The sequence below is a fragment of the Nicotiana tomentosiformis genome, chromosome 3 (assembly GCF_000390325.3).
Source record: "Nicotiana tomentosiformis chromosome 3, ASM39032v3, whole genome shotgun sequence".
NCBI classification, from domain to species: Eukaryota; Viridiplantae; Streptophyta; class Magnoliopsida; order Solanales; family Solanaceae; genus Nicotiana; species Nicotiana tomentosiformis.
Window position 1 is genome coordinate 24021609 of NC_090814.1, and position 72089 is coordinate 24093697.

General features: G+C 39.0%; 1 protein-coding gene across 1 annotated transcript; it reads left to right on the forward strand.

The window, feature by feature from the left end:
- Window positions 1–3257: 3257 nt before the first annotated feature.
- LOC104096972 (trimethyltridecatetraene synthase-like) lies at window positions 3258–35543 on the forward strand. Its single transcript, XM_070196785.1, has 2 exons — window positions 3258–4233; window positions 34723–35543. Exons 1-2 carry the CDS (start codon window positions 3334–3336, stop codon window positions 35347–35349), a joined length of 1527 nt encoding a protein of 508 aa, XP_070052886.1. The 5' UTR covers window positions 3258–3333; the 3' UTR covers window positions 35350–35543.
- The last annotated feature ends 36546 nt before the right edge of the window (window positions 35544–72089 follow it).

Consider the following 72089-nt stretch of genomic DNA (forward strand, 5'->3'; position numbering starts at 1 on the left):
CAGTGATTATAAGTACTCTATTTTTGGAGGTTTCGACCATTTTAATATATTTGGAGCTATGGAGCTCGGATTGAGGTAATTTTCACCACATGGAATATGGTAAGTATTTTCTACTCGGTCTTAATTTTATTGCATGATTTCATCTTCGTTTTTGGCAAAGAGAAATTGGGCTTTTTTTGTCTAAAATTTCATAAAGTGAATTTTTTGGTTTTGAACATCGATTGAGAGTCAAATTTTAGTGCAACTAGTATGGTTGGACTCATAATTGAATGAATTGTCGGATTTTGTGAGTTTTGTCAGGTTCGGAGGCGCGAGCCCGGGTTTGACTTTTTGGTTGACTTTGGGCTTTTGATTAAAGATTCCACTTTTATTGATTGGGTTTGTTTCAATTGGCATTATTTGATGTTCTTGAGTTTCTTTTGGCTAGTTGCGAGCCGCTCAGAGGTCGGTATGCGCGGGATGGCATTTTTAGAGTATTGTTTGGCTTGCTCGGTATTGGGTTCGGCGTGTTCGAGGTAAGTAACATATCTAAACGTGGAATTGAGGGTATTTACAGTGTTATAAAAGATGTATTGAGGTGACGCACATGCTAGGTGACGAGCGTGTGGGCGTGCACTGAGCAAATCATGATTTTAGTCGGCTATTAAACTATGACCAGACTTGTTTTGTTGTTATATCCTGTTACCTCCATGTTTTCCCTACTTGTTTGATTATATGAGCTATGAATCATGTTAGAAATCATATTTAGGGTATATGCTTATTCTGTTGGGACCCAATGATGTTATATCTGCTGTTGAGTTATTTGCTTAAATTGCAACTACATACTCAATCATATTCATTCATTTTCATATCATATCTCAGTCTCTGTTATCATTTGTTGTCACATCATATTATCATTGTTTGGGCTGATTGGCATGAGATTTGTGAGCCCGAGAGACTGGAGAGATTGATGATTGAGTTGGGGGCTGAGAGTCATATTGTGAGTGATATTTTGGATCGGGCCGCATGCCGTAGCAGGTCATATTGGCTTTATATATATTATTGTTATATGGATCGGGTTGCATGCCGCAGCAGGCCTTATAGGCTTTATTATTATGGGATTGAGCTACACGTCGCAGCAGGCCAGATTGGCTTTATATTAGCGCTCGGGTAGGATCCGCCCCTCCGGAGTCTGACATAGCAGTAGTGAGCGCATGTGCCAAGTGATTGAGCGTGAGACAATGAGATTGAGTACTCTGAGAGTGTGAGTACATGAGTTCATCACTGTGGTGCATTACATTTGACATGCATACTTGGCATGTAGACATAGAGATGCATTTCCTCATGCTACACAGTATTGTGACATTCATGACTTCACACGCACATTGACATGTAGGCGTAGAGATGCGCTTTCCTCATGCTATCTGAGAATGAAATATCTTATCTATTGTTGAAAGTTTTTTCGGGAAAAATCTTAGTTTTTCTTATATACTCATACTTTGGTGATTTCGGTGAAAGATTTGGATTTTACTATTATACCTGAAAAACATGCCTATTTCCGTAACTGTGAGCTAGCTGAGCATCATATCTTTGAGTTACTACTTGTATTGCTTTATTAAATTGTTGTGAGTTGTTCTTGGCTATTAGTCTTGGACTCTGACCGTTTCTTCAAGCTCGTCACTGCTTTCAACCTAAGGTTAGGTTTGTTACTTATTGAGTACATGTGGTCGGTTGTACTCATACTACATTCTGCACTTTGCGTGCAGATTTTGGAGATGATATTGCCATGTATGGCGGGAGCTGGCATTGAAGATGAACCTGCATTCCGGTTGTAGCTGTCTCTTGTTCATGGTAGCTTTAGATTTATAAAGATCTGTTTATGTACATTTCAAACAGATGATGTATTTATTTCATAGTAGCTTTGTAAACTCTAAATCTTAGAAGCTCATGATTTGTACTATTAGTCCTTGGAGATTTCTTTGTATAAAAGTTTAGTTATATTAGCTTTATTTCTCTCAGTAGATCTCACTTGACTTGGATTAGGTGTTATCACAACTAATTGAGTTTTGGGTCGTGACATCCGGTGCTCTCGAAAATAAGATAATTCCAAATAAAAGTAGGTCATCAATAGCCGTTATACATGAGATAGAACAAAAAGTAGTACTCCGGAATTGCATGATAATTTGAAAATTCATTTGGAAATCATTTGGCAAACAACTTGTCAAAGGCGGCTGAAATAATTAAGTCGTGTCAGCATTTTCTACCTAACACAGTGCTCAATTAAAGCCATTCATCTCGACTATAAAAGCATAGGCGGCTAATCAAATATTGTGGCTTAAAGCGAAACTTAAATTAGAGGTTAAATTTTTTGTAAAGCCTCCTCCTGTAGTTTTGTTTAGAGTCCTTTTAAAGTTCTTAGAGATGCATAGTTATTAATAACTTTTATTATAATTGATTTTTCTAATATAATGGTTTTTGTTTGATAATATAATCAATCTATTTAATATTTCTTGAAACATTGTTGATCTTAAGTACAATATTATTGAAAAAGTTTTCCTTTTTATTGGGGTTTCATTATCATCTAAGTCAACTAGATTAGTGATGTTTATCTAAAGAAATCTGTTCAATATTTTTCAATTTGATTTTTTTATTGTTTTTTAAAATTTATCAAGATCGCTCCTTTTTAGAGTAATTCATATTTTCTTGCTGATAATTGAAATTCTCATAATATATAAAGTAAAATAATATAAGAAAACAGAGTTTAGATTAAAAACAAAGAAAATAAAATATAATTCTTGAAGTTTATAAGTTGATGCCAAAACACGTTTTCATTGCTTCAATTTGCTTGTTAATTGCAATGCTTAAAAATAATTGAAAAAAAACATACAATTTATTTTGTTCAATGCACTTCAAACCTTGTATTGACAAAACAACCTACTTGGAGGACTTTCTCCGTTTCAAATTAGATGAAATACTTTCTTTTTTAGTCTGTTCAAAAATAAATGACATGTTTTTAAATTTAGAAATAATTCAACTTTAAACTCTTCATTTTATCCTTAATAAGAAGTTTTTATAACCACACAAATATCATGACCCCACAAAGTTTTTATCCCTTAAGTCACAAATTTTAATTTTGTTTTCTTAAATTTTATGTCAAATCAAACTAACTCATCTAAATTGGAACGGATAGAGTATTTAGTATCGTTTAAAAAAGTAAAAGGCAATCTATACATTTACTACTACTCCAGTAATAATTATTAGAAAACGAGGCCCCCAAAGCGTTGACCTTACTCGCCTACCCCTTCAGCCTGCATAAAAATACCAAGTCGATAGACACATCTCCACCACCAAGACATGGAGAATTCCTGGGTAGTTTTAGCATTAGCAGGCCTTCTTACATTAGTTCTTCTCTCAAAGTTTCTCCATAGTCCTCGTCGTAAACAAAATCTTCCACCAGGTCCAAAACCATGGCCTATTGCTGGCAATATACATCTTCTTGGTTCCACCCCTCACAGATCCCTTCACGAACTTGCAAAAAGATACGGAGATTTAATGTTACTAAAGTTCGGTTTGCGCAATGTCCTTATTGCATCCTCCCCAGATATGGCAAGAGAATTCTTGAAAACAAATGATGCCATTTGGGCTTCTCGCCCTGAGCTTGCTGCTGGTAAATACACTGCTTATAATTATTGCGACATGACATGGGCACGTTATGGACCCTTTTGGAGACAAGCAAGGAGGATCTATCTCAACGAGATTTTCAATCCTAAACGTTTGGATTCGTTTGAGTACATTCGCATAGAGGAAAGGCATAATTTGATTTCACGCCTTTTTGCTCTCTCGGGGAAGCCAATTCTTCTTAGAGACCATTTAACTCGGTACACTCTTACAAGTATAAGTAGAACAGTATTGAGTGGGAAATATTTTAGCGAGTCACCTGGTCAACGTTCAATGGTAACTTTGGAAAAATTGCAGGATATGCTTGATAAGTGGTTTTTGCTTAATGGTGTGATCAATATTGGGGACTGGATACCTTGGCTTGCTTTCTTGGATTTGCAGGGTTATGTCAAGCAAATGAAGGAGTTGCATAGGAACTTCGACAAATTTCATAATTTTGTGCTAGATGATCACAAGGCTAATAGGGGAGAGAAGAATTTTGTGCCAAGAGACATGGTGGATGTTTTGCTGCAGCAAGCTGAGGATCCTAATCTTGAGGTCAAACTCACCACTGATTGTGTCAAGGGTCTAATGCAGGTACTGTTTTTTTTTTTTTTTTTTTTTTTTTTTAAGATCTTGCTTTATTAAATGTCATATTCAACATGTAACTTCAAACTTCTCATTTATCCTCAATCACAAAATTTTATAAGTACATAAATTTCAATTAGATATTTAAGACCACGTGTTAAAAATCTCTCGTTATTCTTAAATTTTATGCCCAATAAAACATCTCCGCAAAAAATGCAGGTGGAGGGTTAATTACGTTATATATAATAGTTATAAGAAACCACAAAAATGAGGGTTATCCGGTGATTAACTCCTGATTGAAATGGACAGACAATCCCATTACGATCAGCCATCTAAATTGAAATGTTTTATGTTTAAATGGCGTTTAGCTACTCCTATTGGCTCTAATCTTCTTATAAAAGTCAGCTTAACACCCACTTAATTAGATCAACTTTTATAGGAAAAATGCTTAAATGAATGATACTGACTGTACATTGCAATGATGTAAACTTTGTTAGGGAGGATTCTTCCCTATTGCAATGTGCTGATAAAGAGAAAATATAAATTACAAAATATAATCATTAACATTGACATCATAATAAAATAAGTAGATACTTGTGAAAAACAATTAATTAGAATGCGTCTAGACATGAGAAGGGAAGGGAAATTTTTATCGATCTTGCCCGATTTTCGCCGTTTAATCCGTATATTTTGGAACCAAACAGAAAGTAAAGTGTAGAAATTAAAGAATACAAGTAATTTTACATGAAAAACTTCTTTGCTAAAGGGAAGTAAAAATCACGACCTATCCATGTAGGATTTTTCTCAATCTTTATTGTACAACAAGAGCAGTTTTTAGGTTATAATTCAATAACCAAAGGGATTGTACACTCTAGTACCTTAAGCCCTACAACAACAACAACAACAATAACAAAAACAACAACAACAACAACAACAACAACAATTTTCTTTCTGTGATTATGTAGTAGAGTAGGACTCCAAGAATTTTGGAAGCTGAACATGCTCAAAAGATGCCTAAAGCTTTTAGCTTGGTCATTCGACGCCGAGTGAAACGGTTCCTCGCTAAATAAAACCAAAGTTCCACTACAACGCCCGATAGACTACATCCATCCCTGAATGTCGTCGGGTACTGTTAACTTCCCCCGTCGCAGGCATGGGATAAGAAATCCAGTATTTCACTATGATTTCGAATAGCGGTCCCGAATTTAAGTTGATTCTATTTCGACTCTTCCTCATAGAAAGACGTTGATGCCAAGGCTTATTCCACTACGGATATAAAAAGACAGAAAAGGAATTGTTCCTCCTTTTCGGTATTTCGAAATTCATTTTCTTCCTTCCCCGAGCTCACCTTTAGCCTTTTCTTCAACTACTATTGTGGTATGAACACATTCTTCGAGCAGGAGAACCATTGATTATTTGCACTTTTTTGCATAAACCCTTTGAACAAAGTCAAACAGTCAACCCAAAATAGATCAATTTTAAGCAAGAATCAGGTTTATTGATTAGCATTATGTGCACCTCCTTAACTCCTCCCTTTTGGCATCATCGAAAACTAAAGCATCAGTTATTAGAGGCAAAAGTGAAGATTAAGCATCATGGCCACTTGGACTACAACATTAATGTACATAAGTCAAGAGGTCAAATAATTATTCTAAGGATATTAGCCATCTTAAATATTTTTCAAACCAAAAATATAAAATTTTAATTGATACACCATATTAAGCCTTTTTAGGCGCGAACCAAAAAAAAACATACAAAAACCTAATTAAAATTCCACAAAAAGAAAGATCAAACCTGTAGAGTACAAAAAGTTAGAAATTCAATGCAAAGCTTGACTAGGTTTGAACTGGGCTAGGAGGGACTAAGGACCAAGTTCATTAATCGGAAGAGGGTTGCTTCTACACAGGCTCCAGAAGCTTGTCAAAGAGAGCATTAGCAGCTATTTGTTCCCTTCACATCTCTTCCTTCAAATTTCTTGTTCTCCTTTGTAGAAGAGGCTAGCTCAACCATCAACAATTCAATCTCCTTGTTGAGTTTCTTTTTTTCTTTCTCAAGATTTTTCAAGTTATTGAGCATCTAAGAAATCAGACTGTTGCTTTGTGGAAAAGTTTTTCTTGGAAGACATTATTCACAATGAAAAAATTCACACTCATCTATATCAAACATGTCCTTGTTAGTTCCTTTCTTTCAGAAGTTACATGAACCTAGCAGTTTTCAAACACCACATAGAGCAAGAACCCATAAGGCAAGCATGTGCCTCCTTCAGAGGATCAGCCATCATAGACATATGCTTGATCATCATGGAAGGTAGATTCAGTGGCTTGTTTTGATCGAGAACTTCCATCACTGCTAAATCCATGTAAGTAGCCTCATGTCTTCTCTGATATCTGGGAAGCACACACTTGTTCACAAACTTAAAAAACAGTTTGTAAATTTCCCTCATCTCACTCTTAGACACTTTTCGTGCTTTCTTACTCTCTCTCCTCTATGATTACTTGACAGTCAAGTGCTTATCATCCTCTTTCTCTCTAACGTTTGGGCATTCTCCTTTGACATAGGTTTCAAACACTTCAACAGGAACCTTCAAATTTTCTTCCAAAGTAGTAGCACCGAAAACCAGGTCAAGACCCTTCACTGTTGTGGTCATAGTAGTTTCATCCACCAGAGTGAAGTTAATATAGAATATCCAAGACTTCATCTTCCCCTACCATAGGAGGTGGGCGAAAGAACTAGTGTGTCCATTCCTGGAAGTCTAACTTCTCCAAAAGTTCATACATAACAACTTCAGGGTCAATTACCTTGCTCTTCGGATTCATTTGCAAACTAAACCACCTTTATTTCCCCATAGTTGACACCTTCTTCTCAGTTTTTCTTTTATTTCTCTAGCTTGATTTTGGCTCATCAAGATTCATCTATTTCTTCTTCTTAGGAGTTGTTTTCTTTTTCACTTACTTCTTCTTTTAGGAAGTATCATATGAACTGACCTTCCTTTTTTTCTTCAGAGGAACCTCTTGTTCGTCTTCCTCTTCTTCAGCCTCAAGATCTATGGGATCTACACCAAGTTTATTGCGCAACCTGAATTTTCGCTTGTCTTACCTCCTCCTTTTGTTTGCCTCATCATCTCTTCTAGAGCTACTTTTCTCTTACTCCTTGTGTTAGGATTCCTTCCCTTGACGATTATAGATTTGATAATATTTTTGGGCAAAGCTTTCAGTTTCGTTTTTGCTCCAGAAACACCTTCACCTATAACCTTTGTCTTGTTCATTGTATTGTCTAGTTCTTCTGGAAGACATTCTTCCTTTTTTGATATTTCTATATCTTCTCATCACTCCATTCATATTTCTTGAGAACATAGCAATTTTTTCTCCCAAAGCCTATGCTTCATCGTCGTTATCGTCCTCAGATCCTTCAATCGAGGTTTTGAAAGCAGATGTTTTTGTTTTTGAGGTATCCACGTAACTCATCATACTTTAGTTTGTCCAAGTCTTGAGATTCGAGGACAACTACTTTTTATTTGCCATGTAGTGGGCAGACTTCCTAGAATATTTTGAACTTGTTCACTAGAGTATGGCCTGCTAAAAGATTTCAGAACCCCAATGATATTGCTGAATCGAGCAAATATTTCTTCAATGGATTCACCTCTTTCATTTGAAAGAGTTCATAATCATGGATCAACAGTTTATCCTTGTTTCCTTTACTTTGATCGTTCCTTCATAGGTAACTTTCACATTTCTTTGGTCGTATCACAGCTTGAGATCTTCTCGTATTCTTTTCCTCTTATGGCATTGTATAGAAGATATTATGCCTCAGCATTGACTTGGATTACTACCATTTGTTCATCAGAGTAGTCATCTATATATACCGGATCGGTAGATGTTTGTCCATCAGTTTTCTTGTCAGACTTTGCTGCTGGAATTGGGTATTATCCCTTTTTGATTACACGCTATACTTTATCATCATAGGTCTTTATATATATTTTCATGCGAACTTTTCAATGTGAAAAGTGTTGTCCAATGAAATATGGTGTCCTTACTAGAGATGTCCCTTCTTGAAATAGTGCCCCTACAATTACTTTGTTTGATATGATCTTTTCTCACTAGTTGTTAAGCAAAAGAGTAAAGGTATGAGACTTACTCTGATACCAATTGAAATTACAAGAGGGGGTGAATTGTTATCCGTTCTTTTCATAACTAAGTAGTTGACTAATTTTCCAGTTAGTCGACTAGATCTAGATGTGAGATAGATGCAAAGTAAATACAAAAGTAATTTGCATAAAGTAAATGACACCAAATGTTTATACTGGTTCGGATTCATTGTGAATCCAAGTCCAGTCCCATTGGGTTGCAAGAGGATTCTCTCTTTAAGTTCCTGTCATGACCCGAAATCCCCATCGGGTGGTCGTGATGGCGCCTAACGTCCACTTGTTAGGAAAGCCAACATAAGTACACAATTAATCATTTTAAACAAAATTTGAAAGCAATTTAACGAATATTAATGTTGTAGAGTTTCAAAAGAAGATATAATAACTCCAAACGCTGACTAATTAAATTTTGAAATCTGGTATCACGTGTACATGAGCATTCTAACAGTTCTACAACCAAAGTCTGAATGAAAATATAACTGTTTGAAATAAAAATAAAAAGTAGAACTAGATAAGAAATGGGACTTCAGGATTGCGAATGCCATGCAATTATTTCTCAAGTCTCTGTGATCAGCTAATCCGATCAAACCTCCACTAACTATTGTTGGGACCTACACCAAAATCTGCACAAGAAGCACAGAAGTGTAGCATAAGTACAACTGACCCCATGTACTATGTAAGTGTCGAGCCTAACTCCGACGAGATAGTGACGAGGCTATAACAAGACACTCACTAAAAACATGTACGAATATAATGAAATAGCAACAAAACAGAGAAAACAAATATAACATGGAGACTGGAACATAAATTACATAACAGAGAGCCCCAGAATAACACCAAAGCTCAATTTTCTCAATACAATACGGATACGGAAAACAACAACTCAAAATAGTTATATAAGTCTTCTCCGCTGCGGTGTGCAACCCGATCCACAAATATTTAAATAGCATATTTTTTCCGTTGCAGCGTGCAACCCGATCCAAAAATATAAATATACAACTACCCTTGTTGTGTACAATCCGGTCCCAAATGGTAATACCAACATTAGTTGCGGCGTGCAACCCGATCCCACACAATAATAATATAAATGAACATTTACAACCAACTATGGCGTAACTCAAATAAAACGCAACAAGGGAAATTACACAATTAAAGTCATAAAACGAAGAAAAGTAGCTAGTTAACAACACACTAAATCACAAAACAAGTAAAGGCAGACAATAAATAAGGGGCACGGATACATGGAAACAATTAGAAATTAAGGCATGTAAGGGATAAGGTATGAATTTAACAAGTAGAAGCAAGTAATAATTCAAGCATTTAACAAGTATTAGCATAGGTTAAATGAAGGCAAGAAATAATTGAAAATAGTAATAAATACCCCAACCTGCATGGTTAACCCATGACTACGTATATACACTCGTCACCTTGTATATACGCCGTCCCCACACATAAATCACATAGAAAATTATCCAATCAAGTCAGAATTCCCTCAAGTCAAGGTTAACTACGACACTTACCTCTTTCCGCAATCAAATCAACACTCAACCACGACATGTTCTTTAGAATTAGCCCCCAAATCAATCAAATCTAGTCAAATATAGTCCAAATAATTCAAGATAAGCTTTAGAAACTACCCACAAGTGAAAAAGATTCAATCTTTAATAAAATTGGAAAATGTCAACAAAAGTCAACCCCAGGCTTGCTTGGTCAAAACCCAAGATTCGATCCAAAATCCGATTAACCATTCACCCCGAGTGCGATTATGTAATTTGTTTCAAGATTGTCACGACCCACTCCCACCGGAGCCGCGAAGGCGCCTAACACCACTTGCCAAGCAAGCCAACAGTCACATAATAGCTTAACATTTGAATAAACATGGTTTAATAAACTCAACAACGGAAAATATCATAAATATTTGACACAATTAACTGAAATACCGCTACAACCACCTCAAAATCTGGTGTCAACGAGTGAATGAGTACTACTGAGTATCAAAACGTAACCAAATCCTTAGCACAAATGTCAGAGTAACAGAAGAATATTGAAGAAATAAAAGGAAAGAGAGTCAAGTTTTGCGGACGCCATAGCAGCTACCTTGAAATCTCCAAGCTTTGGTACTAGCACGGATCTAGCAATCACCACGTCCGGATGTACCTGGATCTACACACGAAGTGCAGAGTGTAGTACAACTGACCTCATGTAATCAATAAGTAACAATACTAATCTTGGGGTGAAAGCAGTGACGAGCTTAGAAGAAAATAGTTAGAGTCCAATATAATGACAACACAAGTATAATAATGACAATAAAAATAAATAACTCAGAGAAATTTTCATAATCAACTGGTTCATGGTACATAAATTTAGACATGCTTTTAAGTTCAACAATTAAGGTCCAACACTAATAGGAACATGTCAAGTACATCTAGCATGAGGAAATGTACATCTCTATGTCTACATGTCAAATATGCATGTCAAATGTATGATTTCACGGAGATATTCCCAAGTGCTCACACTCCCAGAATATCCAATCTGTCTATCTGATATGCTAGTCATCACACACACAATCATTCAACATTGCACAGATGCCTGGCATCAATGAGCCTCACCAAAGCATGTGTATATATCACTGCGCCTGCGCTCACATCTAGTATGTCAGACTCCAGAGGGAGAATCCTGCCCATGCGCTAAACAAAGCCTATAAGGCTAGCTGCGGCGTACAGCCCGATCCGTATAATAATAATAATAATAATAGTAAAGCCAGTATGGCAAGCTACAACGTGCAGCCTGATCCACAATAACACTCACAACACGGCTCTCAGGCCCACCTCTGTCATCAATCTCTCAAGTCTCAAGGGCTCACAATCTCGTACCACTCAGCCCAAACAATGATAACATTTGATGTAACAGTGTATGATAAACATAGACTAAGATATGATATGCAAATGAAGAACCATGACTGAGTATATAATTACAGTTAAAGCAGATAACTCAAAAAAACATAAATAACCTCATTAGATCTCAACCTAATAAGCACACAGCCTAAACATGATTTCTAACATGAATCACAACTCAATTACTCTAACAAGTAAGGATTACATGGATAAAACAAGACTTGATATCAACACGGTACCAAAATTAGCCCAGATCATGATTTTCACAGTGCACTCCCATACACCCGTCACCTAGCATGTGCGTCACCCCAACACATCCCATGTAGCATGTTTTCCTAGGATATATACCCTTAGTTCCAAGTTTAAAAATGTTACTTACCTCAAAACGTGCAACTCAATACTCCAAAAATCCCTTCCCACGTGTATCGTCCTCCGAACGACTCGAATCAAGTCACAAATAATTTAATATAATCAATACAAGCTATAGGAATCAATCCATATGATAAAGCTAAGATCTTTAAACAAAATAAAAAAGTCAAACAGGGCCCCGCACCTTGGAAGCCAACAAAATTCATAAATTTTGAATACCCATTCAATTACGAGTCCAACCATACAAAAATAATCCAATTCTAACCAAATATCGACCCTCAACTCCTCAAATTTCACTCTCCAATAACATAATCCAAAATCCCCGAATTCCACCTCAAACACACATAAAGTAGGTGTAAAAATCAATGAGTAAAATATTTATCAATACAAATGATGAATCTTTACTTACCTCTTCAATTATAGTGAAAATTATTCTAAAATCGCCCTTAGCCGAACTCCACAACTCCAAAAATGTCAAACCCTTTGATTTATATTTCTGCCCAGCTAAATCGCATATGCGGTCCAAAACATCGCACCTGCGACACTGCTTTTGCGATCCATCCTCTACATATGAGGTTTCCCATTAATATGCACATTCTCACTTCTGCGCCCAAATGACCGAACATGCGGTCTCTCAGATGCGGAACCTACCTCGTACTTGCGCCCTTCCTGCCTCCAGCCAAACCTCGCTCCTGCAGACCTTCTTGCGCAGAAGCGCATCCGCTTCTACGAAATTACCTCCGTACCTGCACTCCTAGGCTTCCTTCCCAAATCTCTCACATGCACACAAATGGCCGCTTCTGCGGCTTCGCACATGCGATCAAAACCACGCAGGTGCGGTTACACCAGACCTGAAGCTTCAGCATTTCCTTAAAATCTCAATCTGATTTCAATCCTAATCACTCCCGAGACCCCATCCAAACATACCAACACGTCCTAAAATATGATACGAACTTAGTCAAAGCCTCAAATCATACTAAACAACATCAAAATCATGAATCGCACCCAAATTCAAGTCTAATGAAACTAATGAACTTTCCACTTCTAGAAACAATGCCGAACTATATCAAAGCTACTCTAAATGACCTCAAATTTTGCACACTAGCCTCAAATGACACAACGGGCCTATTCCAACTCTCAGAACCGAAATCCAAACCCGATATCGACAAAGTCAACTCTCGGTCAAACCTCTCAACCTTCCAAAACCTTCAACGTTCCAACTTTCGCTAAAAAGCCTCAAACCAACCTACTAACCTCCAAATCAACATCCGGATATACGCCTAAGCCCAAAATCACCATATGAAGCCATTAGAACCATCAAAACTCTATTCTGGAGATGTTTACACAAAAGTCAAACTCTAATCAACTTTTCCAACTTCAGCTTCCAACCTTGGAATTAAGTATCCCAATTCACTCTGAAACATCCCAGGAACCAAACCAACTGCCCCGGCAACACATAACTACAAATGAACATAGCATACGCAATAAATAAGGTAACAGGGCTACAATACGCAAAGCGACCGGCTAGGTCGTTATATTCTCCCCCTCTTACACAAATGTTCGTCCTCGAACGGGTCTAGAATCATACCTGGAGTCTCAAATTGGTGTGGATAACTGCTCTGCATCTTCCGTTTAGTCTCCCAAGTAGCCTACTCGACTGGATAGCCTCTCTACTAAACCTTCACTAAAGCTATATTCTTTGATCTCAACTTCCAAACCTGCCGATCCAAATGGCCATCAGTTCCACATCATAAGTCAAATTCCCATCTAACTGAACCGTGCTGAAATATAAAACATGTGACAGATCACCATAATACTTTCGGAGCATAGAAATATGAAACACTCGGTGAACACCCGATAGACTAGGTGGCAATGCAAGCTTGTAAGATACCTCTCCAATCCTCTCAAACACCTTAAAATGACCAATATACAGAGACCTCATCACACCCTTCATGGGCAAAACTCTAAGCAAAACTTTCTCACCCACCATATATGCAACATCACGAACCTTTCTATCAGCATAACTCTTCTGTCTAGACTGTGGTGTGCGGAGCTGATCCTGAATCAACTTTTCCTTCTCTAAGGCATCAGGTACCAAATTAGTGCCCAACAACCTACCTACCCCCCCCCCAAGCTCAAACCAACCAACTAGGGAACGATATCTCCTCCCATATAAGGCCTCATAAGAAGCCAACTGAATACTCGATTGGTAGCTATTGTTGTAGGCAAACTCTACAAACGGTAGAAACTGATCCCAAGTAACCTGTAAAAGCCAAGAAAGCTGTGAATCTCAGTAGCTGAAGATGGTCTAGGCCGACTTTGAACTGCCTCAATCTTCTCTGAATCTACCTTGATCCCCTCACAAGACACTACGTGGCCCAAGAACGCCACAGAATCAAGCTAAAACTCACACTTGGAGAATTTAGCATATAGCTTCTTCTCCCTCAACATCTGGAATACAATCCTCATATGCTGCTCATGATCCTCATGTCTGCGTGAGTACATCAGTATATCATCAATGAATACAATGGCAAATGAATCAAGATATGGCTAGAATACATTGTTCATCAGATGCATAAATGTTGTTGGGGCATTGGTCAGCCCAAATGATATTACTAAAAACTCGTAATGACCATAGCGAGTCTTGAACGCCGTCTTCAAAATATCAGAATCCCGAATCTTCAGCTGATGATACCCAGACCTAAAATCAGTCTTCTAAAACTTTCTAGCACCCTGAAGCTGGTCAAATAAGTCATCAATACGCAGTAGATGGGATTTGTTCATAATTTTAACCTTGTTCTATTGCCTGTAATCAATACACATCTGTATAGTACTATTTTTCTTCCTCACAAATAGAACCGGTGCACCCTAAGGCGACACACTTGGCATGATAAATCCCTTATCAAGTAGCTCCTGAAGTTGTTCCTTCAATTCCTTTAACTCTGTTGGTGCCATATGATACGGAGGAATAGAGATGGGCTGAGTGCCCGACACCAGGTCAATACCAAAATAAATGTCCCTATCAGGTGGCATGCCCCGCAGGTCTGCTGAAAATACATCTTGAAAGTCTCTCACTACTGGAACTGACTCAATGGTAGGAGTATCCACAATAACATCCCTTATCAATCATCTGTTGAGCCTTCAAGTACAAAATCACTCTGCTAGGAACATAATCCAAGGAACCTCTCCACTATAGCCTTGGCATCCCAGGCATTGGCAATATTAAGGTCTTGGTGTGACAATCTAGAATAGTGTGACACGGAGACAACCAATCCATGCCAAGTATCACGTCAAACTCAACTATGATGTGTAGTAAAAGATCTACTCTCATCTCATAACCCATAATAGTCACCACACACGACCGATATACACGGTCCACAATAATAGAATCACCCACCGGCATAGATATATTAACAAACATAACTAAAGAATTATGGGGCATGTCTAAATAACGAGCAAACTAAGATGATACATATGAAGAATTGGAACTAGGGTCAAATAATACTGAAGCATCTCTGTTGCATACTGAAACAGTATCTGTAATCACAGCATCTGAAGTAACTGCCTCTGGCCTAGTAGTAAAAGCATAGCATCGAGTCTGACCACCACCTGATTGATCTCCTCCGCTAGGGCGACCTTGAACTGCATGAGTCCCACCCCGAGCTGGCTGAGCGGGTGGTGTAGTAACTGGTGCAGAAGTAGTAGCTTGACCTTTCTTCGGAACGGAACCTCCCATAAGACGGGGTCAATACATCCTCATATGCCCCAACTCCCCACACTCATAGCAACCTCGATCTAAAGATGGAGGCAGGGCCTGAACCGGACCCCGAGAACTAGAATAGCCAGTGGAAGAACCTGGTAGTGACGAACCCTGAACTGATGGAGCACTGTATAAACCCTGAACTAAAATTCAAACCACAAAAGAGTGAGAACATTCTGTAATGGATGAGAGATTTTATGTTTCTAATTTCTTACATATAATTCTTGAGGTCTATCCTTCATGATTCATTAAAGAACCAGATTTGTCTATAGTAGTTGTTTCAACATTTACCTATTTAGTTCTCCCTGTCTGGGGTACACCATGCTAAGCTTCTAAAGAACCTGGTTGGTTCACGGGCTCTCTTTATTTGGAAGTGTTTTCCACACTATTTTGATCTGGCCCATTAATATATTTCTATATCATTCCATTTTTTCCATCATCATCATCCTACATGCGTTTCTTGACCTCCATTATATTCATCCTACAAGCCTTTCTTAGCCAAGTGTTCAGTTACATAATAATCACATGAACATTTTCTTCAACACATAAGGTTCTTTTATTATACACTTTATAAGATTTACTATGTGAATAATAACCAAATAACTCCTTCATCACTTTTCGCATCAAAGTTTGCTAGAGCCTCGTTACCATTATTATGCACATAACACTTATAACCAAAGCCCCTTAGGTAAGTTAGATTTGATTTTCAGCCTTTTAGTAATTCACATGGGGGTCTTATCAAGCAAAGGTTTTATCATGCACCTATTGATTATATAACAAGCAGTATTCACAGCCTCCACCCAGAAACGCTTAGGAAGATGTTGGGGCTTAATGCACATGCATGTATGCACAGTCAACAAGTAATAAAGTGATGAGAAAGTATCATTCCCATGAGTACTTGTGATCAACTACCAACTGAATTAAACTAGCCACGAACCGTTTGTTCAAGTGATTTTTCGAGGGATGGTAATAATTTTACTTACTAAAAATACTATAAAAATTAACAAGTAAGCAAAGAGAAAAGAATGCACGTAGGCACAAAAATAACTTAGGAGTAAATTCAATGGCAATGAGGATATTTCTGGGTTAATGTCAATCCTATTGAGTTTTTCGGTTGAGTTGACTACGTGATATATCTGAATTGTTGATTACAAGAGTTTAGTCTGCTTGCAAGGATCGTTCGATGCCTTGATCTCCTATTCAAGCCAACTTAATACTATATGTCTGCAGAACCAAAATTAGCTAGATCGCTTATGTAATTCCTGAAATAATAACAAAGTAAGGTAATTAACATATATCTATCCTAATCGCGAATCTATTCTCCGTTGCTCGGATTCAAGATCTTACTCTATTCAATATTATATGCAATCTATAGTTCACAAGTTCGAGTTCAACTATAAGTTCGTAGATAGTATTCTACTATTGAATAATTAAATCAATATGATATAATCAAGAAATCTTAAAAACAGTTAAACATCAAGAATTAAGAACTACCCATAATCCCAGACCACAAGGGGTTTTAGCCACTAATAATTGTAACAATCACAAAGTGTTTTGAATCATAAAACTACAAGTACGAGAGGAAGGGATGAAAGAAGTGATTATTCCATGCTCCAAGTGGGTTCCGTAGACCTTCGTATCTCTAACATATGTCCCACCCTGTCCAAAACGAGTTTAAGGTGTATTTATAAGTGAGGGTCGAAATGTTCAAGTCCAAAATCAACAAAAAACCAATTCTTCTCAGACTCAAGGGTGCCTTGGGTGTAGCTTTTTCCTTGCTAGGTGTCGTGGGAGGTGTCGTCAGGAGCTCACGAGATGCAATGTGGCGTGACAAGTTGGGCGCCTTAGGTGAAGTGAGGCGTCGCGTGGGGCGCCAACTCTGTTGTACCTTGCACTGAACTTCCTCTTGTGCTCTACCATTTTGTGCAACTTTCTTCCTACTTTGCATTCTAATATTCCTACACATAAAATCAACTCAATTAAGCTCAAACGTCACACAATTTATAATTAAATCCTCAAAATGTAAGGCAAGTAATGTTATAAAACATAAAATTGTCGCCAAACATCACCACTTTACACTTTAACGTTGCACACTACACCTATGACTATGGTTGATAACAATAATTAAGCTCTAGCATATGTATTCAACACACACTTTCCATACTTCATGCTATACTTCAAAAATATTCAAAGCATAAATAGCGTGGTCATAACAATTCTAACCTCAAAAACTGACTCGATTCCACACTGTACTCAAGGCTTGAACACTTACCCTCATAAAGGAGTCTAATAACGTTAAAAACGTTAACTATCCATCGTAAAATCATGTGTTCTCACAATTAAATCAAAGAGATTAGATAGTCCCCACATTCAAGTCAAATGCACAAATATATTTTTAAGAACTCACACATATGAAAGAAATCATTCACTCTTGAAAAGAAGTCACATGCACGCAAATGGTACCATCCACTTGCTCATTATGTAAACCTCTACTAATGTAGCCTACTCATTTTAAAATCAATTAGGACTTTATCATGGTTGTAATATAGGCCAATGGACGGGTAGAATATATTAAAGAATATTGACTAACCCCTTAAGCACTTTAACACATCATGTAATCACTTTAAGTGCAACTTCCTTCAACTCAACTTCAAATTCACAAGCTAGATCACCCCAAATAAGTTCCCTTATTCTTTAAGCACTACTTTAATTTACACTCACTAGCAAGGACAATATTTAATTATCTCTTTCTAAATATTTTTCTCCTTTTCTTTCTTTTATTTTTTTCTCTTTCTTCAAATATATTTATCGAAATTGTTTCTTGTATTTTCTATTTCCCGCTAGTGGTACTTTTTCTTCAACACGAATGCACGTTTTTTCCTTTCTTTGATTCCAGTCAAGCCACCCCAAGCTCCCTCCTTACTTTTTTCTAGCGCTCATTTACAATTCAAGTGCTCTAAGAGGTAAAAGAATCAAAATAATTTAATTTAGAACAAAAGGATAAAGGCTTGTACTGCGAGTGCCAACAAAAAGGCTTATAAGCTCAAAAGGACAAACTAGGGATGATTTTATTTATGATAAGAAACAAGGCTCAAAAATATTAATGAAGACCTAAAATCATTAGTTGAACCGAGAAACACCTAGGATTTTGCTTGAACTCATATGCTGGGCAAGTTCTAGATGCAAATGTAATCACATGGACTACAAAAAAATCTCACTTCATGCATTGACACATGACTCACTAAAGACGGTCACATTATGACATCTCAAATTAAAGTAAGTATTTACGGAGCCAAGAGATATTAAGCATTAAGAACAAAATAAACATGAGTCACGAAACCGAGTCATAGGGGTCACAAAACATATTATTCAATTCATCATGGCATCATAACCAATTTAAAAATATGGGAAAGTTAATACACATCCAAGACCTATATATGCTACTATTAAATAAGATTTACATCATTCTTCTCCCCTTTTATTTCCTACATATTAATCTACTCTAAAACTAAAAGAAGTTCACCCGGTGCAAGTTATATCCCATGAAAAAGAATCGAGGCACGAAAAAAACAAAACCCACATTGAATTATTACTACCTAATGAAAACTAAAAGACATGTTTGTATATATTTCTTTAGACTTTAATTCCTCAAGAAAACTGTCTAGGAGATCCATCGTCAGGAAAAGTCCAATCTTTTCCCTAAATTTTTTGTTTTCCATATTATCGAGCTTTTTAAAACAAATTAAGCTACTAAGACTAAAATACTATACTAATAGTCCTAGTAAATACAAAATCTCCAAAAATGGAAAATCAAATAGTCTTAAAACTACTAAACTAAAATACTATACTAATAGTCCTACTAACTACAAAAGAAAAGATAAGAAGCTAAAAATAAAAATAAGAAGTTAATATACTAACATCTATTCGAAGGAAGTCTCTCACCCCACACTTAAAAAGTGTGTTGTCCCTAATGCATAATTCAAACGAAATTGGATAGTGGAAAATAAACTCCCTGGTCATTTGTCGAGGTCATCTCCCTCAACTAATAAGGCTCTGTCGACCTCCTCTCAATCATCCGCCTTGTCTCCGAGGTCCTTATCTCCATCATAAGCAACTTCATCAACTGGCCCCTCTTCCTCCTCGTGCACAGAATGCTCAGGGGTGTTAATATCCTCATCGGAGGGTACACCCTAGCCCTCAGCAATGCCGACCAACCTTTGGGCATATGTGTTGAGATTAAATCGCTCAATGAACGATGTCCGCTTCTTTAGGGTAGCAGATCTCCCTTCAATCTACAACTGTAAGTCTAGCATCCGTAGAAATGCTTCATGACACTATCATCATAGGCCTGACGCTTGGCAGTAGTCAAATAAGACCCATCTTTCTCATCCTTGCCATGAATACTAGTGATGTTTGTGGCTTATGAAGCGGCAAGAATGATCATGTCAAAACCCGGCTCCTTATCCACCGGGTCAGCCCGTAAGTACTGAGTCAACACATTACCAAAGAAAATCTTGTCAATTCTATTACTCCTTCGAACATGTGCCATCTGCTAGCGCATTAGCTGTTCCACATTAACTCGCTACCCCGTCATTCGAAAATTACATGGTAGTAGCCTCGTGTTCACTACCATCAACCACACTTTGGCAATATTATTGAACTTCTTCTTAGGTAAGGTAATGCAAATGTCAATTCTGTCAGTTCTTTTGTCTCAAATCCATGTAGCATAAAAAAATGGACACCACACTAGGTGTGTCTAATATGACGGCTGGCAATGAAGTTGCATAAGGGTGCATGCGGAACATTGGGTGTCGCATGTGGGTACATAATGCACTAGCATAAATGTCGATCAACCTCCCACGGATAGGCATCAGCTGCTCTTCATCCTGAATAGTCCACCCAGCATAAATCTACCTAATTAAGGTGAAATTTTCTTTTCCCGGTTACTTAAACACATGGCTCAAGCCGAAGTCATGTACAACTTGCCAAATTTGAGGGTGTCTGGACATCAACTTGTCACGACCCAAAATCCCAACCCGTCATGATGATGCCTAACACACCGGCTAGGCAAGCCTAAACATAACAGTAAAGAACCAGAATAGTGGATCTTACAAAAATAACATAAGTCTGAAATCTCAATTTAACAAAATACTGATAATACACGGTAAATCTCCTACAAACTGGTAAATACAGAGTTATGAGCTCTACATGGGGATACAAGTCTGAAAATTAAATAACAATACTGTCTGAACCGAAATAACAGTACATAAGAAAAGAGAAGTCGAAACTACTGCCAAGAATACAGCTCTACCTTGCCTCCCGAAGCTCGGTCCAACAAGCAAATCTACTGCTGATTACTGGTCCCCACACCTGATCTGCACAATTACGTGTAGAGTGTAGTATGAGAATAACCGACACAATGTACTCAATAAAAATTGTAACTAACCACGACGAGGTAAAAGAAATAAGAATTATGAATGATACCTGCTATAGCATGTACAGTTTCATAAATCCAACAAATACAGAACAATAATATGATCATGTATAAGGTACTGAAAGGACTATCTCCGTGTGTGTGTACAATTACGCAAAATCTCTATTCAGTCACGGGTACATCGTAAAAGGTGATATGCAGATAAATCAGATAATAAACTATGAAAATTGCAATTAAAGATAAAATGCAATTCCAAAACAACACTGGTCAAACTTTCCTCAACCTTTCCATATCCGTACCAAACCACTGACCAGTTTTTTCCAATAACCATGTGTACTCCATCAAGAGAGAAACATGAGAGGGTGACCTTAGGGGGATGTATCCATATCCACATGCTGCATGAACAACTCATGTGTTGTACGGACAACTCACGTGTTAATAATATTAGTAACTGGATCCGCACGGACAACTCACGTGCTAATAAAATCAATCGCACGGATAACTCACATGCCAATAATTACAATCCACCTGGCGTGGTCTCATGCTACCAGTCCAGCTTATAACACAGAGAAAGTAAATATGCGGAATACATGTATATGATCAATGATTAAGATGTTTCATACTCTTGGACTGGTATAAATAATATGTTATAGCGTAGGCATGTGTAATGTGTGCTATCACAGCTAGAACAGACAATTTTCGTCAAGAAATAACAGTTTATCAGGTTCAATTGGAAGAATAACCTTAACGAAATCTCAAATATGGTACAAATAGCTCACGTAGGGGTACAAATAGGAGAAACATCTCAACTTGAAGGTTAGCAATCATTTCAAGGCATGTCATAGCCTAAGCACTACCCCGATCATAGAAATAGTACCCCGGTGCATGCATATGGGCTCAACCTTACACATATGCGCCACCCATAGCACGTAGCTATCAAAAATAATTCAGGCAACTAATGCCTCAACCAAGTTTAGATAAGATACTTACCTCAAGCAAGCCAAATCACTCTTCTAATAAGCCCTTCCCGCACGTATCTACCTCCGGATTATCCAAATCTAACCAAACCAACTAAATATAGTCAATAAATTCCATAGGAATTGATTCCAAATTATAAAGCTAAGATATTTAACAAAAATTAAAAAGTCAATCCCGGGCCCGCACCTCGAAACCCTACAAAATTCAAAAATTTTGAACACCCATTTGATTATGAGTCCAACCATACCAAAATCATCCAATTCCGACCTCAAATCGATCTTCAAACCCTAATTTTTTATTTTAGAAAAGTTTCTACAAAATCCCAATTTCTACTTCAAATCACCAAATTAACGACAAAAACAAGCATGGAATCATGATTAATCAACTTATCCGAGTAAAAAATACTTACCCTGATCCAAGACGTGCACATTCCCTCCAAGATCGCCCAAAATCGAGCTCTACAACTCAAAATATGATATAATAACTCAAACCCTCGAAATGGGTTTTTAGTATTCTGCCCAGGTGCTTACCCTTTGCGAACGCGGAAGAAGCCTCTCATTCGCGAAGCACAATTTTGCCTTCGGCCAAAATTCCTCTTCGCAAACGCGACGACCCAGTCGTGAACGTGATCATCAACTAGACTACGCTACGCGAACGCGAGAACTCCCCCGCAAACGTGAAGGCTTAAGCCCCAGTGCCCCTCAGCCGACCTCCCTTCTACGCAAACGCGACCACCCCCTGGCGAACGCGAAGGGCACTGAACTCCAAATCTTTTTGAACGCGAAGAAGCATACACCAGGCACCAGATCAGATATCCAAACATGAAGAGGATGGCCTGAAACTCGTCCGCAACACACCGGAGGCCCCCATGACCTCAACCAATCATACCAACAAGTCCTAAAATACTACACGAACTTAGTAGAAGCCTCAAATCACATCAAACAACATCGAAATCATGAATCGCACCCCAATTCAAGCCTAATGAACAAATGAACTTCCAACGTCCAAAACTAATGTCGAATCATACCAAACCAATTCCGAATGACCTCAAATTTTGCACACAAGTTATAAATGGCATAACATACCTATTTCAACTCCCGAAACCAAAATCTGACCCCAATATCAACAAAGTGAACTCTAGATCAAACCTCTCAACCTTCCAAACCTTAAACTTTCCAACTTTCGCCACAAAGCATCAAACCAACCTACGGACCTCCCAATCAACATCCAGACATACGCCTAAGTCTAAAATCACTATACAAAGCTATCTGAACAATCCAAACTCTATTTCGGAGTCATCTATACAAAAGTCAAACTTTGGTCAACTCTTCCAACATAAAACTTCAATTTGGGACTAAGTGTCCCGATTAACTACGAAATATCCTCGGAACCAAACCTACTACCTCGGCAAGTCACATAACCACAAATGAATATAGAATAAGTAATAATCATGGGAACATGATAATAATACACAAAATGACCGACCGGGTCATTACACAATGTGTGCTCCTCCACTGCCAATGTGAGATCCCATACTCTCGTTCACCCCTATCCTGTGGTTGTGATGCAGAAAAGTTGCTACCGCTTACTTCCCTTTAAGCTGGCTACTAAAGGTAGGCTCAGTTCTATTCCTCTTCTTAGGCGGGGGTGCAGAAGTGGACGATTTATCCTTTGGTAGTGCTTTGTCTTTAGCCGGAGCCTTAGCACTAGGAATTTGATGCACCATGATCATTTTACCTACAAATAACATCAATAATTAATTCATGGACCCAAGAAGTACGTAACAAAAAGGTCAGAACGACCTCAAACTTAAAGCTTCATCACATTCTACTTCAAATAATTCAAGGTTACTCAGACTTTACCTCTTTCAATTAAACACATCTGCATTCTTAATTCAGGTATCACATTAGCAAGTAAGTAATTTGGTCTCACACTTTGTCAATGTACCCCGACAGCATTGATCCACCCACACTTAATTTTCATGTTAATCATGCTCACACAATAAATTTCTATAAATCTCGAAGACTCGTGCTCCAACTGGGGCAGAAAATCACAGTTGAGGCATTTTACAAATGCCTTGCAAGAACTATTTGTCTGGAAGTTTCTATGTGGGCGAGGGATTGTCTCACCTACCCAAATCGGCTTGGGCATCGAGTGCGAAAAACTCTTTCAACAATAATAATACAATCATATGGGGTTTATGAAGTTTGGAATAATTTTAGCACAAATCACCATTGAAAGACCATAAAGTCTTACAAGCTTGCTTTACATGAATACCATAACTAAGAGAGGAGAGAGATAAAAGAACATACCTTGTGGTTGAGGATAAGGAGACAAGGGAAGGTAGTGAAGTGTTGTTGGTATTGTGGGGGGGGGGGAGGGGTAAATGGCTTTGGGAAGAATTTTGGGAGAGTTGTGATGTGCTTTGTTCGTGTGTTTTATATTTATAAGGTAGAGTGGTTGGGTGAGGGTGATTAAGTGCGAGGGGATAAAAATAAAGGGAAAGATTCTTACCTGGCGCCCTATGGCACGACGGGAGGTACGGGGAAAGCTGGGAGTGGCGCGAGGTGCCCGTAGGCACGAAGGCCTATGATTCTTTACCTATGCGATGTGGCTTTGGGACGAGGGGAATGGGCGCCAGGCAATGCCAGGCACGTCAACCCCTACGTGTGAGCCTGCGCCTTGCGAGAACATGGTGTTTTCTCCTTCTGTGGCTCTTTTTCCTGTTGTTGCAACCTTTATGACCTATTTCCTTTCGTATATATCCATCAACTATCAAAACACATGTAATTCACCCAAAATAGCTCGTTAGTCCTCCTCAACATAAAGAAAATCAAAAACTATGCTACAAGTACTCTACAAATTGGGTTGCCTCCCAACAAGCTCCTTCGTTAACGTCATGGCATGACGAATTCAACACCACCATGAATTGCCTCCCATGAAGCTCCTAATGTAATGTCGCTGCACGATGAAGAATACTCCTTCATGCTTCCATTAAGTCTATTGAAATTTTGTAACAACGAACGCCACAATCCATTAGTGTTTCACTCTTTGACCATTAACCAAGAATTCCGCTATTCTCATAATCCCATAGTTCTTCAGCTCCATGTGTTTATGAGTTGTAGCATACACTACCTCAAACAAACCTGACCATCTAAACTTTAGGTTACCAGGGAAGACCTTCAACCTCGAATCAAATAATAGAACGGCTTGACCGACTCAAACTCATGATGCATAATGTGCTTGTCATGCCTTCTTTTATCTTTTCCTTAACAACTCTGCATTCTCATATGCATGCAACCAAAATTCATCGATCTCATTAAGTTGCAATATTCTTTTCTCACCAACTAGGTCCATATCAAAGTTGAGCTTTTTGATTTCCCAATAAACCTTGTGATCAAGCTCCACAAGAGAGACGCATTCCCTTAGACCAACCAGTAGGGAAACGTGCCAATTGCAGTCTGGTATGAAGTGCGATATGCCCATAATGTGTATTCGATCTTGGTAGCCCAATATTTCCTACTTGCAGTCACCATTTTCTCTAAAATTTACTTTACCTCTCTATTCGAAACCTTAACTTGGCCACTAGTCTGCGGATGATAAGCCATAGCGACCTTGTGTTTGACCCCATATTTAACCAAGAGATTACCCAAGAATTTGTTACAAAAGTGAGTATCCCCATCACTAATCAAGGCATGTGGATTCCTAAATCGCGTGAAGATATTCTTTTTCACAATGTTCACCACTGCCTTAACATCATTCGTAGGTAGAGCAACGACCTCTATCCACTTCGACACATAATCAACCGCTACAAATATATACCTGTGACCACCTCAAATAGGTACCTGATAGCGGCATGGTCAGTGTAGATGATGACTTTGGTTCCCACTAGGTAGGTTCTGCATTTGTCAAACTTGCATACTACCTCTAGAAACTCCTTTTTTGGGACCATATAATTTACTTAAACTGGATTTAGAGTTTTGCTAGCGTAGTAAATCTAGAGAAATACCTTATTTTCCTTTTGCCCAAGATGACACCAATTGTCGTATTACTGGCGTCACACATAAGCTTAAAAGGCACTCCCCAGTTTGGGGCAGTGATAGTTGGTGCATCGCTTCTTAGCTCCTCAAATCCTTTAAGCAATCATCATCAAATTTGAAAGCAGTATCCTTTTAAAGCAAGCTACACAAGGGAGCGAAATCTTAGAGAATTACTTGATAAATTGACGGAAAAAACCTGCATGGCCCAAGAAATTTCAGACCCCTTAAACATAAGTTGGAGGCGAAAATCTTTCAATTGTCTCCACCTATGTCTTATCAACATCCAAACTATCTTTGGACACCTTGTGCTCGAGTACGTCCTTCTTGCACCATAAAATGATACTTCTCCCTATTCAACACCAAATTTGTTTCCTCACAGCTAACAAGCACTTTACTCAAATACGTTAAGCATTCACCAAAAGAAGGTCCAAAAATTAAAAAAGCATCCACAAATACTTCAAGAAAATTTTCTACTATATCAGTGAAGATTGTAATGATGCACCATTGAAAATTCATAGGTGTATTACGCAACACAAATGGCATTCTTTTGAAAGCATATGTTCAACAAAATTTTTGTTATAGCCGAAATATCCATCAAGAAAATAGTAGTAATCCTGTCCAGCTAGCCTCTCTAACATTTGATCAATAAAGAGGAGGGAAAGTTGTTTTTACTTGTGGCATTGTTCAACTTCCTATAATATATGCAAATTATCCAACCTGTGACAGTTCTAGTAGGAATTACTTTATTATTTTCATTTACCGCAACTGTCATACCATATTTCTTTGGCATACACCGCACTGGGCTAACCCACTCTCTATTAGAGATAGGAAAGATAATACCCAAGTCGATCCACTTTATCACTTCTTTTCCAGCTATCTCTATCATGATTGGATTCAAGCAGCGTTGGTGATCTACACTTAGTTTATGCCCATCCTCCATGAAAATTTTATGCATACAGAATACCGGCCTAATTCCACATATATCCGCCATGATCCACCCAATTGCTCACTTGTGTGATCTAAGCACCCGAAGTAACTTTTCTTCCTATAAGTTAGAAAAATAAGAAGAAACAACATTCAATATTTCATTAGTAATAAAATAATCATAATAAAGGTGAGCGGGTTGGGGTATAAGCTCTAATTTGGGAGCTACTTTGACAGACGACTTGGGTGGTGGCCCACTGGGTCTATCTAGAGGCTCAAAATTAATGACTCTTTTGATGTAAGGGCGTGCATCAAAATTATGAACTATCTCCTTGACGTCCTCGTCTAAATCAATGCTATCAAACAACATGAGTACTTTTTCTAGATAACCGTCAAGATATATAACCAAGTCACATATCTTCTCTTCTTTCTCTGCAACAAATATCATGGCAAGATCCTCATAATTGCTAGGAAGCTGAATTGCCTTATATATATTGACAACTACTTCCATATTATAATCTCTGATGATCATCTTTCCTTCTCTAACTTTGATGACTGCATTAATTGTTGCTAAGAGAGCTCGCCCAAATATGATATGGACTTGTTCATCCACCTCATAGTCTAGAATGATAAAATTCGCAGGAAGGATGAATTGATCAATTTGCAAAAACACATCTTCTATCACCCCCTGGAATGGACAATGGAACTATCAGCTAATTACAACATGACCATAGTGGGTCTTGCAGTGCCCAAACCTAGTCAATTAAAAATTGACAAAAGTTATTAAATTTGTGGTTGCCCCGAAATCACATAATGTTCTCCCCACATCTACTTCATCTATTCTCATTAGAATCTTGAAACTACCAGGATCTTTCAATTTTGGAGAAGTTTCGTTTGGATTCTCGAGGTACACTCTTTAGTGAGTGCCACTCTCTCAAATTCAGTTAGCCTTCTCTTGTATGCCACTATATTCTTAATTTACTTAGCATATTTTGGAATTTTGGCGCAGCCCATCAATAAGGGGTAAGTCCAATTGGACTTCGCTTAGCATATAAAGAAACTTGTTATACATCCGATCATCATTATTTTTTGTAATATATTGGGAAAGGTAACTGGAGTCCTTCCCATTGGTACATTCTCATTAGAAGTACATTCTTTCTCACTTTCATCCACATGCTTAGGAACTACTTTACCTTCTTTCTCTTTTATCTTCTTTGGTACTTCTTCCAATTCTTTACCATTCCTCAAGGTTACAACATTCGTTTGAGGATTCTTCTTTGTATCACTTGGAAGAGTGCTTGCAGGCCTAGTATTTTGATTTGTAGCAAACTGCCAACTTTTCTCTCCAAATTTTTGAAGTCAGTCCTGAGTTATTGATTGTCAAGTAACAACTTCTTCAACAAGTCATCCATACTCTCCTCTACTTGTTAGGGTGGCTTTGGAGGTTGGTTGTAATTTATTTAGTGTCTATACTGATTCTGAGTCCCTTGATTTCCACCCTATGAAAAGTTCTAGTGATTCGTGCAATTGAGATTATATGTATTACATATTGGGTATTTTGGTTTATTGGACCGATGCTTTATTGTTCCACCTAATAAATGGACTTGGGATTTATTGGATAACAATCACTCGTGTGACCTTCCCCACATATTTCATAATATATGGAGATTTATTATACATGATGCATCTGATACGCCTGACCCATTTCTAACTTCGTCACCTAATTTGTCAATTTGGCCAGATCTACCCTCATAGTTGTAAGCTCATCTAGATCAATTACACTTGCTGCCTTCTATTTAATTGTTCTTCATGGTTCCCCCACATCTTGCTAGTTGTGATCATTTTGAAGAAGTTGTTCAAGAGGGTTTGGATTTCGCTGTAAGGGTTTTCCATGCAACAAACCCCACAGGATGAGTGAAGATTCATCTTTGATGCATCATCCAACCCATCAATAAAAGTGTGGCCCAATACCTTGTTAGTCTAACAATGAAGTGGGCAGCCTCTAAATAGCTTCTTGTATCTTTTCTAAGCTTGACAAAGAGTCTCGCTATCTCAATATTGAAACCTAAGAATCTGGTTCCTTAGTGACTTTGTCTTCTTTGTAGGGATGAACTTGATCAAAAGAGTTTGGGCTAAATCACACCAAGTGCGAATCAGATTAGCAGTCTCCTTTTGCCACTATTATTTTGCTTACCCTAGTAGAGAAAAGGGAAGCAATGTTTGTTGTACCATGTACTGTTTAAGCTCAAAGTGACCAGTAATGTCAGGCTTCATGATTGCCTAAGACATATTAGCAAGATTAGGTCTTGTGACCTCTATTATCGACTGATCTTTTTTTTTCTTCTATCTCGATTGGTTGTGGTTGGAATACAATACCCAACTCTGTAGTTCTAACTCTAGCTTCAGCCTCCCTCCTTAAACTGTGAAAAGTTCTTTCTATTTCTGGATTAAAAGGGAGGATATCATTAAAACACTTGTTCCTCCACATTCATGAGTGAAACACATGTAGATGCAGAGGCAACAAGAAAATATTAAATCTTGAACTAATAATGAATAACATCTTATTTCAGAAAGATAGCTAATTTTATGTCCCCGACAATGGTGCCAAAAATATTTTGGGACCTAACGCACATATAAGTATACGCGATCAACAACTAATAAAGTGAAGAAAAAGCATCATTCCCACAAGGACTTGTGATATCAACTGAATTAAACTAGGTACGAACTGCTTGTTCAAGTGATTTTCCGAGGGACGGTGATAATTTTACTTAACTAAAACTACTACAAAAATTAACAAGGAAGGAACAAAAATGCAAGTAGAGCACACAAAATAACTTAGGAGTCAATTCAATGAGATGGAAATATTTTGGAATTTTGGGGTTAATGTCTATCCAGTTGAGTTTTTCAATTTAATTAACTACTTGATTTATCTGATTTGTTGGTTAGCAGGATTTATTTTGCTTGCAAGGTTTTTTCGACGCCTTGCTCACCTATTCAAGCCAACATAATACTATATGTCTATAGTATTAGAATTAGCTAGAATGCAGGTGTACTCCTTGCAATAATAATCGAGTAAGGTAGTTAGCATATGTCTATCCTAACCGCGAATCTATTTTTCGATGCCCGACGTCAAGATCTTACTCTATTCAATCTTATATTCAATCTATAGTTTTTACTTTGGAGTTTAACTATAAATTCATATATATTATTCTACCGTTAGCTATGCAGTAAAATAATTAAAAATAACATTGAGTAAAATAATCAATATGATCAAGAAATCTCAACAATCGTTAACCATAAACAAATAAGATCTGCCCATAACCCTAAAACACAAGGCGTTTTATCCACTAATAATCCTATCAATAATCACAAAAGTGTTTTGAGTCTTATAAAACTATAAGTACGAGAGAAAGGAATGAAGAAGGTGACAATACCGTGCTCCAAGTGTTTTCCGAAGCCCTTTGTGCCTCCAAAATATGTCCAACCCCGTCCTAAACGAGTTTATGGGGTATTTATAGGTGAGGGTCGGAATGTCTTAGTCAATAATCAATAATGAAATAAATTCTTCTCGGACTCGGGGGGTGCTGGTGCGAGCAGCGCTTGGGCTGCAACTTTTTCCTCACTAGGTGCTGTGCGAAGGGCCGTCTTGAGCTCACAAGGTGCCATGATGCATGATAAGTCATGCCTTGGGTGAAGTGGGGCGCCGTGTATGGCGCCAACGCTGGTGTGCCTTGCGCCGAACTTCCTTTTGTTCTATCCTTCTACGTCTTCAATGCTATTTTGTGCAACTTTCTTCCTACTTTGCAATCCAATGTTCCTACACATAAAACCAACTTAATTAGACTCAAACGTAATACAATTTATCATTAAATACTTAAAATGTAAGGCACGTAATGTTTTAAAATATAGAATTTTTGTCAAACATCAGTAGACTATTAGTAATTAACATGGTTCTTGCTATATCCTCTAGAGTTATATTTGTTTTCATTCAACAATACTATTTTGCTTGAGGTCCTAGGTGAAGAACAATTATGATATATGCCATGATTCACACAAAATTCTAGAAATCTATTATTTCCCAAATTCGGTAATGCTATCTAATTAACTATCTAATTTTCTTTGCAGTTTCTTTATAAATGCAACAAACACATCATATGTTTTATTTTTAAAAGCAAGAAATAAGGTCCACATGAACCTGGAATGGTCATCAATAATCACAAACACATACATTTTTTATGCAACCCTTATTGGACCACATAAATCCATACGCAATAGTTTCAAGGATCGAAAAGTACTTTCTAATTTATTTGATTTGAAGGTGGATTTCACATGTTTACCTTTAGCACATGCATCACATACTTTATATTCCTCGAACCTAGATTTTTATAGCTCAAGAACTAGGTCTTTCAGAACTAATATGTTCAGTAGTGAAAAACATGCATGTCATAGACGCTTATGCCACAACAAAGAATCATCATCTAGAGCACTAAGACACGTTAGTTCACTTCCTAGAAAGAAAATAATATCAACTTCATAAATATTTTTGTGCCTTTTTCTTTAAGAGCCAGTCCTACAGATTTAAGATTTGTGACAGTACATGCACTAGAGGTGAATTCTACCTTGTTTCTTATATCACACATTTGAGACACACTTAGCAGATTGTGTTTCAAGCAATTAAAATACTATACATTTTCAATTTCATGAAAGTGGGACTTATCAATCATACCTATACCTACATTGTCACCATTCTTATTATTTTCAAATGCCACTCTTCCTCCACGAAAGGCTATTAGTGAGAGAAATATTTTTCTTTTACGAGTCATGCGTCCAACAAGCATTATCTAAGTACCACACTTTGTTGCTTTCTCTCACCTAGCTTAACCTATAAAATAATTTAGAGGTTAGATTTAGGGACCCATATAGGCTTGGATCTCTTTCTTTGAATAAAAGGATGAATCTCATTCCTCTTAGCCCAACCTCGCAATCTAGCATTTTTTAATGAAGAACCAGATTTAACGATTTTCCTTATCTCAACAAACTTAACATTCTTATAAATTGCTTGAAACTTAGCCTTATATGATTTTTTAAAATGAGAATTACTACCACAGTGTGTGCAAAGCTTATTATCAAGAACAGACACATACTTACTTCTGGGATTATAGAGAGTCTTAGTTTTTATATACCATATTCCTTAACGATTATCATTGTGGTCTTCATGCAATGATGTTAACATCTCCGGATATGGTCCACCGAAGTGTTCTGTCTAAATCATACTTAGAGTTATTTAGATTCTCTTGGAATAACCTACTTCTCTTACATTCAGCTGAAAATCATTCTTTCCCTTATTCAGTTTATTCTCAAGATTCTTATGAATATTACAAACTATGCCTTTTCCCTTAGTAGGTGCCTCAAGAATATTTTCCCCCCTTTCAAAATTAACTTCTCATGATCTAATGCAAGAACATGGTTCGTTAATTCTTTAACACTCTTTTTTAGGTTTTCCTTATTTATATCTAATCCTTTGTAATCAAGTTTAAGAGAGGCACATGCATTCATCAATTGTTTCTTTTGCATCACATGTAGTATGATATGCATCAATTATACGCTGAGATAAGGAAGTAAGTTTTTTCTTTGAGTATATATGATTTCTTTCTTTAATCTTCAGAAAATTTACCTCAGATTGTACTTCTTCCACTTCGGAGTCAGAATTTGCCATTAATGCAAGGATATTTTCATCATATGAGTTCGAGTCATCCCTGCCATCAAGGATAGATCTTTCTTTTCTTTTTCATCATCAGATTCACCATTAGAGATATTCTTCTTTGCAGCTAAAGCTTTTTGCACAATCTTATTTGTTGCTCTCTTTTGAATCTTACGCTCAGGGACCTGGTCCTTCTTTTGCACTTTTATTTTATCATGATTATTCTTCTCCCACTCGGTCTCCTACATTGGACATTTCCTAATAAAGTGATCAAGACTGCCATACTTGTAGCACACGTCGAAGTTGTTCATCTTTGGTGCGTTTGATTTGGAGTTGCTACCCTTTTTCTGAAAACGATGATTCTTTCAAATAGCACATTGAAATTTACGAGTCAGTTGTGCCATATGACCGTCATCAATTTCTAGCTTTTTTGTGGTCTTGAGAGCAGAATCTTATCTTTTCAAGGTTCAGCCAACTCATGATCATGATATTTCTTCAACTCATAGGTTTTTAATTTTTCAATAAAATCGCCAATGGAGAACCTCTGCAGATCTCTTGCTTTTGAAATTGCATTCACCTTGCTTTCCTAAGACGGAGGCTGAATACTCAGAATTTTATTTACTAGTTTATTTGTAGGGATGAGTTTTTCAAGAGAGCTTAACTCAATAGTGATCAGTATGAAGCGAGAGTATGCAACGCATCCCAGATCTACGTTGCATTCGTATATGCTGAGATTCGGCTGTACTCGACCTGGACCAATCCTGCAGATCAAGATCTTTTTAGCTTTGACATTTTTCTCAACAGATTTCTTGTCCTCTTCATTGTATTCCTTCCTAGACTTAGGAGTAGTTACTTCTCCCTTGTTATTCTTGTTCATGGTAGCAATGGGTCCATCCACAACTACATCCTATAAATCTAAATCTTCATCCATCAAGAAGTTCTACATCCTTGATTTTCACCATCTATTATACTTCCCTTAATTATTGGTTATCTTGGCCCTTATTAAACGCCTGGGGGAGCATCCATCTTGGGTTCTTTTAAGGTGTTATCCTTACGTTGAAAGAATTTGATCTGATATTAACTGTTAATTTAAATAGCACCTAGATATAAGACGGGGGAGGTGAATTGTGTCTTGCACGATTTTTGCCTACTGAAGAACCGTGTTTTTGAATTTGTATATTTTAAAATCAAACAGAAAGTATAGTGCAAAATATAATGAACGCATGTAACTTTACATGGAAAACCTCCTTGCTCTAGGAAGTAAAAATCATGACCGTGTAGAATTTTCCTCAAGCTTCACTAAAAAGTAAGAGTAATAATAAGGTTACAACTCAGTAATCAAAGGGATAATAAACTCTAATACCTTGACCCATAATTAACTACTGTGAACTCTAGCATAGGAAGAACCTCAAAATCTCAAAAATTATTCACCTACGGTAAAACTTCTCAAAAGCAAAATAGATTACAATTAAAGAACAATGAATCAAGACTCGACAACTAAAGAACTAGTTAGTCAACTTCATTATCAGACCAGATTCTTTAGTTGTGTAGCTTGAATCCTTAAAAGTACCTTCTTGCTATAATTACTATTTGCCAAGATTGATTTGTACTATTTGTGCGAAAATAGCGTTATCATCAATAGCCGCAACATGATACCTTATATAGGCATGAAATTGGGGCCAATATTTCTCCAAATTTTGCACCAAAGCCTAGAAGAAATCGGTTAAGGTAAACAATCGTAATAGGACTTGGTTTGTGTAAATATCTCCAACTTCGCATACCTTTTACTTTTATGCAAGTGTATCAATTAATTGAATCCTTGACCACGAAATCTTCCAGCTGGTGCAATACTTCTAGCTCACGAATTAAATCCTCCAAAGAATTTTACTTGCATTAGGAATCGGTTTGCAACTCCTTATGCGTGCATCTAGTGACCCGGTGATTAAATATCTGTTTTGAAAAGTTATCAACCATATTTATTAGAATAATAAATATCTTCAAGGGACCTAGTTTGTCAACCATTATTTGTTAATCATCAAAATTGATTTAAGCTCAACTAAAAAAAAAATAAGAACCATTTTTGTGACGCTTCTCTTAATTCTAAGGAAATTGGAAACAATGTTCTTTTTTCATCAACATGTGATTCTCATACGATATATAGGTTTTATTAAATCTCTCGTCAAATCTTGTGCTTAGAGTACTCAATTAAAAAATATATTGGCTTTCTTTGATGTTTTGGTTTATAAATTGATGATAGGACTTATTGGCTGGCGGCACAGACACCTCAGCAACAACAGTTGAATGGGCTTTTTATGAACTTCTTAGACAACCAAAGATTATGAAGAAAGCACAACAAGAGCTAGACCTTGTCATTTCACACGACAGATGGGTTCAAGAAAATGATTACACTCAACTCCCTTACATTGAGTCAATCATCAAGGAAACATTAAGGCTTCACCCAGTAAGCACCATGCTTCCGCCGCGCATTGCCTTGGAGGATTGTCACGTAGCAGGCTATGACATACCTAAAGGTACAATTTTAATGGTGAACACTTGGAGTATTGGAAGAAATTCACAGCATTGGGAGTCACCAGAACAATTCATTCCGGAGAGGTTTGAAGGGAAGAATATAGATGTCACAGGACACCATTTTGCGCTCTTGCCGTTTGGTGCGGGCCGGAGAAAGTGCCCGGGATACAGTCTTGGGATTCGTATAATTAGGGCAACTTTAGCTAACTTGTTGCATGGATTCAGCTGGAGATTGCCTGATGGTATGAGTCCAGAAGACATTAGCATGGAAGAGATTTATGGGCTAACTACACACCCCAAAGTCGCACTCGACGTGATGACGGAGCCTCGACTTCCCAACCATCTTTACAAATAGTGGATAATTAAAGTCATTAAACTCATTTTGTTATATGCATGTCTCATATTTGTAGCGGTCAAAATGCTTGTTTTCTATCATGGGTGTTCAGTGCGACGTTGGGAATTTCAAGTCATTAACGTGTGATAACATTTTAAATTTATAAATTGTGTAATCGTGATTTTGAATGTCAAAACAATACCAGATTCCAGAAAGACTTATATTGCAAATGAATTTTACTAATACAAGTGTTAAGAACATGCGCAGCGGAAGTAAATATACAAGTCAGGCATCACATACATGTAAGCTAGATAATAATATAATTACGAGATTAGGAACCACTAACCTCTTGAAAACGTTGCACAGGTCCTTAGAGCAATAATCGAGGGCTGCAGTCTTTTGCTATGGTCCTAGTAAGACCTTGGATGAATTTGCTTTGAGTGGACAAGAACAATACAACTCTGAAAAGTAAGTTATTGGGTGAAAAATGTCTTCCTTATGTATACTCGCTTTTCAGCCAAAGAGGGCTCCAAAAACATGTAGCATTCTGCTTGTGAAAGCAGAATCCTACTCTAACTCTACAGGATGACTTTTCTCCCAAGTCTCTTCTTTTACCCAAGTCAGTCTAGGTTTTTACTAGGTATAGCAGGGACCACATAAATAGTAAGAGGCTACCAATTATAGCATTATTCGAAAATTTGGATGAATTAATTTCTACTATAATTAATTGCAGTTTATTCCACTAAAAAATTACATTTGAACTCCTCAATATAAATTTCAAAAATTCACTAACACTTATTTTAACTCCCCATGTTAAGATCACAAATACGAGTTAATTAAATTAAATCACTCACAATTTAATTTAATCAACTAATTAAATCCTCTATAATTTCGCTTAAACTATTTCATGTGACGGATACAAAATCCATCGGCCGGGTTTTCACATGAAAACTTATAAGCTTACATAAAGGGGTATCATCAAACTCAAAACTGAGTCATGAATTCTATCAACTAATTATTATTTCACAAATGCTATTCGTTATTGTCCAATCTAGTAGGCATACACTAACTCTGAATAAAGTTGTACATTTTGATAAGTCAAAATAATAAACAAATCACATTGATCATAATAATTATATCCAAATTAGAAGTATAAGTTCATTTAATGAATTAGAGAAAATATTTTATATATATATTCAGTACAAAAATATCTTTTCTCTACTTGGTCCATTCAATATACACTAAGTATACTTAGCACAAAAAGTCGGAGTAAAACCATTCTCATAATCAAGACAAATTATACTATAATCTTGTACTACAATCATCAAGATATTTTGCCCAATAATATCTTCGATTGTGAACATAGTTTATTAATTATGAGCTCCAACAATTTAATCTTCTGTGCATGAGCTAAGACTCCATACACTAAATTGTCTACTACATAACTAAAGGACACACATGTAACAAATGATCTATTTAAAATAGTACTTTATTGAATTTAATAAATTAAATAAGCAATTATTTCATAAGGAATCAAACACAATACTATGTCTAAACTGCATGGTTAATAGTATATCCCAACAATATCCCACTTAGACTCAAAACCAAGCGTCTACAACTCTAACACCCATTCCTTTTACATGCTTGTCAAAACTCTTCTCTGACAAGCTCTTTTTAAACATGTCTGCCAAATTGTCCTCTGACGCAATCTTCAACACTCTTAAATCACCTATCTGAGTTATGTCCGGAATTAAATGATATTTACGCTCAATATGTGTCACAACCCAAACCAACCCCTGTCGTGATGGCGCCTATCGTGGAACTAGGCAAGCCGACTCATTTCCAAAACAAACTGATGTTTTCATTTCAAAAATAATTTCAATGTTATTTAACATAAAAACCTTCGTAAAGGAGTGCAAATCAAAATAAAAGTACGGAAGGAAAAGCCCGAGATCGAGGTGTCACTAGTCATGAGCATCTACTACAAACTGTCTACAATATCAAGGCTAACTCAGCCTGAAAAATAACTAAATACAACTAGAGGAAGATAAGAGAGAGAAGAGCAGGGGCTGCGATCGCCAAGCAGCTATCTTGCTATCTCCAAGAAAATCTACAACCAGAACAATCAATAACCGCTACCGTGTCCAGCTACACCTGAATCTGCACACAAGGTGTAGGGAGTAACATGAGTACGTCAACTCAGTAAGTAACAACAATAAATAAAGACTGAGCAGTAATGACGAGCAATAAAGCATATAACATTTATATCGGGAAATCTCAGTAAAATATCACATGCTTTTTTTTTAAAATAAGGGTTTGAATCAAAATATCTCGTTTAACCCAGTTCTAGTAGAAACCATTTAAAGATATTTTTCAACAGTTTGCAGATAGAGAAAAAATGCAAAGATGAACAAAAATGGTAAAATCATAAACAGCCCCTCGGGCAAAACATCACTCACAAATAGACCCTCGGGCAAACCTCACAGTCATTCGGGTCACTCGGGCATGCCTCACAATCACTCTTTCCACTCGGGCATACCTCACAATCACTCATGCCTCCCAGTCACTCAGCACTCGGCACTCGCACTCAGTAGGTACCTGCGCTCACTGGGGGGTGTACAGACTCCGGAGGGGCTCCTCTAGCCCAAGCGCTATAATCCGCACGGACAATTCACGTGCTATAATAATAAAGTATGCTGCAGACGGGCAGCCCCGATCCACACTCGTCCTCACAAATCAGGTCCTCGGCCTCACTCAGTCATAAACCTCTCAAGCCACTCGGGCATTCCAGTAAAATAGGGCACTCGGCCCAAAATATTTATATGCATCAAAATAGAGTCATAAAACTGAGTTATGCGGTAAACAAGTATAAACATGACTGAGTATATATTTTCAATCGAAAACAATGAGAGGATAGTAAGAAACAGCCCCTAAGGGTCCAAACAGCACTGGCGCAAGGCCCAAACATGGCATTCAGTCCAATTTACAGAAACTCTTTCTAAAATATATAAGTATCATATAGTTTCAACAAAATATGCAACTTTACAGTTGCTACGGGACGGACCAAGTCAGCAATCCCTAACGGTGCACACCCACACGCCCGTCACCTAGCATGTGCGTCACCTCAAAGTAGTAAAATGATACGAAATCCGGTGTTTCATACCCTCAGGACTAGATTTACAATCGTTACTTACCTCAAGCCATGAAATTCTTATTTTGCAATGTCTTTTCCTCGTGAATTGGTCTCCAAGCGCCTCGAATCTGGTCATAAATAATTCGTTTCAGTCAATAAAATTCAGTAGAATTGATCCCATAAGAAAATAATGATTTTCCATAAAAATCCAAAAATTAGCTCAAAAAGCGCCTGTGGGGCCCATGCCTCGGAACTCGATAAAAGTTATAAAATCCGGAAGCCCATTCAACCACGAGTCTAACCATACCAATTTTATCAAAATCCAGCCCAACTCAACCCTCAAATCTTCAATTTAAACTAAGAGGGTTTTCAAATTTTTCCAACTCAATTCACCAATTAAATGATAAAAACAACCATGGATTCAGGGAATTTAACCAATATTGACTTAAGAACACTTACCCCGTTGTTTCCTCTGCAAATCACCCAAAATCGCCTCAAATCCGAGCTCCAAATCGTCAAAAACTGAAAATGGGACAAAGTCCCATTTTCAGAACTTAATCTCACTGCCCAGACTTTTCTTCTTCGCGAACGTGGATAGTGCCTCGCGTTCACGAAGCACAAAATAGCTCCCGTCCAAATTCTTCCTTCGCGAACGCAACATCACCCTCGCGTTCGCGAAGCACAAAATGCCTCTACCTCAATGCCTTCTACGCGAACACGTCCAACCCATCGCGAACACGATGCTTCATTTCCCCCTCACTACGCGAACGCGACACCCCCTACGTGAAAGTGTTGACCAATTTCCTGGGGTCCTCGGCTGCTTCCTCTCTTCTTTGCGAACGCGTAACACCTCTCGCATTCGCGATGCATACCCAGTCCACCCTTCGCGAATGCATTCTTCTCTTCGCGAATGCGAAGAGCAAATATTTCCAGCCTCTCAGTTCCTCTTCGCGAACACAAGGCTCCACTCACGAACGCGATGAAGGAAACCAGATGGTGCATCAGACAAATTCCAGCAGAGTTCCAAGTCCATAATCCAACCCGTTAACCATCCGAAACTCACCCGAGCCCCTCGGATCCTCAACCAAATATACCAACAAGTCCTAAAATATCATACGGACTTAGTCGAACCCTCAAATCACCTCAAGCAACGCTAAACCCATACACCCAATTCAAGCCTAATGAACTTTGAAATTTCTAATTTCTACAAACTACTCCGGAACCTATCAAATCATGTCCGATTGACCTCAAATTTTGCACACACGTCATAAATGACATAACAGACGTATTCCAATTTTCAAAATCGGATTCCGACCCCGATATCAAAAAATCAACCCCCAGTCAAACTTCTCAAAAATTAAACTTTCTGCATTTCAAGCCTAATTCTTCTACGGACCTCCAAATAATATTCCGGACACGCTCCTAAGCCAAAAATTACCATACGGAGCTGCTGGAATTATCAGAATTCGAATCTGAGATCGTTTACATATATGTCCATATCCGGTCCACTTTTCTAACTCAATTTTTCAATTATGAGACTAAGTGTCTCATTTCACTCCGAGTTCCTTCCGGACCCAAACCAACTAACCCGATATAACATAATATAGCTGAATAACATAAAAGAAGTAGAAATGGGGTAAATGGGGCTAAAACTCTCGTAACGACTGGTCAGGTCATTACATCCTCCCCCTCTTAAACATCTGTTTGTCCTCGAACGGGTCTAGAAACATACCTGGAGTCTCGAATAGGCATGGATATTTGCTCCGCATCTCCCGCTCAGTCTCCTAGGTGGCCTCCTCCACAGGCTGACCTCTCCATTGCACCTTCACTGAAGCTATATCCTTTGACCTTAACCTTTGAACCTGTCGATCCAAAATAGCCACCGGCTCCATATCATAAGTCATATCACCCTCCAACTGAACCGTACTGAAATCCAAAACATAGGACGAATCTCCAATATACTTCCGGAGCATGGAAACATGAAACACTGGATGCACACTCGACAAGCTGGGTGGCAAGGCAAGCTTATAAGCCACATCTCCTATCCTCTGAAGCACCTCAAAAGGCCCAATGAACCGGGGGATCAACTTGCCCCTCTTCCCAAACCTCATAACACCCTTCATGGGTGATACCTTCAGCAAACCTTCTCCCCAACCATAAAAGACACATCACGGACCTTCCTATCCGCATAGCTCTTCTGCCTAGACTGCGCCGTGCGAAGCCGCTCCTGAATCAATTTCACCTTATCTAATGCGTCCTGGACCAAGTCTATACCTAAGAGACTAGCCTCACCCGGCTCAAACCATCAAACCAAAGTTCTATATCTTCTCCCATATAAAGCCTCGTACGAAGCCATCTAAATACTCGACTGATAACTGTTATTATATGAAAACTCCGCGAGTGGTAGAAACTGGTCCCATGAACCCCCAAAGTCAATGACACAAGCACGCAATATGTCCTCCAATATCTGAATAGTGAGCTCGGACTGCTCGTCCATCTGAGGGTGAAAAGTTGTGCTCAACTCAAATTGAGTACCCAACTCTCGCTGCACGGCCCTCCAAAACTGCGATGTGAACTGAGTACCCCTATCTGAAATGATGGAAACTGGGACACCATGCAGGCGAACGATCTTTCGGATGTAAATCTCAGCCAACCGCTCTGAAGATTAAGTAGTACCAACTGGAATGAAGTCCGCGGACTTGGTCAGCCGATCCATAATAACCCAAATAGCATCGAACTTCCTCAAAGTCCGTGGGAGCCCAACTACAAAGTCCATGGTGATCCGCTCCCACTTCCACTCTGGGATCTCTAATATCTGAAGCAAGCCACCCGGTCTCTGATGCTTATACTTAACCTGCTGACAGTTGAGGCACTGAGCCACAAACCCAACTATATCCTTCTTCATCCGCCTTCACCAATAGTGCTGCCTCAAATCCTGGTACATATTCGCGGCACCCGAATGGATGGAATACCGTGAGCTGTGGGCCTCCTCAAGAATCAACAATCGAAGCCCATCTACATTAGGCACACATATCAGGCCCTGCATTCTCAGCACGCCGTCATCACCAATAGTCACATCCCTAGCATCACCTCTCCGAACCCTGTCCTGAAGAACGAGCAAGTGAGAGTCATCATACTGATGCTCCCTGATACGATCATAAAGAGAAGACCTGGAGACCACACAAGCCAGCACCCGACTAGGCTCCGAAATATCCAATCTGACAAGCTGGCCCGCTAAGGCCTGAACATCTAATGCCAAAGGTCTCTCTACTGCTGGAAGATATGCTAAACTCCCTAAACTCTCTGCCTGGAGACTCAAAGCATCGGCCACCACATTGGCCTTCCCTGTATGGTATAAAATAGTGATATCATAGTCCTTAAGAAGCTCCAACCATCTCCGCTGACGCAAATTAAGATCCTTCTGCTCTAACAGATACTGCAGACTCCGGTGATCAGTATAGATCTCACAATGAACCCCATACAAATAATGACGTCAAATCTTCAAGGTGTGAACAATGGCTGCTAACTCAAGATCAAGGACAAGATAGTTCTTCTCATGGCTCTTCAACTGGCGCGAGGCATAGGCAATCACCCTACCCTCCTGCATCAAAACACAACCAATGCCTATCCTCGAGGCATCACAATACTCGGTGTAAGAACCTGAAGCTGATGGCAGAACTAACACTGGAGTTGTGGTCAAAGCAGTCTTGAGCTTCTGAAAGCTCTCCTCACACTCATCCGACCAACTGAATGGAGCACCCTTTTGGGTCAATTTGGTCAAGGGCGATGTAATAGATGAAAATCCCTCCACAAAGCGGTGGTAATAACCCTCCAAACCAAGAGAGCTCCTAATCTCCGTGGCTGAGGATGGTTTGGGCCTACTCTGCACCGCCTCTATCTTCTTCGCATCCACCTGAATACTCTCACTGGACACCACGTGCCCCAAGAATGCTACTGAATTGAGCCAAAACTCACATTTGGAGAACTTTGCATAAAGCTTCTCCTCCCTCAATCTTTGTAATACAACCTTCAGATGTTGAACGTGCTCCTCCTGGCTACGAAAGTTCACCAGGATGTCGTCAATGAATACAATGACTAATGAATCCAAATAGGGCTGGAATACACTTTTCATCAAATGCATGAACGCCGATGGGGCATTTGTCAGCCCAAAAGACATCACCAAGAACTCATACTGGCCATATCGGGTCCTGAAAGTTGTCTTAAGAATATCGGAATCCCGAATCTTCAGCTGGTGATAACCGGACCTCAAACCGATCTTGGAGAAAACCCTCGCTCCCTGAAGCTGGTCGAATAAATCATTAATACGAGGCAAAGGATACTTGTTCTTGACTATGAACTTGTTCAACTGACTGTAATCAATACACATTCTCATGGAACCATCCTTCTTTTTCACAAATAGAACCGGTGCACCCCAAGGTGACATACTAGACCGAATAAACCCCTTATCAAGGAGTCCCTGAAGCTGTTCTTTCAATTCCTTCAACTACGCCGGTGCCATACAATACGTTGGAATAGAAATGGGCTGAGTGCTCGGTACCAAATCAATACCAAAGTAAATATCCCTGTTAGGCGGCATGCCCGGCAAGTCTGCAGGAAACACATCCGAAAAATCACGTACCACCGGAACAGAATCAATGATAGGAGTCTCTGCACTAACATCCCTCACAAAAGCCAAATAAGATAGGCAACCCTTCTCAACCATGCGTTGAGCCTTCAAATATGAAATCACCATACTTGGTACATAATCTACATAACCGCTCCACTCATCTCTCGGAATTCCCAGCATAGTCAGCATCACCGTCTTAGCGTGACATAGAGATAACCAATCCATACTCAATATCACGTCAAAGTCGACCATATTGAGCAGTAAAAGGTCCACTTGGGTTTCCAGACCCCCAATAGTCACCACACATGACCTATATATGTGGTCCACAATAATAGTATCGCCCATAGGAGTAGATACATGAACAGAAGAAATTAGAGACTCACGGGGCATCTCTAGAAAATGGGCGAAATAGGAGGAAACATATGAATACGTGGAACCAGGGTCAAATAATACTGAGGCATCTTTGTGACAAACTAAGAAAATGCCTGTAATCACAACATCTGAAGCAATAGCATCTGGTATGGCAGGAAGAGCATAGAAACGGGCCTAACCACCCCCTGATCTGCCTCCCCCTCTAGGACGACCCTTAGCTAACTGACCTCCACCTCGAGCTGACTGGGCGGGTGTTGAGGTAACTGGTGCTGTAGTTGGAGGCTGACTCCTCTGCTGAGATAGACCTCCATAACGACGAGGACACTGCCTCTACATATTCCCAAGCTCCCCACACTCAAAACAACTCCCTGGTGCAGGCGGCGGAAACAGAAGGGAAACCCTAGCACCAGGATAACTGGTAGAAGAACCTAGCATGGAAGAGCCCTGAACAGGTGGAGCACGGGACGAACTCTGAACTGGAAGGGCACTAAGTGATGAGTGGCCCTTATGAGAACTGTGAAAACCATGGCCAGATGATGCACCATGGTAAAATGGCCGAGCTGACTGAGCCTGTATGAAATGACGACCTCTACCGTGCTGCAACTGACCCCCAAAAGGAGCACCGCTGAATCCACCCTGACCACAAGGCCTCTTGGCCTGTCTCTCAACCCTCTCCTGAACGTGAACCATCTTAATCTGCCGAGCAATGTTGACAACCTCATCAAAGGTAGCACCTGAAACCCTCTCCCTGGTCATGAGCAACTGTAGCTGATAAGTGAGGCCATCAATAAACCTCATTATCCTCTCTCTGTCCATCGGAACCAACCAGATAGCATGACGGGCCAACTCGGAGAACCGTATCTCATACTGCGTCACAGACATATCACCCTGGTGGAGTAGCTCAAACTGTCTACGCAGCTCCTCTCTGCGGGATCGAGGCACGAACTTCTCCAAAAAGACCACGGAGAACTACTGCCAAGTAAGGGGTGCTGCGCCAACAAGCCTACGCCTCTCGTAAGTCTCCCACCATCTGAGTGCAGCCCCAAAAAATTGAAAGGTAGTGAATGAGACCTTATAAGTCTCCAGAATACCAACAGTACGGAGTATCCTCTGACACCTATCCAAAAAGTCCTGAGCATCCTCTCTCTCTCTGTGCCACGGAAAGGTGGTGGCTGGAGTCTCCCAAACCTCTCCAACCTACGTTGATCATCCTCAAGCATAGTAGGAACCACATAATCCTGAGCAACTGTAATCGGCTAGGCTGGTGGTGCCTACGGTGTCTGAAGTCCCTGAATAACCTGCTCGGGTGTGCGAGCGACGGGAGTCTGAGTGCCTCCCCTGTCCTGAGAAGTGGCTGCGACCGTCGAAATAGAGACCGCCTGAGCAAGGCCGGTGCATGCTGTCAAAATCTGAGCTAGGGCTTCCTGAAGGCCTGGAATCATAATAGATACAATTGGTGCCTGAGCTGGTGCATCAACAACTAGAACCTGGTCATGATCTGGGACAATCGGTGGATTTACAGGTATTGCCCCAGCTGTTGTGCGGGCTACACTTCTGCCCCTACCACGGCCTCTACCGCGGCCTCGGCCTCTTGCGGCCCTGGTTGGCGGTACTGGTGGCTGGCCCTCCTGACCGGTACCACGAGTCCTAACCATCTATGAGAGAATGAAACAACACATGTTTAATTACTAGAATCAACAGATTCACAAGAAAAAAATTCAAGAATGTGAAGTTTCCTAAAGGTTCTGCAGCCTCTCGAAGATAAGTACAGACTTCTCTGTACCGATCCGCAAGACTCTACTACACCCTCTCATGACTCGTGAGACCTATGTAACCTAGTCTTTGATACCAATCTGTCATTACCCAAACTAACCCCTGTCGTGATGACGCCTATCGTGGAACTAGGCAAGCCGACTCATTTCCAAAACAAACCGATGATTTCATTTCAAAGATAATTTCAATGTTATTTAACATAAAAACCTTCGTAAAGCAGTTCAAATCAAAATACAAGTGCGGAAGGAAAAACCCGACATTGGGGGTGTCACTAGTCATGAACATCTACTACAAACTGTCTACAATATCAAGGCTAACTCAGCATGGAAAATAACTAAATACAACTAGAGGAAGATAAGAGGGAGAAAAGCAGGGGCTGCGATCGCCAAACAGCTACCTTGCTATCTCCAAGAAAATCTGCAACCAAAACAATCAATAACCGCTACCGTGTCCAGCTACACCTAAATCTGCACACAAGGTGCAGGGAGTAACGTGAGTATGCCAACTCAGTAAGTAACAACAAAAAATAAAGACTGAGCAGTAGTGACGAGCAATAAATCATATAACATTCATATCGGGAAATCTCAGTAAAATATCACATGTTTTATTTTTTAAATCAGGGTTTGAATCAAAACATCTCGTTTAATCCAGTTACAGTAAAAATCATTTAAAGATATTTTTCAACAGTTTGTAGGCAGAGGAAAAATGCAAAGATGAGAAAAAATGGTGAAATCATAAACAGCCCCTCGGGAAAAACATCACTCATAAACAGCCCCTCGGGAAAACCTCATAGTCACTCGTACCACTCGAGCATGCCTTACAATCACTCTTGCCACTCGGGCATACCTCACAATCACTCATGCCTCCTAGTCACTCAGCACTCGGCACTCAACACTCGCACTCATTAGGTACCTGCGCTCACTGGGGTGTGTACGGACTCTGGAGGGGCTCCTTCAGCCCAAGCGCTATAATATGTACGGACAACTCAAATGCTATAATAATAAAGTATGCTGCAGGCGGGCAGCCCCGATCCACACTCATCCTCACAAATCAGGTCCTCGGCCTCACTCGGTCATAAACCTCTCAAGCCACTCGAGCATTTCAGTAAAACAAGGCACTCGGCCCAAAATATTTATATGCATCAAAATAGAGACATAAAACTGAGTTATGCGGTAAACAAGTACAAACATGACTGAGTATAGATTTTCAATTGAAAACAATGAGAGGATAGTAAGAAACAACCCCTAAGGGTCCAAACAGCACTCGCGCATGACCCAAATATGGCATTCAGCCCAATTTACAGAAACTCTTTCTAAAACATATAAGTATCATATAGTTTCAACAAAATATGCAACTTTACAGTTGCTACGGGATGGACCAAGTCACCAATCCCCAACGGTGCACGCCCACACGCCCGTCACCTAGCATGTGCGTCACCTCAAAGTAGTAAAATGATATAAAATTCGGGGTTTCATACCCTCAAGACTAGATTTACAATCGTTACTTACCTCAAGCTATGAAATTCTTATTCTACAATGTCCTTTCCTCGTGAATTGGTTCTCCAAACACCTCGAATTTGGTCGCTCCAGTCAATAAAATTCATTGGAATTAATCCTATAAGAAAATAATAATTTTTCATAAAAATCCGAAAATTAGCTAAAAATTTGCCTGTGGGGCCCATGCCTCGGAACTCGACAAAGGTTACAAAATCCGGAAGCCCATTCAACCATGAGTCTAACCATACCAATTTTACCAAAATTCGACCCCAACTCGACCCTCAAATCTTCAATTTAAACCAAGAGGGTTTTCAAATTTTTCCACCTCAATTCACCAATTAAGTGATAAAAACAACCATGGATTAGGGTAATTTAACCAATATTGACTTAAGAACACTTACCCCATTATTTCCTTTGAAAATCACCCAAAATCGCCTCAAATCCGAGCTCTTAATCGTCAAAAACTGAAAATGGGAGTCCCATTTTCAGAACTTAAACTCACTGCCCAGACTTTTCTTCTTCGCGAATGCGGTCAGTGCCTTGCGTTCGCGAAGCACAAAATAGCTCCCGTCCAACTTCCTCCTTCGCGAACACGACATCACCCTCGCGTTCGCAAAGCACAAAATCCCTCTGCCTCAATGCCTTCTACGCGAACGCATCCAACCCATTGCGAACGCGATGCTTCGTTTCCTCCTCACTACGCGAACACGACACCCCCTACGCGAACGCGTAGACCAATTTCCTGGGGTCCTCGGCTGCTTCCTCTCTTCTTCGCGAACACGTAACACCTCTCGCATTCGCGATGCACACCTAGTCCACCCTTCGCAAACGCGAAGAGCAAATATTGCCAGCCTCTCAGTTCCTCTTCGCGAACATGAGGCTCCACTCGCGAACGCGATGAAGGAAACTAAATGGTGCATCAGAAAAATTACAGCAGAGTTCCAAGTCCAATATCTAACCCTTTAACCATCCGAAATTGACCCGAACCCCTCGGAACATCAACCAAATATACCAACAAGTCCTAAAACATCATACGGACTTAGTCGAATCCTCAAATCACTTCAAACAACGCTAAAAGCATGAATTACACCCCAATTCAAGCCTAATGAACTTTGAAATTTTTAATTTCTACAAACGACTCCGGAACCTATCACATCTGATTGACCTCAAATTTTGCACACAATTCATAAATGATATAACAGTGGTATTCAAATATTCAGAATCGGATTCCGACCCCGATATCAAAAAGTTAACCCCCTGTCAAACTTCTCAAAAATTAAACGTTCGGCATTTCAAGCCTAATTCCTCTACGGACCTCTAAATAATATTTCGGATACGCTCATAAGCCCAAAATCATCATACAGAGCTATTGAAATTATCAGAATTCGAATCCGAGATCGTTTACACATAGATCCATATCCGGTCCACTTTTCTAACTCAATTTTTCTATTATGAGACTAAATGTCTCATTTCACTCTGAGTTCCTTCCGGACCCGAACCAACTAATCTGATATAACATAATATAGCTGAATAAAATAAAAAGAAGTAGAAATGGGGAAAACTGGGCTATAACTCTCGAAACGACCGGCCGGGTCGTTACAATATGCTTACTCCTTTTATGGCTTCTTAGTTCCTTCGAGTTTGCAACTGCACCACTATTTTCACAATAAAATAAAATCGGTGCTTGAACCGAAGGAACTACATTAAGCTCTTTTAGAAAGTCCCCGAACCAAACAACCTCTTTAGCTGCCTCAGATGCAGCCACATATTCGACTTCCATTGTGGAATCGGCAACACATGATTGTTTGACACTCCTCCAACTTATGGCTCCACCTCCAAAAGTAAAAACATATCCTGAGGTAGATTTTCTTGAATCTCTATCTGACTGGAAATCTGAATCAGTATAGCCAATGGGTACAAGATCACCAGAGTGATAAACCAACATATGATCCCTAGTCCTTTTCAGGTACTTGATTATATGTTTAACGACAGTCCAGTATTCTCGTCCAGGATTAGACTAAAATCTACTAACCATGCCAACAGCAAAGCAGATATCAAGTCTAGTACACAGCATAACATACATGAGACTCCCTACAGCAAAAGCATAAGAGACTACATTTATCTTTTCTATCTCATCAGTTGTTTTTGCGGACTGATCTTTTGACATAGAGATTCCATGCCTAAAAGGGAGAAAACCTTTCTTGGAATCTTGCCGGCTAAACCTGGTGAGAATAGTATCAATATAAAGTGCTTGGGATAAGCCTAATATCCTTCACTTGCGATCTCGCATAAGCTTGATCCCAAGAATATGTGCTGCTTGTCCCAAGTCTTTCATATCAAAATGCGAGGACAACCATTCCTTTACTAAATTCAACATGCTCACATTATTTCCTATGAGCAAAATATCATCTACGTACAAAACCAAAAATGTAACTTTATCTCCATCTGACTTCTTATAGACATAAGACTCGTTTTCACATTAATCAAAACTGAAGGTTTTAATCTATGTGTCAAAACAATTATTCCATGCTCTAGAAGCTTGTTTCAATCCAATAATGGATTTCTTTAATTTACACAACATGTGCTCATTGCCACTTTTAATGAAACCAACTGGTTGTGCCATATAGATGCACTCATCCAGGCTTCCATTAAGAAAAGTCGTCTTGACATCTATTTGCCAAATCTCATAATCGTAATGAGAAGCAATGAATAAGAGAATCCTAATGGATTTAAGCATGGCTATTGGCGAAAAAGTTTCCTCATAATCGATCCCTTCTTTTTTAGTAAACCCTTTTGCAACAAGCCTAGCTTTAAAAGGTTGCACTTTTCCATCCACTCCTCTCTTTTTCTTATAGATTTATCTACAACCAATGGGTTTACTCCAGTAGGTGGTTCTGCAAGATCCAAAACTTGATTGGAGTACATGGACTCCATTTCAGATTTCATAGCAACAACCTATTTATCAGCGTCTGTATCCTGTAGTGCTTCGTTGTAATTACGGGGTTCTGTATTAGGCTCTTCAGGGATTCTATCATAAGATTCTCCCAAGAGCGCAAACTGGACATGTTTTTTAATAATTCTCCCACTACAACTAGTCACTACAGGTGTAGTCTGATTTTGTTGTTGAATCACAACATCATTTTCCGGAACTAAAGCCTCAACGTTATCCTCCACACCTTGAGGTGCTGGGATATGATTAACTTCTTCCTGGAGTGCAGGTTGCAGAATAATTTTAGGTTGCTCAACAATCTGAGGTTGCTCAATATTACTCCCATTACTTTGGGGTAGTGAGATGTCAGGCAATTGCTCTTGTGCGTTCTGCTGCCTATTGACATTTATCCCACTATGATAATGCACTGATATATCAATACTGGCTTCCGAGATACGTTCCAGAGATTAGTCATTAGTTACTCCATTACTTAATTTTTGTAAAACTAGTTTACTTCTAGGAATATGGTTCATTAAATAGTCATCTTCTAAAAATATGGCATTTGTCGTAACAATTACCTTTTTTTTTGGACAATAAAATAAACCGCCTTTAGTTCCTTTTGGATATCCAATAAAAATGCATACTTATGTCCTCAGTTCTAATTTATCTGCTTTCCCTTTCAGCACATATGTTGGACAAACCCAAACCCTAATGTACCGTAAACTTGGCTTGCGCCCAGTCCACAATTCTACTGGAGTTGAAGGTACTGACTTTGAAGAAATCAAATTTAGAATGTAATTTGCTGTTTCTAAAGCATATCCCCAAAAGGAAAAAGGCAAATCAGAATAACTTAACATTGATCTAACCATTTCTATAAAGGTTCTATTATTTCTTTCTGCCACATCATTTTTTTGTGGTGTTCCTAGGGCAGATAATTGAGATGTAATTCCACAATCTGATAAGTATTTAATGAATTCCGCAGAAAGGTATTCACCACCACGATCAGATCTCAATGTTTTGATATATTTATCATGTCGTTTCTCCGTTTTCGTCTTAAATTCTTTGAATTTCTCAAAGCATTTAGACTTGCGGCGCAACAGATAAATGTATCCATATTTTGAGTAATCATCTGTGAAAGTCACAAAATACTTAAAATCACATATTGCTTGTATATTCATTGGTCCACACAAATCAGAGTGAATTAATTCTAACTTATCGCTGGCTCTATTTTCTTTTGAGGAAAAATGTCTCTTGGTCATTTTACCTTCTAAACATGATTCGCATGTTGGTAGTGACTCCACTTTCAATGAAATCAAAGGTCCATCAGAGACCAATCTCGAAATCTTATTTTTATATATATGTGACTTAGACGTAAGTACCACAAATAAGTTTGGCTCAATTTAGAAATACGTTTTCTTTTATGTGGTATATTAATGTTATTTAATTCTTTTGGTTGTTGTAGCACATGAGGAGATATATCAAGAATAAAAAGGTCATGTACTCTAGCGGCAATATAGATAAAATATTTATTAAACTTAATAACAACAGAGTTATTAGCAAAATAAATATTATAACCAACATCCATTATTTTAGAAACAAAAATTAAATTCCTTCTAATATAAGGTATATAGAGAACAGTTTTCAAAACTAAAGCTCTATCACTACTAAACGAAACTCGAATATCTCCTAGTGCCAAAGCTAGTGCTGGCTCGCCATTCGCTTGAAAAACACAAACTTCATTCTCACTTAGCCACCGCATTTCTTGAAAACCCTGCAAAGTGGTGCAGATATGATTAGTGGCTCCTGAATCTGCACACCAAAACATTGTAGAGACAACCGCTAAACAAGTTTCAATGATAATTAAATTTGAATTACCTTGCTTTTTCAACTTTGCCAGATAGCCAGGGCTTTGCTTTTTTGTGATGCCCAGGTTGCTTGCAATGGTAGCACTTTCCTTTGAGCTTTTTCACACCAGCCGCACCTCCAGGTGCCAAAATCTTTTGAGCCTTCTTCTTTTTCTTACCGCCTTTCGACTTAGAAACCGAAGCTTTCTCAACATTCAGTGCCACAACTGGAGCTTACTGTTTGATAATAGATTCTGCCGCTTGCAGCTCATTCAATAATTTTGCCAGTGACAAATCCATTTTTTTCATATTATAGTTCAAGCGAAATTATTGAAAACTGTCAGCCAGAGTCTGCATGACTATCTCAACTTGAGATTCCTTATCAATCACAGCTCCAAGGACCTCCAGTTCATTCAGAAGACCCATCATCTTCAGAACATGGTCTTTCACCGATGATCATTCAGCCATCTTGGTGTTCAAAAGAGCTTTCATGGCTGTCTGCTTAGCCGCACGATTTTGCTCACCGAACATCTCTTTGATATTTTCGAGTATGTCATAAGCAGACCCCATAGACTGATGCTGATGTTGCAAAACATTCGCCATAGAGACAAGAATGTAACATCGTGCCATCTCATCAGCCTTGACCCATTTGTCATAGGCCATAACGTGATCATAAGTAGCATCTTCATCAGGTTTTTTTGGGCACTCCTCAGTGATTACAAATTTGTAACGTTCAGCAGTTAGGACAATATCAAGGTTCCTTTTCCAGTCAACATACTTCGGTCCTTCTAACTTGTTTTGGTTCAAAATTGAGGTGAGTGGGTTGAATGAAGACATGGTTAATCTGAGAGATATTCATATTAAATAGATCATTAGTTATATAATTAGAATAGTTAAATTCAAAACAACACATTACACATATAATCATGCTCATTGAACAGTTAGATTCATTAGGGAAACTTAACTATTCATGCAAAATATATGAGTTATGTAAGATATTTACCCCATAAATTAAAACAGGACCAACTCAGATGGAGAGTAAACTGTTAATTTAAGATAGGTAAATATCACATTTATAAACTCTAGTTTTATTGAATCAATATGTAACTCAGTTGAAGAGTTAATACATGTAATCAATTAACTAGATGCAAAACTACATCAGTCATCTATAATGAACTTATCCGATATGGAAGAAGACCTATGTTAACATATAAATTTATTATATTAATATAAAACATGATTGGGAACCATGGAAATTGAACCCTACCAACACTGTTTTCTTAAAAAAAAAATTATTAAAAATAATTTCCAGAAAATAGAAAAATGGCCAAAAACCCATCTAAACGACCCCAAATGCCCAAAAGACGACATCATGAGCAAAGCTAAGCTCATGAGTATTTCTCACAGGGTCGTTTCCGATGAACCTACCAAATTTGAGGTCAATCGGAGATCGACAGAATTTCAGAATTCCAAATTCATGACCTATTTGAAACATTCTGATTTTGGTGTTTTTTAGGGTTTTGATTATTTTGACTCGTTGAAATCATATAATATACTTATGTAGTTAATCCATGATTTCATAACTCAAAATAATAATATTATTACAGTGTTATATAAAAAGAAATTCGAACAAACATGGGAAAAATAATACTATTTTCACCCGTTCAAAACGCACTATTCATAATTCCGTATATTAATCCATAATTTCAGAACTAATAGTATTCAAAACAATCATGTTTTTATTAAAACAATACAGTGATTATGGAAAAAAACGCAACTAAAACAGATTGTCATGAAATATAAGACCATTGTTTATGCATATATGTATATGTATATGTGTGTGTGTGTGTATATATATAAATCCATCATAACAGAATTAATAATATTCAACAAACAGTCACGTTTTTATTAAAAACAACGCTGTTATTCAACAAAAACGCAATAAAACTGATTGTCATTAAATATAACACCATTGTTTATGCATATATATATATATTAATCCATAATTTCAGAATTAAAATACTAATTAAAACAGTCACGTTTTTGACATAGAATAATCATACCAAACATGTATCATTAAACAACACAATTTAATATTAATCTATTCATGTTGTATCACATTATCTAGTTAGATGTAAGACGGCGTCTGATACCAATTGTAAGAACATGCGCAGCGGAAGCAAGCATACAAGTCAGGCATCACATACATGTAAACTAGATAATGATATAATTACGAGATTAGGAACCACTAACCTCTTGAAAACGTTGCACAGGTCCTCCTTAGAGCAATAATCTAGGGCTGTAGTCTTTTGCTATGGTCCTAGTAAGACCTTGGATGAATTTGCTTTGAGTGGACAAGAACAATACAACTCTGAAAAGTAAGTCATTGGGTGAAAAATGTCTTCCTTATGTAGACTCATTTTTCAGCCAAAGAGGGCTCCAAAAACGTGTAGGATTCTGCTTGTGAAAGCAGAATCCTACTCTAACTCTACAGGATGACTTTTCTCCCAGGTCTCTTCTTTTACCCAAGTCAGTCTAGATTTTTACTAGGTATAGCATGGACCACATAAATAGTAAGAGGCTACCAATTATAGCATAATTCGAAAATTTGGATGAATTAATTCCTACTATAATTAATTACAGTTTATTCCACTAAAAATTATAATTGAACTCCTCAATATGAATTTCAAAAATTCACTAACACTTATTTTAATTCCCGTGTTAAGATCACAAATACGAGTTAATTAAATTAAATCACTGATAATTTAATTTAATCAACTAATTAAATCCTCTATAATTTCGCTTAAACTATTTCATGTGACGGATACAAAATCCATCGTCCGGGTTTTCATATGAAAACTTATAAGCTTACATAAAAGTGTATCATCAAACTCAAAACCGAGTCATGGAGTCTATCAACTAATTATTATTTCACAAATGTTATTCGTTATTATCCAATTTATTAGGCATTCACTAACTCTGAATAGAGTTGTACCTTTTGATAAGTCAAAACAATAAATAAATCACATTGATCATAATAATTATATCAAGATTAGGAGTATAAGCTCATTTAATGAATTATAGAAAATATTTTATATATATTCAGTACAAAATATTTTTTCTCTACTTGATCCGTTCAGTATACACTAAGTATACTAGCACAAGAAGTCGGAGTAAAACCACTCACACAATCAAGACAAATTATACTATAATCTTGTGCTACAATCATCAAGATATTTTGCCCAATAATATCTTCGATTGTAAACTTTATTTATTAATTATGAGAATTGACAATTTAATCTTCTGTGCATGAGTTAAGACTCCATACACTAAATTGTATACTACATAACTAAAGGACACACATGCAATAAATGTTCTATTTAAAATAGTACTTTATTGAATTAAATAAATTAAATAAATAATTATTTCGTAAAGAATAAAAATACAATACTATGTCTAAACTGCATGGTTAATAGTATATTCGAACAACAAGTACGGACAACGGAAGACTTTAAATCATAAACTCAAGTACTGAAACTCAGATCATTGTTCAATTATCTAACAAACAAGCCAATCGGACATAGGAAGAGAGAATTCAAACAAGAAATCCTACCCTTTTGGAGACATCCAAACCTTGGTTCAATGTAGAATAAAAAGAGAAAATCCACATAGTTTTCTGATATCCGCAACATTAATTTCTATAAAGTGAAAAGATTAACTTCCCCAAGCCTTCATTGGCCCAAATATGCAAAAATTCTTCGATATTCTTTGGATTGCTTTAATACGCTGCACGAAATAAACCCAAAGTCCACATGACAGTGCAAGCAGGCCTTTGTAATAGGCTTTGTTTCCTCGATAACTTAATTGATGTTCAAAGATTGAAACTTGGCTGGTTCATTTCGCATTTTCATCTAGAAGTAATTGGATCAAATTGTATTAATTTTTTATCTTTCTTCTTCATCACAGGAGAAATAACTTCTCAAAAGCAAAGAGTTCGTAACATATGCAGAGCAAGAAAAGCTACTAAGACATTCAATCCTAGGAATACATATTTATAGTTTATCAATCAATAGCCGATACTCAAGAAACCGGGGAACGGCAGCTAATTAAAGTGACAAATAGCGAGTACAACTAGACATGCCTTGTGTGGGAACTTGTCCCATAACAAGAAAAAGATAAGGTACCACAACATGTTTTCAAAACCAATTTGATTGGTTTCTGTTGCTAGAAACTATAAAAGGAACTAAGTTCCATCATTCACAACACATAAATACAGAGATTGAGATCAACAGAGAGTTGAGAGCCGGACACAGACAGTTTTAGAAAATAGTCCATGAAGAAAAAATATAGAGTGCGAGCAGTATTATAGTAAACTACGTAAGATAAAGAGAACTGTTTGTTTTGAGTGTGTAATAGTTTCTTGAGACTACCAAATTGTAAAGTTTCCCACGATAGTGTTAATACATTGTTCCTCTCAAGTCGTAATTTTTCCATTATTTTTTTAAAAAATTTACGTTAAAAAGATCTTGGTGTCCTTGTTGCTATTTTATTTTTATTAATTACCGTATATATTATTTTTGAGTGAGATATTATTTTTTGACAATGTGATTTCAGAGTCATGACAAATAGTGGTCCACTTTCTTTTCAATACTTTCGTCTCAATGAGAAATGGTGACTAAGAATGAATGTCATTCTTGGTAGTCAATACGTGTGGGAGATTGTAGATAGATGATATGCAATGCCTCAAAATAAAAAAAATATCTTAGCAAAGACAAAAAAAATGAACAAGCTCTCATTCTCATCTACTATTGCTTGATGATGCCACATTTGAGAAGGTGGCATATGCAACCACCTCCAAAGAAGCTTGAAATTGTTTATAAGATTTCCTCCAATAAGTTGGTAAAGTGAAGAAGAAAAAAAATTAAACTCTATAGGCTGATTTGAAAATTTTAAAAATGAAAGACTTTGAATCCATTTTGAATTATTGTTCAAACGTAAAGGTTTTTGTCAATCAATTAAGAAGATAAATGGGAGAAAGCTAAAGATGTGTCTGTAGTAGAAAAGCTCCTTCCCTCTTTAAGTCCTAAATTTAATCATGTGATGTATGGTACCGAGGAGTCATAGACTCTATGGTGGTGGAGTAATTGAACGGTTCTTTATTATTCCAAGAAGAAAAGATTGAGAGAAGACAAGAAGAGCCGCCACTGGAGTAAATTCTTAAAACCAAGGCTTTCATGGATTATTATTGTTATTTAGGCGGCATTTGTTGCAGTTGTAGGAGTTGGTATGGGATTTATTGCGAGTGCTACTGAGGCTATGATTAGGACGAGGTATTCCTTAGTCTCTTCATTGAGGAGGAAGAGCTCATGATCGATCATCTTTTCATTCTTATATATGTGATACTGTGTCGTCTGCTCGTATGATAGAAATATCATGAAACTCAAGGCCATCACTCATACGTATTTACAATGAGTTCAGAGTTTGTCACAAGAGCACTTGCAGTAGTTAGTTCCTCTCATAGAACCGAATACTTCGAATATATTCGTCAATAGAATGTGATTCTTTCATAATTCGTGTTAGTTGTTCATGGACACTTGAGATTCGAGTTTGGAATTTTCCTCTATAAGCAATATGCAGAGAATCTCAAGACCTGTTTAGTGTGTTAGCAAACGTAGAGGTAATAATAGGGTTAACAGAAGCCGTGAGAGCGTTCTAAATGAGTTATATTTCTTTATGAAACCTGACTGTATAAGCATTGTTAGTAATAGAGTTAGTTTCAAATGTTGTGGCGCAAATGAGGCTTGAGTGGATCCATTATGGTAATCATAAAATTGTACCTTTCAAGTGGCAAATTTCTGACTCCTAGCATGTTTAATGGGAAGTTGAGAGCCGGATTTAATTGTACGACAATATTGACGCTATTGGTGTTATCGACGTTGCCAACTCTTGTGTTGTTACCATCAGTATTTTAGATATTGATATTTGTAACGACCCGACCAGTTATTTTGAGAATTTGCATTCGGTTCAGTAGTTTAAGGTCATGAGTAATTTCAAATGGTGTATTATGACTTGCGTGTATCGCCGGTTTTAGTTTTTGAGTGGTTCGAGATACATTTGAAAGAATGATTCTCAACTAGGAAGTCTTAAATTAAAAGAGTTGATCGAATTTGAATTTTATATATTTGAACTCGAATCAGAGTTTTGAAGGTTCCGTTAGGTCTGAATTATGATTTTGGACTTGGGCATACGCCCGAAATTGCATTTGGATGTTTTTAGAGGGTTTTTACTCTAATTGACGAAAGCTGGCAATTTGAAGGTTTGAAAAGGTTATAGGTTTGACCTGGAGTTGACTTCGATGTTATCAGATTTGGATTGTGCTTCCAGGAGTTTGAATAGATTCGTTATATCATTTGAAATTTGTGTGCAAAATATAAGATGATTCCGAGTTGTTTAGGCATGTTTGGCGGTTTGGAATTTGGAACATTGAAATAGTTCATTAAGTTTGAATTGAGGTGTGATTCATGATTTTGATGTTGTTATGTGTGATTTGAGTCCTCGAGTAGGTCCGTGTTATATTTTGGGACTTGTTGGTATGATCGAACGGGATTTCGAGGGTCTCGAGTGTATTTCGAATTGGTTTTGGATCATTTCAGAGTTTGCATGAGTTGCTAGTTCTGGTGTGCCACATCTGTGGAGGATTTGCCGCAAATGTGAAGTTGCACCTACGATTGGAGATGCGCACATATGGGACATGGCCGGGCTAAGGGATTTCTAGTCATAAATAATTCAATATACTCAATACAAATCGTAGGAATTAATTCCATATAAATTTACTAATTTTTCGGATTAAAATCTGAAATTCATCTCAAAATTCAACAGTGGGGTCCACGTCTCGAATCTCAGAAAAACTTACGAAATCCGAACACCCGTTCCGAGACGAGTCCAACCATACAAAAATTATCAAATTCCAATGTCAAATGGACCTTCAAATCTTAAATTTTCGTTTTTGGAAAGTTTTACAAAAATTCCAATTTCTTCCATCTAAATCTGAAATAAATGATGAATATAGACATAGATTTATGAAATATAATCACTATATGATAAAGAACACTTACCCTATTCGAAATCCTGAAAAAATCCTTTGAAATCGCCCCAAAATCGAGTTCTAATTGAGGGGTTTGTGAAAAATGGGAAAACTCCCGTTTGGGTCTGTTTTAATCACTGGGCGTCAGGCCTTCTTCGCGTTCGCGAAAGGCCTGTCGCGTTCGTGATGTGCAGCAGCCCAAGTGGCATTCGCGTTCGCGAGTTCTTCCACGTGTTTGCTAAGGCTGCTCCCCCCTGGCCTATGTGTTCGCGAGCCAATACTCGCGTTCGTGTAGAAGAAACAATGATCCCCCTCCCCAGGTCACAAACCTACGCGTTTGCGGGAAGCTGGTCGCATTCGCGAAGGGTAAGACCCCCTCCCCCCCCCCCCATTGCTTCGTGTTCGCGATGAAGCAAATTCCCCTGTCCCAAATTCCTCTTTGCTTTCGCAATAAAGGCTTCGCGTTCACGAAGCACATGATACCAGAAACCAGCAGAAGTCCCAAAAAAAATAGATTTTTCAAAGAACTAAGGTCCGTAGGCTATACGAAACTCACCCGAGCCCTCGGGGCTCCAAAACAAATATGTACACAAGTCCAAAAACCTCATACGAACTCGCTCGCATGATTAAAACACCAATTTAACACCTATAACTACGAATCAGACACCAAATCAAATGAAATTTATAAGAAAACTTTAAAATTTCTATTTTAACAATCGGACGTCCGAATCATGTCAAACCAACTCCATTTCTCTCCAAATTTGACAGACAAGTCATAAATATAGTAATGGACCTATACCGGGTTCCGAAACTAAAATACAGACCCGGTATCAACAAAGTAAAATGTTGATCAAATCTTTAAAGTCATTAAGCCTTTAAACTTCAAAATTTTGACAATAAGCGATAACTCGAGCTAGGGACATCCGAATTCGATTCTGGACATACGACCAAGTCTCAAATCATGATACGGACCTATCAGAACTGTCAAAATACTGATCCGGGTTCGTTTGCTCAAAATGATGACGAAAGTCAACTTAATTGAGTTTTAAAGCTCTATTTCATATTTTAGTCATTGTTTCATATAAAAATGTTCCGAAGAATTATACGGACTGCGCACGCAAGTTGAGGAATGGTGAATAGTTCTTTTCGAGGTCTTAGAACACATTAATGAATGTTTAAATTAATGATGATATTTCGGGTTATCACATTCTCCACCTCTAAAACAAACGTTCGTCCTCGAATGGAATTAGAAAAATACTTGAGCATCTGCAAAGATGTGGATATCTATTCCGCACGTCCGAATCGGACTCCCAGGTAGATGCTTCTACCGACTGACCTCTCCATTGCACCCGAACTGAAGAATAACTCTTAGACCTCAACTGTCGGACCTGCCAGGCTAGAATAGCTACCGGCTCCTCTTCATAAGTCAAATCTTTGTCCAATTGGATTGAGCTGAAATCTAATACATGGGACGGATCAACATGATATTTTCGGAACATAGACACATGGAACACCGGATGAACTGCTGATAAACTAGGTGGTAGTGCAAGCCTGTAGGCTACTTCACCAACCCTTTCAAGAATTTCAAAGGGTCCAATATACCTAGGGCTAAACTTTTCCTTCTTTCCGAATCTCATTACACCTTTCATAGGTGAAACCCGGAGTAATACTCTTTCTCCTGCCATGAATACAACGTCACGAACTTTACGATCGACATAACTCTTTTGCCTAGACTGAGTTGTGCGAAGTCGATCCTGAATAACCTTGACATTATCCAAGGCATCCTGTACCAAATCAGTACCCAACAACCGAGCTTCTCCCGATTCAAACCAGCCAACTGGCGAACGACATCGCCTCCCATACAATGATTCATACGGAGCCATTTGAATGCTTGACTGGTAGCTATTATTATAGGAAAACTCTGCAAGTGGCAAGAGTTGATCCCAAGAACCTCCAAAGTTTATAACACAAGTGCGAAGCATATCTTCCAATATCTGAATAGTGTGCTCTGACTGTTCGTCTGTCTGTGGATGAAATAATGTACTCAATTCAACCCGCGTGCCTAACTCACGTTGTACAGCCCTCCAGAAGTGTGAGGTAAACTGCGTACCTCGATCTGAAATAATAGACACGGGCACACCGTGAAGGCGGACAATCTCACGAATGTAAATTTCAGCTAACCACTCTGAAGAATAGGTAACTGCCACTGGAATGAAATATGCTGACTTGGTCAACCTATCCACAATAACCCATACTGCGTTGAACTTCCTCTGAGTCCGTGTGAGTCCAACAACAAAATTCATAGTGATACGCTCCCACTTCCACTCAGGAATTTCTAACTTCTGAAGCAAACCACCAGGTCTCTGATGCTCGTACTTGACTTGTTGACAATTTAGACACCGAGCTACATATGCAACTATATCCTTCTTCATTCTCCTCTACCAATAATGTTGCCACAAATCTTGATACATTTTGGCGGCACCTGGATGAATAGAATACAGGGAACTGTGCGCCTCTTCAAGAATTAATTCACGAAGACCATCAACATTAGGCACACAAATACGACCCTACATCCGCAGAACTCCATCTTCCCCCCACAACAACCTGTTTGGCATCACCGTGCCGCACCGTATCCTTAAGGACAAGCAAATGAGGATCATCATACTGTCGCTCTTTGATATGCTCATATAAAGAAGATCGAGCGACTGTGCAAGCTAGAACCCGACTGGGTTCTGAAACATCTAACCTCACAAACTGATTAGCCAAAGTTTGGAATCTGCAGCTAACGGTCTCTCACCAACCGGAATATAACTCACAGCCTTTCTACTCAAAGCATCGTCCACCACATTAGCCTTTCCGGGGTGATACAAAATGGTGATATCATAGTCCTTCAATAGCTCCAACCATCTTCTCTACCTCAAGTTAATATCTTTTTGTTTGAACAGATACTGTAGGCTACGATGATCAGTAAATACCTCACACGAGACACCGTAAAGGTAATGCCTCCAAATCTTTAGCGCATGAACAATGGCTGCCAATTCTAAGTCATGAACATGATAATTCTTCTCATGAACTTTCAACTGCCACGACGCATATGCAATCATCCTTCCATCTTGTATCAATACTGCACCAAGCCCAACGCGGGATGCATCACAATATACAGTATAAGATCCTGAACCTGTGGGTAATACCAATACTGACGTTGTAGTAAAAGAAGTCTTGAGCTTCTAAAATCTCAACTCACACTCGTCTAACCATCCGAATGGAACACCTTTCTGGGTCAGTCTGGTCAATGGGCTTGCTATAGATGAAAACCCTTCCGCGAACCGGCGATAATAACCCGCCAAACCCAGAAAACTTTGTATCTCTGTAACTGAAGTAGGTCTAGGTGAATTTTGAACAAACTCAATCTTCTTAGGATCCGCTTTTATGCCTTTTGCCGATACAACAACAAATACTTGTTCTTGATAGTGACCTTGTTCAACTGCCGATAATATATACACATTCTCATCGACCCATCTTTCTTCTTCACGAACAACACGGGCGCACCCCAAGGCGAGACACTGGTTCTAATGAATCCCTGATCAAGCAAGTCTTGTAATTTCTCCTTTAATTTTTTCAATTTCGGTGGAGCCATACAATATGGTGGAATAGAAATGGGCTGAGTGCCCGGAGCCAAATCAATACAGACGTCTATATCTCTGTGGGGTGGCATCCCCAGCAAATCTGCAGGAAATACTTCTGGAAATTCACGAACAATTGGTACTGAGTCCATAGAAGGAACATCCGTATTGGGATCGTGAATATAAGCCAACTAGGCTAAACACCCCTTCTCGACCATACGCCGAGCCTTCATATAAGAAATAACCCTGATGGTAGAATGGACAAGAGTCCCTTTACACTCTATTCCAGGTAACCCCGGCATGGCTAGGGTAACTGTTTTGGCGTGACAATCCAATATAGCATGATAAGGTGAGAGCCAATCCATACCCAAGAAAACATCAAAATCTACCATGTCAAGAAGTAGAAGATCCACGCTAGTCTCAAGACTCCCAATAGTAACCACATACGAACGATAGACGTGATCTACTACAACAGAGTCTCCCACCGGTGTAGATACACACACAGAAGCACTCAACGAATCACGAGGCACAACCAAATATGAAGCAAAATAGGAGGACACATAGGAATAAGTAGATACTGGATCAAATAGAACTGAAGCATATCTATGGTAAACTGGAACAATACCTCTGATCACGGCATCAGCTGAATCAGCCTCAGGCCTAATTGGAAAAGCATAAAATCAGGGCTGGGACCCGCCACTCTGAACTGTGTCTCTAGGAAAGCCTCTAACTGGCTAGCCTACACCTCTAATGGCCTGACCTCCACCTCTAATGGCCTGACCTCCACCTCTAGCTGCCCAACCCCTACCTCTAGCTGGCTGAGTAGGCAGTGAAGCAACCAGTGATGGTATGATGGCACGAGAATCCTATCGAGATCTGTTACTCGACAACCTAGGGCAATACCTCATGATGTGATAAATGTTCCCACACTCATAACACCCATACTGCTGTCGTGGCTGGTGAAGCTGACCCGAACGACCCGTATAACAGTTGTAGTGACTTTGGAGTGGTGGTGCACTGATAGGAGCTGAATGTGCGCTAAATGTTGGCTGCCAAGAGTAAAGTATAATAGGACCGTGACTTCCTGAAGCACCGTGAGATGCCTAAAGTGCTGAATGAAATGGTCTGGGAGGACCAAGAGAAAACCACCTTCACCTGTCCATATGGCACATTTGCATTCTCACGGATGCCGTTTGGTTTGTGTAATGCACCGGCTATCTTTCAGCGGTGTATGATGGTAATATTTATGGATATGGTGGAGGACTTCCTCGAAGTGTTCATGGATGATTTCAGTGTTGTGGGGGATTCATTTGAAGAATTCTTGGATAATCTTGACAAAGTGTTGGCCCGATGTGAAGAGACCAACCTAATGCTTAATTGGGAAAAGTGCCATTTTATGGTCGAGGAGGGAAGTTTCCTTGGCCATAAGATCTCAAAGAACGGTATTGAAGTGGACAAAGCAAAAATTGAAGTGATTTTAAAACTCCCCCCTCCTACTTCTAGCAAGGGAGTAAGGAGCTTTCTTGGTCACGCGGGGTTTTACCGAAGGTTCATCAAGGATTTCTCAAAAGTGGTGAACCCCTTGTGCAAGTTGTTGAAAAAGATGCAAAGTTTATGTTCAATGATGATTGCATGAAAGCTTTTGAGCTTCTCAAGTATAGATTGACTACCACTCCTATCATTACCGCACCCAATTGGATCTTACCATTTGAGCTCATGTGCAATGCTAGTGACGTTGCGGTAGGAGCGGTTTTGGGGCAAAGGATCAACAAGATATTTCATCCTATTTATTATGCAAGCAAAATAATGAACGACACCCAAGTCAACTATACGGTGATCGAGAAAGAGTTATTAGCCATTATCTTCGCCATGGAAAAGTTCAGGCCGTACCTCATGTGTGCCAAAGTGATTGTGCACACCGATCACGCGGCACTTCGTTACTTGATGACCAAAAAAAACTCTAAGGCTAGGTTGATGAGATGGGTTATTCTTCTACAAGAGTTTGACCTTGAAATCATAGACCGAAAAGGGAGTGAGAATCAAGTGGCGAACCATTTGTCCCGCTTGGAAGAGGAGGGGAGGCCCCATGATGGCCTCGAGATTAATGATTCATTTTCGGATGTACAACTCCTCTTTGTGTCTTTGATTGGGATGCCTTGGTTCGCCGATGTGGCTAACTTTCTTGTGACCCGCATTGTCCCGAGTGAGATCTCTTCTAACCAAAGGAGGAAGCTCAAATGGGACAACTTGGATTATTATTGGGATGAGCCATATCTTATCAAGATTTGCAATGATGGTGTTATCTAGAAATGTGTTCCGAAAGAGGAGAAATTGATTATTCTTGAAGCTTGCCATTCCTCGCCCTACGGTGGGCATCTTGGTGGGGCGAGAACTGCTATAAAGGTCCTAAGCTGTGGATTATATTGGCCTACCTTGTACAAAGACGCTAGCGAGCTTGTTAGGCATTGTGATGAGTGCCAAAGAGCTGGTGAAATTTCCAAGAAGAATGAAATGCCCCTCACCACTATTCTTGAGATTGATATTTTCGATGTGTGGGCATCGACTTTATGGGGCCATTTGTGAGTTCATGTGGGAACACTTATATTCTGGTTACTGTTGATTATGTTTTCAAATGGGTTGAAGCTGTGGCTTTGCCCTACAATGAGGAACGTAGTGTGGTGTCTTTCTTTAAGAAAAATATCTTCACAAGGTTCGGCACCCCAAGGGCTATCATTAGTGATATGGGTTCTCATTTTTGCAACAAAGCCTTCGTCACTTTACTTTCTAAGTATGGTGTCAATCATAAGGTGTCAACCCCTTATCACCCACAGCCTAGTGGACAAGTTGAGGTCTCCAACAGGGAGATCAAAAGCATATTATCCAAGACTGTCAATGCAAACCAGACTGATTGGTCAAGAAAACTTGACGATGCTTTATGGGCCTATCGTACAGCTTACAAGACTCAAATTGGTATGTCTCCATACCGATTGATATTTGGGAAATCATGCCATCTTCCGGTTGAATTAGAGCACAAGGCCATGTGGGCGCTGAAGAAGTTGAACCTTGAATGGGATGTAGCTGCCAATCTCCGGGTAGAGCAACTAAATGAACTTGATGAGTTTCGGTTCCATGCTTATTTCAGCTCGTCCTTGTATAAGAACAAGATGAAGTACTTACATGACAAATATATCCGGAATAAAGAATTCAAGGAGGGTAACTTGGTTCTTCTATTCAACTCTCGGTTACGGATGTTTCCGGGAAAGCTCAAGTCAAAGTGGAGTGGCCATTTTGAAGTGGTGCATGTAACTCAGTTTGGTGCTCTCGATTTGAAAAACAAAAATGGTGAAATCTTTAGAGTCAATGGGAACCAAGTGAAGCATTACCTTGGCAATATTGATGATATCCACGTGGTGTCCTTGATCCATTTCAAATGATGATGGTAACATGCGTCATGCCGCGACGTTAAATCAGGCGCTTCTTGGGAGGCAACCCATGTATTTTTTTTTCTTTTTATTTTCTTCTTAGATTAGGCATTGTTTTGGACTAACTGGTTGTGAAGTGTATGTAGGAACTGGTTGTGTAGTGCGGGATTTTGACAGGGAAAAATTTGGCTAAGTGTTGGAACTTCGCGGTCCGCGTGAGCATTTTGCGGCCGCACTTTTTTGTCTGCGGACGCGTACTTGAAAAGAGCAAAATGCCAACTCTCTGAAGTTGGGCTGTCAAAAAAATCCTTCAGAGATCGTGGCCGCGTTCCAATTTTCGTGGACCGCATTGAATTTCGCGGCCGCGGCCAATATTCCGCGGACCGCGCCCATGTGCTTGAAGCTGGTCTACATAAGGTAACATAGCGCAGACCGTGATAGAATTTTGCGGCCGCGCTCAGGTAAGGCGGTGGGTTCCACAGTTGATTAGTATAAATAAGGTTTCCTTAAAAATTTCACTTTTCGAACCCTAACGTTTCACCGCACAAAAAGCATTGTTCATCTCATCCTGCTCTAAATTTTCATCTCATTCACATTAGGAGTTCATTTCCTACTACAATTTTACAACTGGTATGTTCAATTCCATGATGTGATTTTATCTTTTTCTTTTCTTTTCTCTTTCTTTAAATTTTTCTTTTTAGTTAGGGTTAGATGCATGCCATGATCTCAAATTAATGTTTAATTGATACTTAAATACATGTGGGTAGTGTTTATATGCCTAATGGGGGCTGGGGTTTGTAACTTTGCATGGTTAATTGAACTAAGTTTTGCACACTTAGTGAAAACCCTAGTTATTAGTGTTCTTAGTACCGATCTTATTTAACTTTCGTGGCCGTGGTCCATTTTATGCGGTCCATGATAGGGTAGGCGGCCGCATTCATTTTTTCGCGGTCCGCGCTATCCCAGCTTTTAGTTATTGAGTGATTGCTAAGAGCTCACGGCCGCGTTTTCCGCGTTCACTTTTTTGCTATTCGCAATGGGCATTCCGCGGCCGCGTCCACTTTTTCGTGGTCCGCGATGCCCTGTTTTGAGAAGCACTATTGTTCATTTCATCTGTACTGCTTTAAGGCATGTTTGAACCCAAATTCTAATTATCTTTCACTAATTGTGTGTTGCAAAAAATAGTGCGATTTCGTGGAGGAGCAGACAAATCAAAAGGAAGGGCAGAATCCTCCCGAGGCCGGGGAAAAGGAAAGCAGGCTTTGCTCTTAGCAGCTTAAAGAATCATAAGCAAAAGCAAACCCTCACTAGACCTCATGCCGAATCATCAGACACAAGTGAATATCTCCTATTCCGGGAGATTTCTGAGGGGGAATCCACACAACTTTAACAAGAGGTCCATTCACACCCCTACTGCCTAATAAATGAAGCTACCTCCTCTTCTGGTTCGTCTGATGGCTCAGAGGGAGGTAGTGAGGCATCAGAGCCATCTTCCCCACCTGCTGCAACTCCGGCCTCAACAACTGCTCCTATTAATATAGATGGGGATAACAAGGTCCCGGATGACGAGAGAGGGGGTAATACCAATGTGGGTGGTCTTGCTAGATCAAGGAAGCCCGAGGTGTGAGCGGATAGATTCGTGAGTGAGAAAACATACCTCAAATTTCGGGAATGGTGGCCCCAAAGGCCGCTTACCCTTGAGCGACAATTTATAGAAAGAGATATCCTTCCTCATAATCCAAATGTCAAGAGACAGTTTGAGGAGAGAAAAAGGTGGAAGTACTTCACCAACAAAGTTCTGGATGCCAATGAGTACCTTGTCAAGGAGTTCTACGCAAATGTTGCCCACATCAAAAAGGGCACCACTGTGACAAAGTTACGAAACTTGAAGATACGGTTTGATGGCGACACCTTGAACAAATATGTCAATTTTGAGGATGTGGAAGTTGTACAGTATTTGGAGAAGATGGCCCTAGATGAAGCAGCCCGGCCTTGGCTAGCGGAAGTAATAGCCATCCTAGGGACAACACCGGCCTGGCTCGCAGCTGGAGTCCCAATCGCCAGAAACACCCTCAGCTTTGAAGCCAAAGGGTGGTGCACATTTGTATGCAGCCGGCTTTATCCTAGCCAGCATGATAGTGTCATCCCACTCTCACGAGCTAACCTCATGTCCCACTATATCTCCAAAGCAACCGGAAAAGAAGAAAGGTCATATCCCTACCCCAACTCCATCACTATGTATGTCGAGGACCAACGGGTAGAGGGGAGGCACTATGACACGAAGGTGAAGCCGAAGAGACCTTTCTCCTGGTATAGCCTCCAAGGACAGGACAACCCTAAAGCAAAGGGTAAAGCCACTACCTCCACTGGCCAGTCTAAAGAGCCAAGGGTAGTGGCCACCGGGTCAAAGCCTTCCACTGTAGAGGGACCTTCAGCTGCCATGCCTACTCCTTCATCCGAGCCATCTATCACTGTGCCACTATCTGTGCCCTCATCTTCTACTTACCCCCAGACTACACTGCGGGTTTCTCAGACCTTATCCAACATCAACAATTGGATGCAGGCACCTACATCAAAGTTGTCTGTCTTATCTAGTGTATTAGCAGCACAGTCAGCCCCATCACAGTTTCAGGTACCTCCATCAGTGGAGGATTCATTGAAGGAGATTCTGGGCAACCAGAAGAAGCTCCTAGACAACAAAAAGAAGATCTTGGAAACTTTGGATACTCATGGCAAGGTGATCAAGGATTTGGGCAAGCAGGTAAAGAAGATGAGAAAAACTCAAGCCTCAAAGGAGTCAGTGGAGAAGCTGAAGAGGGAGGTAGAGAAGTTCACTTCTGCTGGAGATATCCCACTTGACTTGCTTATGGAGGAGACTTCCCCAGCAGCACAGGCAGCAGAGCATGAGGCAGACAGAGCTCCAGTTAGAGGATTTATGGTCCCCAAGTCAGAGGATTTGGAGATCCAGTTAGAGGACTCGGAGGGAGCTGATGATCCTATGCAGTCCGAGGACCCCACTCATATGCCTGACCCCATGCAGACAGAGACCACATAGAGAGTTTTCTTTACTCTCTAACCCTTCCATGATCTTATTTTGATATTAGCATTGAGGACAATGCTATCTTTTTGGGGGGGGGGGGGGGGGAGTGGTCCATTTTGATTTGGTTATGATTTGATGACATTGGTATGTAATAACTATGATACTATTTTTCTTTACCTTTATTTATCATTTTTTTCACTTTCGTTATTTTTCACTTTTGGTATGTATACAACTTTACCATTTGATGTATATATTCATTTCCATTTTGTATATATTTGTTTCACTCCATTATTGTACATATTCATTTTACTTTCCGTAGTTTACTTCATAACTTCTTTCGTATCTTTCCTTAATAGATTAGCTTCTTATTTCCTTTAGTAGCTTATTTTTGAGTTTTTAGCTTCTTTTTACATTCTGCGTGATCAATAAGCCTTTGATTTTCTTAATGCCGTGGTTCTTTCCAAAAGTGGATGTTGTGTGAACCGGGTGGCTCTTCCCAACGATGGATGGCGTGGCAACCTTCTTAAGGGATTGAGTCCATTTTCTTTTTGCTTTGATATATAGTAGTAATGAATAAAAGTGTCTTAAGCAGGTTTCACTTGGTACTAACACATTTACCTTCGACCTCATGATTAGAAACAAGTTGTTTGACAAAGAATAGCTCTAGTTGTGACCTTTAGACTCTTGAGTTGACTAAAACAATCATCGAGTGGTTTCTTTGAGCCATTTATGATCTTCAATCTTAGCTAGGGCTGTTGTGGGCCCTCGACTCTATTCTCTTTAACAATCCAGTAGCTTGAGAGGTGAGGTATTGAATTTCAAGTCTAAGTCCCATGCCAATAAGTCTAGAACTTGTCCTGAATATTTGTCTAGGCAAAATTCTAAGTATAGCTCGACTTGAGAAGTGATTGTATGCTCTCTTTGGTCCAAATTGAACTTAGAAAGCTTCTGTAGCCTACCATTATGATATCCCTAGTCAACCCCTTTGAGCCTAAGCCTTTTTCGTTCAATAGCCACATTACAAGCCTTTATCCATTTTATAATGACCCTCTCTTGGCACCCAATCTTTCCTTAGCATTCATGATGAACAATTGGAAAAAGCATAGGTTTGGGGGAGAGACAAGAAAATTGAAAGTGATAAAAGGTTCAAACAAAAAAAGAAGAAGAATTGATGAAAAGGAAAGGCAAAGAAAAGGAAGAAAATCCAAAAAGAAATATGTCAAAAAGAAAGAGAAGGTTGAAGGGATTCAAAGAACATAATGATGAAAGGCAAGGAATGATGAGAAAAGGAGAAAAATGATTGTCATGAGTAAGAAAGAGTGACAGTTTGTCTCTCTAGTTCCCCTATGGAAGAAGAAAAATGACTCAAAGAGTCAAGAAAGTATGAGCCGAAATGAGAAAATAGAGCTTAAGGAAAGATGAAACCATCATAGTTCGTTATGTCCTACCTTAATCCAAAGACCTTCATTACATCCCTGCTAAAGCCCTATATGATTTCAAGTTGAGTGAGCTTACATTAGTGGTGATTTACATAAGGGGCAAGCTTATGGTACTTAGAGCCGGACTTGTGGCATTCTTTTGAGAGTGATGAGCGCACTTCTTCACAATCCTTGTTTTGAGTGTTACATTCTAAAAAGTGAGAATTGCTCATGGAGATTAGAGGAGGAGGAGTTTGGGATCCACAATGACCTACGTGAGAGAACGAGCTTCCTTGATGAATTTAGTCAACTCTTGATGCTCTAGTGTCACATTATAACTATGGAACTCAAAAGGTCATAACATGACGTTGTTGATAATTCATGTGTGTTGAGGGTAATTGCTAGTCCCAATTGATGCTTGATGAAGTCACCTTAGGCCAGCTGAAATATCCTTTTCTTTTTCTTGTAGAGGTGAGAATTACCTTATTTGCTTGAGGACAAGCAAAAACTTAAGTTTGGGGGAGTTGATAAGTAGAGATTTTAGCCTATTAATTGCTCTCTTTTACTTATGTTTTGGGCCAAAAATGCATGAAGGTATTCTCGGAAACTAACTTAATATGCTTGCTTGCAGGGATTGTTCAAAATGAGCCAAAGGAGCCATAATTAACTCATAAAGGAGTCAAAACTTGAACAAAAATCAAAACTGGTCCAAGAGGTGTGGAATACGGACCGCGACACAAAAGTGTGGCCGTGAAAGTATCAACGCGGACGCGGCCATTATTTCGAGGTCCGCGATATGAAGAATTAGAGAGATGGTTTTTTGGGGACAAACATCAATGCGGACCACGACAAGAAGATGCAGCCGCGAAAGTACCAGCACAGCCGCGATGGGAATTCTGCGGACCGCAGTTGCTAAGGTTAAGAGAATGCATAATTCAAGCAAAAGTGAGAAGGGCGGTCCGCGTCAAAGTTATGCGGCCGCGGAAGTCTCTCACGCGGATGCGGTGGAAATTATGCGGTCCGCGAAACAAGGTTCAACCCAGGTCCAGATATGAAGAAACACGGACCGCGATCAGAATTACGCATCCGCGAAAGCAAGTGTGTGGCCGCAGTCAGAATTACGCGGCCGCGAAACTTCTGCATGGGTATTTTTGTCTGAAAATTTCAACTTAGTTTAAATAGATCTTTTTGTCAATTTTAGGAATGTTATGTTTTTGCTGAGTACGTGAGACGGCTAGGTTTTCCCTTTTGGGAAATTTTCTACAAGATTTACCTTATAACATTAGATTTTCATCTTTTAATTTAGTATTATGGATTATATCTTCTATTTATCTTTGATTTCTTCTATTATTATGAGTAGCTAGGGTTGTGACCCAACCCTAGTGTGGGTATTTAATGGGTTCTTGAATTTTAGGGTTTGATTGTTTATGGGTTAGTGATATTTAGCCTAGTTCATGCTAGAATTGTAGAATTATTGGTTGCAAACACTGATTCATGCCTTTGTGACTTAGGCTCTTCTTGAGAAAGAGGGACTAAGTCTAGGAAAATTAGGCTAACAAGGAATTGGGGTGAGCTCAAGAAATTGATAGCCCCAATAAAAGGGTTAAACCTATAGATAGTAATACCCGACTTGAGCTAATATCACTTGTATTGCATGAATACCCATTTGGACTTGAGAAAGCCAAATTGGGAAAAATCACTCAAACTATCGAGAGGTATAGAGTGAGTACTTGGATGTAATAGCTATATTACGATCCCAATCAAATCAAACTTGTCCTAGATTCTTGATACCTGTTAGATATCCACCTAGGCAGAAGTCACTACCCTAGTCCTTTTAAACACTTGAAAGCTATCATCAAAAATATTGTACTTAACTTTAATCTTAGCATACAATAGAAATAGATATAGAAGTAGAATCAACACCATCATGTTTGGAAGTGCAATTAGGAACAACACACACATCTAGATTTAGATAGATACCTAATTCCAAATCAATTAAC

What these genes read in the sequence shown, in the direction of transcription:
- LOC104096972 (XM_070196785.1), top strand. Translation starts at nt 3,334, where the DNA reads ATGGAGAATTCCTGGGTAGTTTTAGCATTAGCAGGCCTTCTTACATTA. An exon ending in GTGTCAAGGGTCTAATGCAG is followed by an intron (nt 4,234 to 34,722) that starts GTACTGTTTTTT and finishes AATTGATGATAG; the next exon opens with GACTTATTGGCTGGCGGCAC.